Source organism: Cajanus cajan, chromosome 2 (assembly GCF_000230855.2).
Source record: "Cajanus cajan strain Asha chromosome 2, NIPB_CcT2T_4, whole genome shotgun sequence".
In the NCBI taxonomy this organism is placed as follows: domain Eukaryota; kingdom Viridiplantae; phylum Streptophyta; class Magnoliopsida; order Fabales; family Fabaceae; genus Cajanus; species Cajanus cajan.
The window spans coordinates 62313087-62378941 of record NC_138518.1 but is presented as its reverse complement, the minus strand read 5'-3'; the positions used below and the strand labels follow the sequence as shown (position 1 = coordinate 62378941).

The following is a 65855-nucleotide window of genomic DNA, read 5'->3' as shown; positions in this document are numbered from 1 at the left end:
AAAGAAGACAGATGAGAAGTACATACGCAATAAAGTATAACTAAAGGCTTTTGATAGATGAGAAATGAAAGGAAGTTAAGATTTAAAAAAATAACATATTTTTTAAACAAAATAAAAATTTAGGTTATATTTTTTTTTTAAATAACTTTCGTAACTCTCATTTTATTATTGATAATTTCATTATATAATAATTATACTTTACATATAATCAATTATATAATTGATATTTCATATGGAAGAAACAATGGAAAGATATATTAAATATTGTAATAGAACAAATCCAAAGTAGTATAATTGATTATGTTTAAAGCATAAATGACTATACTTTAGTATTTTGAATTTTGATAATGAATCTTTCTAATTAAGGGTAAAAATAGAAGAAAAAAAATTATTCTCATTCCCACACCATCTCCTCAGTTTTGAAGGTGTATGTTTTGGATGGAATCCACCAAAACAATCCACCTATTCTTCTTTACTCCCTCTAAATTTATGTATAAATAAATAAAATTAATTTCATATAAATTAAAAAAAATTGTTAAATAAATTTAATTTTTACAATTTTAAAATACACATTATATTTCTTAAAATATCTTTAATCACATTTAGTACTCTTATTTATTATCATAATGATATTTTTAAATTAAAAATATTAAATAAAATTGACTTTAATAAAATTTACTTATATTTTAGATAAAAAAATTAAAATTATTTTCTTATAAATAAATTTACATGAAGTAATGGCTATGAACGGGTAAACTTACCCTCTATTCCCACACTTCCCTTCTCCTATCTCCCTCTTCCATTGCAGCAAACGTAGCTTAAGTCTCGTTATTCAATTTGGGCAAAATTATTTTTTTTTGTTACATGTAATATTTTATTCTCCCATTTTATTATTTCAATTTATAAATTTATTTATAATTTTAATTTTTTTATTTTATAAAATTTGTAATTTTGATTCTATATATGAATTTTTTTTTGTTAATCATACAATTATAACATTTATGATGATTTAATATTAAGTAAATAATATAATAATTAATATTTAATAATATTTGAACAAAATTATATTTTGCATGCATTTTTAGTTCATTTTCACTGCTTTTATGAAGTGAAAAATAAAAACAAAATTTAATTTAAATATTATTAAATATTAATTATGGCATCATTATTTAATATTTAATTATGATTTAAATTATAATTTTATTAATCAAATGATAAACATTTAACAATTAAACTAAAATTATAGATTTTATAACACTAGTGGAAAAGGTATTTTACGTTGGTTATTTTGAAATTTTTACATTGTAAATAAATCCGACGTTAATGCGGGAAACATAAATTTACGTACGATTCACCATGTCCGACGTAAAACATCCTCCCCGTCATCGGCAACGTCTACCTCTCTTGCGTCGCCGACTGGAAGCCCTAGGCCAACTTCAAGGTCGTCTTCCTGACCCTCTACGTGCATGAAACAACCTCACGTGTCGCCCAACCGCTCTCCGTCACCATCCCCGACCTCACAAACCCCAACATCTACCAAGATGCCAAAGCCTCCCCTAACAAAAACGCCGAAGATTCATATATAGGCAATGAAAGGGAAATGAATGGAAGGCTCACCGGAAATAACAACCCACCTTTGCCAGAAACTCAGAAACGCCTTCATCAGATTCCAATCGATTAAAAAGATGGAGAATGACCCACCAATGATGAGCCGCCCTTCACCAGAAGTCGCTGGAGCTCAAAACACAACCAGAACTCATTCTCACCTTCGCTAGAAATCGCCCAAACGCTTTTTAGATTAACCTAGGTCACGCGCGCGAGGAAGACGAAGGCGTGCCTATGAATATAAAAAGGTTTTTACGTCAGACTAAATAGGAATTCGACTTAAAATTTCAAATCTACGTCGGCTGTGGCTTCTGTCCGACGTAAATTTCAAATTTTACGTCAAATCCTATGTAGTCCGACGTAAAATAGTTCGACTTATTTTCAAAATTATCACCACGTCTTTTTTACGTCGCTTATTTGTATGTCCAACGATAAAGAGATGATGTAAAAAATTGATTTTTCACTAGTGTAAAATTAAAGAACTAAAATTACAAATCTAAAAATTGAAGAACAAAATTACATACTAAGTATTACATAGAATTAAAAATGTAATTTAACTTTTATGTGATTTTAAAGAAGTTATTTATATATATATGATTTGCGTAACAATTTGTACATTAACAATTCATTAAGAAAATATACCAGGTATAATTTTTTAAGATAAAGGTTATAGTGAACCACCTTTATATATATGATATATGATGTATCACCTTTATTCATCATTGAATTTGTCTAATTTTTACACTAATATCATGCACCCATCAAACTTGATTAGTCCCTTAAGCCCCTTTACGATCTCATTGTCAGATGTTGTGTGCTTTATTATCACCATCTTGGTCTTTGCCTCGGCCACAACATCTCTTCAAAAGTGTTGCACACCTCCACCTTCGTGTGCATCCGTCGTGTCACAAAAGATCCATATGCGAGTTTTTTTCATGTTATGACAAATTTGAACTCACATGCCTCCATTGTGTTGCGACATATTTGCACCTGTGCATAATAACATATCCAATTAGATTAAAACACTAACAAAGTATGTCTCTACATGGTGGAAAATAGGGGAAAGCAGATTTGAGGTTTGGGTTATAAGGAATACAAATTGCATTACTCGTTGGTGAAACTGTTTACCTTGATACAAAACTATGCCATGAGACCGGTGAAATTAAAATATGAGGCCTTTGGCTTTAGAAAAGGACAAGGATAGGGTTTTTGTTTGAGTTGAATTATAGCAAGCTATGTTGGTATGACTTGAAAAATAGTGAAGTGAGTTACGTGACTATAGTGAAAATAGAACACACGATTTTTATTAAAATGTTGATCTACACCCATGGAAGAAGAAAAAGGAAGAAGAAGAGGGGTCGAAGAATAAAAAAAGGGTGGTGTCATCACAAAAATAGTTTCCGACATGGGTGCTTCATAGCAAGTGTACAATAATAGGTGATAGAAGAGAAAAAAAGACAATAATTATACGATATAAATGATAAATGATAGTGTTATTAAAGAGAGAAAACAACGATAATAATACGATATGAATAATACATAATAATTTGAATGTTGGATTAATTTAAAAGATAAAAATTATGATTCATAATGGATTACTTGTGATATAATTTGACTATTTAAAATGATTATTATAAAAATTAACAAAATTATATACATATAATGATATTAAATAACTTTGTAAAAATCATATAAGTAGGTAGGACATTTAAATTATTATTTTTTGGAATAAATGTCTACTTAGTGTAATTTTATATTTTATTTCAATCCATTATTTAATTTTGGTTTTAAATTATTTTTATTGCAATTTTGAATTTTTTTTTTGCAAAAAATTATCGATTTTTCATCGCCAACAAAACTGATAATTTGACATTTTATTTAAATTGTATTTGAGATTATTAAAAACTAGAACTATATTGCATGAGTTGATTTGTGTGTCTTGAAAATTAAAAACACACACACACACACACACACATATATATATATATATATATATATATATATATATATATATATATATATATGGGTTTATATATGTTTATAAAATAAATATAAAAAATTTATATACAATTTTTTTAAAATTTAAATTTAAATTAATTATAAATAGTTAACTTTTTTTTAATTCCTCAAAAGTTTTTTTTGTCAACATTTTAGTTTTTCAAAAGATTTATGTTATGTTGCTAATATTAAATGTATCGCCATATTAATTTTTCATGAGACTTTATAATAAGAAATGATGTGAACGAAACTCAACGTGACATGCATGTGAAGTATTTCTGTTGCCCATAAGTGCCATACACCTAAATTCACATGATGGCATATAATATGTTTCCTTTCTTCCTAAGTGCCTCCTACTCCTAACAGTTTATTTATTGGGTTTATATATATGTTAGAGAGATCATGGACTCGAAAGGGAACAAATTAATTAAAGTTGAGCTAAATTCAACTAAATATTGGATTCAATAAATGCCTCTCTTTTCTAATATCTAATTATAATTAACATCCCAACCAAACATAAAAATCACGACTTCACTACATTTTTTTATCATTGCAATACTACAAAACAGTGAATTTTTTACTAATTAACGATGAACGTTTTTACTGCATATATAAGAAAACTCGAGCATAATTAATTAACCTACTACTTACCAATCCATCAAATGCACAACTAATTAAGGTTCAAAAACATGGATTTTACTCCTATACTAAACCTCAAAATCTAATTGTTAATTTTCCTATCTCAAATTCAACCTAGCTGCTAGATAACCTTTTGTCTAAGGTACCACACAAACCTCAAATTCAAGTTAAGAAACATACAAACTAGAATAACTCCACCCTGAAATTACAACACCTAATTAAGAATTAATTACTATTATTTCTTTAATATTTACTTTTTAAGTAATTATAAAAATGCGTAACATTTATTAAGAAGATAGGAGTGGCACAGGAGTTATACTAATTTTAACTAAGTTCAAATTCGTTATTATTTTTTTAACAATAATTTGTTATTTGATTTTAAACCACATTTAATAGCAAATAAATGTAGCCTAAATATGTCATTATTGTCCAAATATAAATAGCTTGTGCGTTCTATATCTTTCCACTTCCCAGTGTCACATGATCCAAACGAAACCATATGTATCTGTTCAATAGTATTTATGATGCACAAGTGCACATCAACTTCCAATTTGGACGTATTTATATTAGGTACTTCTCTCGATATATATAGCATTTGCACCCAATATATTATATAGGTACTCAAATGGCTTATGAACTCGTAGTATAGCATGCATATATATTTTTGTTTCCACTAATTTCTTTCCGTGAGCCTTTCAATTTATTTTAATATTAAACTCTTATATTATAAATTAAATACACAATTTAAAGTTTCTTCACACACTCAATCATTTTTAACATTTTCTTATACTCTCTTTTAGACGTGCACATATTATTCTTTTTAACTGACAAAAAGTTTTCTCTCTCAATATTTAAATTTATTTATTTTCCTTTTATCTTTATATATATATATATATATATATATATATATATATATATATATATATATATATATACTTTATGAAGGTAATTAATAAAAATATAGGTCGTCATTTCCGAGTAACTTTTTGTTACTCATGTGATGGTGGGGTTCACTTGGTGATGTTTTTTTAAGGTCAAAGAGAATGTTTTGGCAAAATCAGATTAGACATACTCAAACATGGGTGTACCTTTTATCATGAGAATTGTAACCTCAAAGCCACAAAATTGGGATAAAGTACTAGCATTGGAGTCCTATTGTCTACACTCTACAAATATTGTCAATAGTTAATTTATAGTCACCCATTTTCCCACGAGGCAACCTACCCTATCTTTAAGAACATATTCTTTATAGTAATTTGGGTTTGGGTTCACGTACGATATATATATAGCTAGCTAGCTCATCAGTTTTAATAAAATACACTAATTTTATAAGTAAATCCATGCGTAAATACTTATATAGCTAGCAACCGAAGCAAGCAACCCTAGCTAACCGATTGATATAATATTGTCTTATATTTTGCTCCTAACTCGGTATTATAAATTAAATCAAAGGGATAGAATATTACTATTAACCATGTAATGTGACACTAGAACAAGATTTGTTTCGTTGATAATATTTTTGTGGTCATTTTCAACGTCTTCTTCAATCTCCTTTAACCTTTTAAACAGGGAAGATAAAGCAATTCGTAGTTGGAAAGTGACAAAACTGTTTAGTGTTTTACGACATAGCATGTGCAAATGGTTAATGCATATGGAAACAAGCAATGAAGGCAATATTTAGCTGCAATGCAAATAAAGGACCAATTAAAGTAGTTGTGGGTCGTCAAGTCCTCAACATCATTCATGGATTTGTGTTCTTCTCCATCTCATCAACATGCATATTTGTCTCCATTAATGGCTTAACGTGGATACAATTTTTAACGAGCAACCAGCCTCTTAATACTTTTCAATTATTAAGTTAGTATTTGGAGAAGCGTTCAAACCCTTTCAAATTAAACGGCTTTCAACTCAAAGCAACAACAATTTGCTTCATATTTTTATGTATTGGAAAGTGAAATTTTTCATTTGCATCAACCAACATATCCTAGCTTACATATCATCATCCCCAAGTGCTCGAATATACTGAGTTCAAGGTACTTCTATGCATCTGTCAAGTAATTAATCCGGTAAGAAATGTTCATTTGTTGGTGAAGGTGTTATAAAACAATAACTATTTAAAAAAAAGGTAAGTTTACATAAATGATTGTACTGTGACAAACGAATTACGTAGATAAAAGAATTTGACTTAAAATATATTTCTTTTTAATTCTTTAAATTTAATTGGCTTAGTTTACTTTTAGTCCCAAAATGTAAAAGCAACTAGCATTTTTAATATGCATAATGCATAAAATAAAATTTTATTTTATATAACTAAAATTTATAATTAATGAATATTTTTTAAAAGATAAATTATGCTGTAATTAAATTTTACAACAAATAAATATTTTTATCATATAAATTATATTTTAGATTTATAATAAATAAGTTATATTATGATACAATATTATTTTTAACTATTAGTATTTTTTTAAAAAAATATTAACATTTAATTTAGGAATAAAAAATGATAAATAGAAAGAGTCAAGAGGTTAAAAAAATTACAAATATACTCTCTTTAAAGAAAAATAATTAAAAATACTTCTACGAAGAATGGTTGTTAAAAACACCTTATTCAAGATAATTATTTTAATTTATTTTTGAATAGGATTCTTTTTGTCTCTTAATTTAAAAATAGCCCAATTTTAATCTTTTAAGTTATTTTTATCATTATTTTAGTCTTCCTAGCTATAACAAGGATAAAAAGCAAATTGTTTTCAAGGTAGGAACAAAAATAATTAATTTTCAAATTTGGAGACTAAAGATTTGTTTGGTTTAGGAATGAAAGTGAAAAGGAAAGGAGAAGGAAAACAATGAAAAGTGAGATGATTTTTAGGTTGTTTTGTATGAAATAAAATGATAGAAAAGAGATATAAAAAAATTAGTTTCTCTTGTTTGATTGTAAAAAAAAATAAAAGAATAGAAATGATTATGTATAAAATGAAGTAACTATCCCTAACAAAAAAAATTATAATAAAAAATATGTTTTTAATTTTTTAAATATGAAATAATTTTTATTTTGCTCCCACGAATTTAAATTTCATTTTTAATCCTTGTAATTTGAAGGGAAAAAATCCAATTCCTCTGTGCAAATGTTGTTTTATAAATTTATGAAAAAAAACTCACTTGTAATTGAATTTGTAATATACTTACTAGTATCTTTATTAATAAAAATATTATATTGTACTCAAAAGATGCTTAACAATTGACTCTATTCATTTTTGTTAATGATATTTTTTAAGAGGTTAAAATAAGTTTTTTTTTTAAATTACAAGGATAGAAAAATAAATTTAAATTTTAAAGATAAAAAATGTATTCACTCTAAATTTAATAGATTAAAAATATATATTTAAGCAAATAAATTTGAGACAGATTATATAATTTGTAGGACTCATTTGCTTTTTTTATTGACTAGGCCTAAATTTGAACAACCTATCAAATATTCATACCAAAGAATTTTAATCATTAATATTTTGGGATTAAAAAAAAATCAGCCAAATAATATATTTACTAATTAATTTTAACTTTTAAAGGTCTTGCTTTTCTTTAACAGGTCGGTTAGTTGAAAATGAGGTGAGGAAAAATGTAACACTAGGCTTTTAGTAGTGTATTTTTAGCTTTGTTGTTGGGTAGACAAACTTTAATTGATAAACATTATTCTTCTTTTAGGATCCTAAGGATATTAGAGTATGATTTTTTTGCTGAGAGCAACTTAAAGTGCAGAAGGCTAGTGGTTCTTGAAAATGGTTGGAGCTCAATTAATCAAGATGGTGTGGAGCTCTTTAGGCTCATTCCCTTGTTCTTCCTCTCCTTTTTTGACAGAATCTTGAAGCACTTTCCTCCTTTCACTTCTTTGCATTCAGGTTGCTCGGAATTGAGGTAATGGGAGCTAGGACTTGATCTTGGTGGATGATTGTGTGGACTTTCCTATTACATGTGTGGTATGAATGCTCATTTGGTGCATACTTGTTTAAATACTATATTGGTTTGTAAGAAGATACTTGGTGTTCTTAGTTTCTTAGAGATTTTTTAGGATTTTGGGGAAAATTTTTGAATTTGTTGATTTTTTACCCAAATCTTGGTTGTAATTTGTTTAGTTGTTGGAAATGAAGGATTGATGATGTCCATATGAATGTTGTTGGTTTAAATTTAAGTTTAGAGTTTGTAGGTGAGTTTAGGATGGATTAAAGAGACTTGAAAACCCGAAAATCATGAGAAATAAAGACCGTCTTTGTCATAAACCCACTAAGAAGTTTTGAAATGACTAAGCAAAATTAGAGATAAGTATCAGAGGTGTCTCTAGAAGAAATCCATTGAGCGTTTTTGAAATTGCTAAGTTAAGTTGGAGATGAAAATAAGGGCGTTTGTGGAAAGAATTCATTGAGTAGTTTGGAAACGATTAAGCGGATTAGTGTTTTTTAAATTAGACTTTGATGTCTTCATAAAAGTTATAGCCCTAGGTATTAACTTTCCAATAGCTTTATAATTACCTAAAAGAGAGCTTTAGAACTCAAGGTATAATATTTTTAGTGAGCAAATGTCAAATTGTCAACATTAGTTAAATACCATAAAATAATCTCAACAATGGTATCAAAGTCGTAGGTTGGATTTAGTGACAACCAATAAGTTATAACCCTTATAAAGTGATAAGTGATTATGTAATATACAAAGACAGATTCCGCTGCATGAAATGTTAGGTTTCTTGTTTTAGAAGAGGATTGTTGGGAAACAAGGTTCCACATTGATAAAAATAAGAAAAGAAATAGTAATTTATAAAGTATACTCATACTTCAATGATTGAGAGACTTTTTGGATGATAATCAAAAGTAAAACCGTAAAAACTTAGGCTCAAAGCGGACAATATCTTATCATTGTAGAGTTGTGTGTGAAATAATCTTATAAAAATAACAAAGTTATAATCACCCTCTTGATATAAATATCATCTCAGACAAATATCATAAAATAAACCCAACAATAATATTAGAGTTATTGGTTGTATAATAATCCAATTTCATTCGAAAATATGTGAAAAATTAAGTAAAAAATATGTAAAATAAAATGTCAAAAAATGAAGAAAAAAAATATGTACAAAATTTAAAATTTAAAATTAGAAGAAAAGATGTGAGTGGGTAGATTTTTTTCCGAAATTTGTGCTGCCAATATCTTCTAACATGCATGCATAAATCTTTAGGTCATAGATGTTTCAACAAAAAAAAAAAAATGGAATGTAGTCCCTTCATCATGATTGATTTGACATTCAAAACAAAAAAAAAATACTCTCAATTTCAAACTCTATAGGAAGGGATGCACAGAGTTTTAAAAGAAAAGGAAGAGAATTTTTTACCATTATGTAATTTTTAAAAAAATTACAAAAATAAAACCTCCCCAATTTAATTACAGAATTGAACCCATTTACTCTGCATAGTCAGAATTTGATCTTCGGGGAGTCAAATTCTGACCAGCACAGTGCCCCTCCCCCACCAAAATCTCCCTATCGGAATTCGATTCCTCAAGATCTGAATTTCGTGCAGGGGGTGTTTATTTTTTTTTCTGCATTTTTTGATTTTGTTTTTCATTTATATTTATTATTAAAATATTAATTTTTATCTTATACTATTTAACTTATACAAATAATATAAAGAAAATACATAATTATTTTTTATTTAAGTTAAACTATTTATATTATTGTTTACGGTGGATTTCGTTTTATGGATCCTTTTTATTCGAACTAGCACGATTTCACGTTTCAATTTATGTGTGTTCGTGACATGACAGAATTGAAGACTTTCAGTGAAAAAATAAAATCGTACAAGTAAGAAATAGAGTTTTCATTAAATGGTAATAGAATTATAATTCGTAAGGATAACGAAACGTGTTTAGAATGACTACACTACACTAGACTAGATTATGCTATGCTACTCCTAAAAAAGGAAAAAGAAAGGTGGTCGAGAAATCGTACCCAAAGCTGTCTCGTACACACAGTATGCCTTATGCACAGGCTGCGGAGTGCATGTGAGGTATTGTGGAAATTAGATTTTCGACCTGTGCTACGAGCATGGCTCGTTTAATTTATAGACAAAAATCTGGGAAAGGTAACTGTTTCTGACGTGCCCCGGAAGCGCATAACCGTTCTAAACTTCCACGTCGTGGATTATTCCCGGGCACGTCTTTGGATAACTTTTGGAACTGCTCCTTAACTTCCCCAAACCGTTTTGCAGCCTTTGACACTTATCCCATGATTTACTTCAACCGCTCTTAAATCGTGTCTCCTTTAAGCTCTTCATTCCGAGAGGTTGCGAAGTGTGCTCGTGTATGTCCGGATTCTTGGGATTTCGAGTAACCAACGAAAAATATACTCGAGTGTTTCCTGATTTTTCTTGTACTTTGAGAGGTTGCGAGGCTGTGAGCCTTTCTCTTGAGCAGCATCCTTTCTAGTTCAATAATTTCGAGCGTTTCTCGAAAAGTGTCTTCGTGTCCTTCCTGGTACAATGATTTCGAGAGTTTCACGAAAAGTGTCTTCGTGTCCTTCCTCAGAAACTTCTTTGCCATTTTCCGATCACCTAGGATTTAAAGCACCTCTATATTTCGAGTGCCTCCGAATTCATTTTTCGGTACTAACAAATGCCCCCTGGAAAACATTTGTTTCGAAGTAACTGAGAAAGAATGTTTTTCAACACCTCAACTCTCTTTCTCTGATAAGACCCTAGAGCGTTGTACTCTTCGCGAGAATTAAATGCCCCTGACATCTTTTAATTCTGAATTTTTCCTTTTCGTACCTGCTGCTCTATTTTCTCGGGATGTTATCGAAATTCGTGAATCAACTTCTCCTGAACGTCCTGAGGTATGTTTTGTTGACTTTCGATTTTCCTCGAGCCTTCTCAACTCTATAATTTTTCATAATTTCAGACACCTCGAAAGCCTTAACTGCTGATCTGTCAAACACAACGCTACATCTCGGATAAAGCATAACTTCTCGATCATCATATTTCTTCCTCGAAAGGAAATCGAGCAAACTGTCCCTCTCTTTCGGATACATAGGTTCTTGCTCTTTCGCGAACTCATCTAAGAGCTCTTCCAGTTTTTTCATCCGTAATAGGTTCGACAACTTCCTCTTCATTCGCAACCAGGTCAGCCATATCGATTTCAAGCACATTACATTGATCCCCGTAGAGAGAGGTTCCACATATCCTGCTTGTGCAGCGAATGGATCAGTATCAATTTTCATTTTCTTCTCCTCGAAAGCCAAGCGACCATCAGTAATCACTTTCTCGACCATATCCCTGAAACGTACATAATTGTTAGTCCAATGACCATACATGTTGTGTTGTGATACAAATTTTTTTTTTGTTCAAAAGGAGGAATTTTATGATTTTCTGGAAGTATGATTTGCTTATCTTTCAGGGAAATATCGAATATTCCATCGACTTTTGTTATATCGAAACTATATTTTCTATTTGATCCGGCCTCTATATCATTTTCCCCAGGTTTTAATAATTGGCATTGATAAGTTGGCCCAGGTTGCAATTCGGCTAAGTTCACTTCCATTTCTTCATTTAGAGATTCGAAATTATCATCATTAACGTCCATATTGTCTAAATATGCTACTTTTTCTCTTCGAACAAACTTGTCAATTTTCTCAACCTTTATTTCTCTGCTCGAATTTGTTCAATTCGTCTCACTTTCTCTGCTAGTTGAACCATATCTCTCAATTGTTCATTTATAAGTTTCTTTCGAATCGAAAAATCTAACCCAGTGGCGACAATTTTTACCAACTCATGCTCAAGAATATTCGTGTAACATCGAGACTTTAGTTTCCTAAATCTATTCAAATATTCGTCCAATGTCTCATGATGTTGCCTCTTCATGTTCATCAAATCAACTATGCTCACCTTGATTTTCTCTCGAAAAAAGTTTTCGTGGAAACTCCTTTCCAATTGTGCCCAAGTAATAATCGAATTAGATGGCAAAGTCGTAAACCACATAAAAGCATGTTTGGTTAGTGAACTTGGAAAATATTTCATTTTCAAATATTCATTACCCACTAGGTCTCCACAATCGACTAGATATCTGGCTATGTGTTCTATGGTGGATTCACCTAACTCTCCTGCGAATTTTGAGAATTTCGGGACTTTCATCCCCCTGGGTAGCTCAGATTGGGTAATATAGTCAGGAAAGGCAGATACAAAGTAAGGATGCTCATTTCGCCCCGTTTCAAATTCGTGCCTATTCAGTACCTTCTCGACTATATGATCCAAATTTTCCTCGACATTTCTCAGAGGTCCCCCTTGATTGAAATTGATACGATTTCTAATTTCTCGAATATTCATCTCATTGATGGTTGGATTTTCGAGGCCATTCAGATTTACACTCGTATCTCTCGAGAGTCGATTATCATTAATTTTATCTCCTATTTTGCTCATCAGCTCGTATAGGGGTGTGAGTATGTTGTGCATTTGTGTAGACAACAAATTTACCATATCGTGGTTACTATGATCCATTTGTTGTCGAAGGGCTATCATGGCTTCATTGCTTATACCTGTGGGTATATAATTACTTTGTCGAACCAATGAACCTTCTTGGCTTGTGCCAACATGCTGGTGAGGATCGTGCATGATAAAGCTCATCCCATTTGGGACTGCATTATACCCATATGATGATATTTGCATTTGAGGATTGTGCCCAGAATATGGTATTGGCATTTCTACGCTTATGGGCTGGGTACTTCTCCAATTCGGAGGCATTCCCCATGGATGTTCGCGGGTAGCATTAACCATTTCTTGTGACGCATTCAGAAATCCCGTGGAGTTCGGAATATTTACAGGAGGTGGAGACATTGCCCCCTGGCTTCATTTGGCACATTTTCTTGATTTGCATTCCGATTTTCTCCATTACCCTGTTCTTCATTAAGCGCATCTCTTCTGCTGGATGGAGACATAGTTGTCCCACTTCTAAGTCTCATAAAAATAGAAGCACACACAAAACTAGTTCAATTAGTTCAATGAAGTTCACCAAACGAGTCCCACCGGGCGTGCCAATTTGTTTACGGTGGATTTCGTTTTATGGATCCTTTTTATTCGAACTAGCACGATTTCACGTTTCAATTTATGTGTGTTCGTGACATGACAGAATTGAAGACTTTCAGTGAAAATATAAAATCGTACAAGTAAGAAATAGAGTTTTCATTAAATGGTAATAGAATTATAATTCGTAAGGATAACGAAACGTGTTTAGAATGACTACACTACACTAGACTAGATTACGCTATGCTACTCCTAAAAAAGGAAAAAGAAAGGTGGTCGAGAAATCGTACCCAAAGCTGTCTCGTACACACAGTATGCCTTATGCACAGGCTGCGGAGTGCATGTGAGGTATTGTGGAAATTAGATTTTCGACCTGTGCTACGAGCATGGCTCGTTTAATTTATAGACAAAAATCTGGGAAAGGTAACTGTTTCTGACGTGCCCCGGAAGCGCATAACCGTTCTAAACTTCCACGTCGTGGATTATTCCCGGGCACGTCTTTGGATAACTTTTGGAACTGCTCCTTAACTTCCCCAAACCGTTTTGCAGCCTTTGACACTTATCCCATGATTTACTTCAACCGCTCTTAAATCGTGTCTCCTTTAAGCTCTTCATTCCGAGAGGTTGCGAAGTGTGCTCGTGTATGTCCGGATTCTTGGGATTTCGAGTAACCAACGAAAAATATACTCGAGTGTTTCCTGATTTTTCTTGTACTTTGAGAGGTTGCGAGGCTATGAGCCTTTCTCTTGAGCAGCGTCCTTCCTAGTTCAATAATTTCGAGCGTTTCTCGAAAAGTGTCTTCGTGTCCTTCCTGGTACAATGATTTCGAGAGTTTCACGAAAAGTGTCTTCGTGTCCTTCCTCAGAAACTTCTTTGCCATTTTCCGATCACCTAGGATTTAAAGCACCTCTGTATTTTGAGTGCCTCCGAATTCATTTTTCGGTACTAACAATTATTTAATTAAAATATTTATATTTATATATATAAAATAAAAAAAATGAACAAAAAAACTAAAAATGTACACGAAATTCAGATTCCGAGAGACTGAATTTTGATAGAGAGAATTGGGTGGGGGAGGTGCACTATGCTGGTCAGAATTCGGCTCTCCAAGAACCGAATTTTGACTATGCACAGTGAATGGGTTTAGTTCTGTAATTAAATTGGAGGGATTTTATTTTTGTATTTTTTTAAAAAATTCCATAATAGTAAAAAATTCACAATAAAGCAAATGAGCACAATAAATTAATATTTAGAAGTGAAAAAGGAAAAAAAGAAGAAAAAAAAAAAGACCTCGTGTTGTGACCTAGTCACCATAGCATGCACACGCGCAACACCTTGGTTCAATGTCATGTATTTAGTGTTGGTGTTTTTTGTTGTATGGCTCAGTATACAACTGGTTGGAAGGTTATGCCATACTATGTGAAGCACATTCTAGACTTTGGTGTAGGGATGTGCTTAGGGGTGTTCATGGATTGGTTTTTTCAAAAAACCGATCTAAACCGAACCGAACCGTTTTATAAAAGTGGATCGGTTAACCGATCCATTTTTTATAAAGTGGATCAGTTTGGTTTTCTTAAAATATGGATCGGTTTTTTTTAAATTGGATCGGTTCGGTGCGGTGCAGTTATCCACTTTTTACTCATATATGGATCGGTTTTTTTAAAAAACCAAACCGAACCGATCCACTTTGTAAAAATGGATCGGATAACTGAACCGGTTTTATAAAGTGGTTCGGTTCGGATTTTTTTTCAAAATGGATCGGATTTTTCAATATGGATCGGATCGGTTATGGATCGGTTCGGATCAATTTGGATTTTTTGCACACCCCTAGATGTGCTTACATGATTTATGCAAGTCGAGTTTGTGAGGGCAGAAGTACCAGGTTTTCATTTAGCTTGAGGAATCAGTGGATGTGCAATGGCTAGTTCTATGTTGTTGGTACATTACCAAGGCTTTAGGGAAGTTGGAAACTTCATAGCATATGCATGATTTGTGACTTGTGGGGTGGAGAGAATATAGGAAAGGAAAGAAAGATTAAGCCTCCACAAATTTGGTGTGCCTGTGTTACTTAATTGTGAGTGTGATGAATGTGAGAGAAAAGAGTCATGTGTCCGATCTTCCTTTGAATTTTTTTTAGGCTAAATGTTTAATTTGGTCTTTCATAATAATTAAAAAATTTAATTTAGTCCTACTTTATTTTTTTGTTTCAATTTAATCCTCAATAATTTAAAAACACATTAATGTGGGACTTTCATCTAAATTTTAAAAATGGTGTTAAATATGGACGACATGGATGCCGTATAGATACATAGGTGGCAAGGTTTTATTCTTCTTCTTTAATGGTCCCATACGTATGCCATTTTAATTTTTAAAATGGCCCAGCTTACCTGTCCTTTGACGAGTTGGTAACACAATCCACCATCTCGACAACTAATAGAAGAAAAATAAAAGGTACTCTGTGTCTGAATTAATATAAAAAATAACTATTATATTATGAGTAGTTAACTACAAACAATTTTACAGTAAAATGAAAAAAATGGATATGCAAAATAAAAACAAATACTAACGTAGGAAAAGGTGGTTTTGAGAGTGAAAGAGATGAAAAAGAGAAACATTGTTAATAAGGAGGAAAAAAAAGTCTGTGTAAAAATATAAATTCAGATAGTTGCTAAAAGAGATGTCTCCTTCATATAATAATAATAATATATACATGTTATTTGTATAACTTTTTAATTAATAATTAAAGGTTTCAAGGATAATTTATTCATGTGCTTTTGTTTATAGTTTGCTTTTACAAAGAGTAATTATAGAAGAAAAAAGGAGAAGAAGAAATTAAAAAAAAAAACTATGTAAATATATAAGGAAACAAAATTATATATATATATATATATATATATATATATATATTAATTGAAATATTTCTATTCAAGTTGAATAGAACTATTATCAGTGATAAAAAAAATTTGTTTGAATATTCAGCTGAACTCAATATTTTTTATTAAATTAAAATTATTTAACATGAATTGATTTACATGCTCAATGATAAACTAAATATAGTGTTTGAATAAATAAAAAAAAATTCTTTACTTTAGATAATATGAAAAGAAAGTAAAAATATTATGAAAGAGTTTAATTTCTATTCATTGTGAATGTAAAAATATTTATCGTATCTACTAATTAAAAAATTATTGTCTACATGACTTCTAAACTTAATATAAAGTTTTCTAATTATTGTAAAATAAAAAATAAAATAAAAAAGTTATTTGTTGTACGTTAGGTAGAGTGGGCCGAAAAGTCCAATACAGAATAGGCTATTGATTCATGAACCTACTCACCACTTTGGGTAAAATAAATGAACTAATCCAATTAGACAACAAAGAGTAATCAAAATTTGGTAATGATTAATTTGAGAAAATATATGTTTAATTTTTGAAGTATAGTAATACAAAGCAACCTAATCTTATATCTCACACTGCCAAAAATACCGAAGTAACCTGATCAAAACACACTTTCATAATTTTAATTAGTATTCAAATGTTTATTAAAGCATGCAAGTTTCTTCTGAATTTTTTTTTATTAAAGCATGAAAGTTTCTTCTGAATTTTTTGGTAATTCATCGTTTTATGTATAGTTTCATAACTATTGCTCCCTCATCAACCAGAAATTTAAACCATCATATTTTCTGTTGAACACGTTGACAATCTTTTAAAAGTTTAACATGTACTAAATAAGTATACATCTTTTTCTCAATTTGAATTTTCTGATTTTACAAAAGTTAAAGATTATTCACAAGAGTCGAAATTCTTCTAAATGACGTTTGATTTATCTTTTGAAGAGAAATTGCCTATTTTTGTGTCTCGTGATTTTTTAAAACTAATTAGTGACGCGTGAATTAACAAAAAGCAAAAATTAGATAGATTGACCTTAGTATTAACTGAAAATAATATTGAATAAAATTAATCATAATAATCACCAGTAAGTAATTTTGTACATTAAATTGTCTAAAAAATAAACTTTAAATGAAATTTCAATAACTTAAATAAATTATTTCATTTAGTTTAAAAATTCATCTTAAAATTCACCGTAAGCCTAGACATAGATTAATCAGCCACAGTCACCATCAAATTATATTAGCCCTACCGATGATATTAATTGATTCTGCTACTTTCGAGAGATATGAGTGTAAAGCGTGACGTACAAAACATTTTTCTAACAAAATTATACAGAGTAAACAAACAAAACATGGTCTTACAAATTACAAGAAAAAAAATAGAATTTAATGGAAAAAAAACAACATTCTCTGATAAATATTTCTTTAAAAAATAAAAATAAAAATAAACACTCCCCAAAATGTGCCCTATATAGGATTTGAGAAAACATTCTCTGATACATATTTTTGTGTTCCTTCGTGCAATAATTTTTTTTTTGTTGTAAAATCAGGCATTTTCATATCAAGAAAATTGAATATATATATATATATGTGTGTGTGTGTGTGTGTATGATTGTAGTTGATTTTGATGACACACACAAATTCCGGTGAATCAGATGCGTTGTGTTTGTTTGTGTGTGCATAATACAGCACAAATTCAATAAAATCACATTAGTAAGCATAATTCACACGTAACGAAACGATTGATGTCACTCCGAAAAAATAAATTAAAGAATGAATATGTAACATTCATAAAATTTAGTGACCATAGCTTCTTTTACTAGCTAAGGCAGTTCATCACCTCATTAATAGCTACACGACCCTCTACATCATTCGCAAGAGATCCTGAACAATTTCTGACATTGCTGGTCGAAATTCAGGTTCATGCTGGAAGAAAAACAATTCAAAAAAGGAAATAAATATATTATAGGCAATAAGAAAGTGATATCATATATATCAATCAAATAAAAAAGACTTCATGGTAACTACAAGCACGATAGAGAGAGTACATAAACTGCATCAACTGGTATTATAACATATGAAGTGATGACAATATCAAGGTATAGTTCTAATTCTTGACCATATTCCTTGAGAGATATTAGTATATTGACACTTCATGTTATAGCTTGCACATTTCCAATTAAACTAGACAAATAAGAATTTGAAGACTATAATGTAATCTTTATGGTTAAAATGTAAAGCACGCCTCAATAACTTTATGGTGAAATCTGTTTTTTTTTTTTTTTAGTACAAAACATGGCTCAATATTTGATCATTAAAGATTATATTTGTGCAATGAAACCATGAGATAACTTATGAATCTAAGATCTGTTGTTGGATTTGGCATAAAAGTAAGAAGAAAATTACCTGTATACATGAAGAAATAATGTCTGCAAAACGTGACAATGATTTCTTAGGATATGTTCCATTTAAGGAGGGATCAACCATACTTGATAATGCATCTATGTCATGGAGTTGAGGGACTGCCCATCTCACCAAAAATTGCTCTCCAAGAGGCCGTGAGCTATGACAAAACATAATTAATGGTGCCTTAGCCAAATCCAATACTTTAATTATGACTTTATTAAACACACAAGTATATAATCTCGCTAATGGGATTGCTAACCTGTCATAGGATTTTCGTCCAGTGAGGAGTTCTAGCATTACAACTCCAAAACTAAAGACATCGCTTTGCATTATATAGCTTCCATACTCGAATTCTGGGGCACTGTAACCATTAGCTATGAGGTGGCGTCCTGACAACTGAAAACAGATGCACTGGTGTTAGCCAGAAATGCAACAAAGATCAAGAAAAGTTAACTCTGTACTGTCTCACAAGCAACCCCATCTACCCCCACAAACCGCATCCCTGAGCACATGCACATGAGTGAATTTTCAGAAATTGAGTAATGGGAGAATTGAAATTTAAGTCATTTAGTTATATTATATATACATCCTAAAGCTTGTGAAATAGACCAATCATCCATTTCAATTTCATCTAGGTATTACCTAATTTTATAACCAAATCCCCGAACTATATATCAGTTGAAAATTGAGTTAAGAAATTAAAGCTGAAGAGTTACCTGACTAACAGAGCCTGAAGATAGTAAAGAACCTAATCCACAATCAGAGACACGCACTTCCAACTTGTCATTGAGAAGTATATTAGCAGACCTAAAGTTTCGGTGCACAATAGGTGGCTGACAGTGCTCATGCAAATACCTAATAAATGAGAAAAAAAGGAGTTGATCAAAGGTTGTCAAGAAAATCCCCAATGTCTTAACCTAGTGTTACTACTTACTAGTCTAAAACATAACTACTTTATATGTGGAGGGAGATCCAATTTCACATCACATGCTTAAAAACCACCTTGCAATAATTGTCTAAATTGCAAGACCTAAGATATTACTAATACTTAACATAAATTTCAACCTTGAGAACAAGACAAGCTTAGTTCACTAACCAATATTGATTTTATCTATTCTAGTTATATGAAAGATTTATTGATTTTGTGACTAATTGTTTAACTTACTCTAAAGCTCTTGCTGCTCCAAGTGACACCTGAATGCGATTATCCCATGAAAGTTTAATCTGAAATTTATCATCTGTATGCAATGAGTCATGTAGGGTCCCACTACTGCAATACTCATATACAAGTAGTCGTTGGCTATACTCAGCACAGTAGCCCATAAGCTTTACAATATTAGCATGTTGAATTTTGGAGATACTGGAAGCTAATTGAAGAAACTGTTCATGGTTTTGTCCCATGCAAGCAGTAGCATTCAGCTTCCTAACTGCCAGAAACTACAAAAGAAGATTATTTGAAAATTATAAGCATATGATGCTCCAGTTAAACGAGTGAAACTAGGAGAATAATAAGAAACAGTTCATGTCAAGCAAGCACAATAGAAAAAATCTGCAAAAGTCACAAAGTAGTAGATTCCTAAAAAGCAATGTCTGTCAAGTACGTAACTGAAATGTATATCTGAGAGAAGGGAAGATTTAACCAACTACCAAGGATATCCAGGCAGATGCCTAAATTGCCTATTTCAACATTGAAAGGGAAAGAAAAGCAGTGTGAACTTCAAAGTTCAAACTAATTTTATTAATATATTAAGAGTGGTAAAGAAAATGAATTCTGTTCAAATTATTTAGGAGCAATAGAAGATAAACAAACCTAAACAAGCTTCTGCCAAATCTCTAGATTTCCCCAACAGCACAAAAAAGTGGAGGATAAGTATCCATATTGCCATAGTATTAATTGTCCAACAATAAATACCTTTATGTGTTTGGTGGAAAGGAGGGTTAATCTTTCAGTTTTAAATTGAGTTATAAATTTTTTATGAAAATGAATGAGAGATGATTGGAAGGTTACAAGCTAATACCTGGTTTTATTCCTTTGATTTTAAAACATGCTTAAATAAAATTAAAACTGAAATTGAAAATTTAACCCTACCTTCCCTTTCCCTCCATAGGAATCATGGTCAAGTTCGCAAAATAATGAACACAAAAGAATGCCCAAATACATCAAACTAGAAGAATATTACCTTTCCATCAGGTAGTTCAGCCTTATAAACAGGGCCAAGTGTGCCTTCCCCAATATAATTATCATGAGAAAAACTATTTGTGTACTGCTGAAGTGATGCAACAGAATAAACTTTGATGGAATTTGTTATAATTTGTCTTTCAGATGATTTGGTAGATATAGCTTGATTGATGATTAAATTCTCCCCAGGAATGATTGGAAGTTGATGTGGTGGTGCTGGCTGCAGGGGTGGAAGTTTGGAACCCCATCCTGTATTGTTCAGTTCATATAAGTTATTACATTCTGAACTTGAATATATTCTCTTCACGTGGACTTTTAGTTCATCCTATGACTTTGGAATCAATTTGGTTCTTCTATTTGGTATTCCATGTAGAGTTTGATTTTGAATTGCAAATAGAGTTTAAGAAGTTATATCGCAACAGGTACAATTAAAAAAGAACAGGAGCTTCATCATCGGATTTACCTTTCTCCTCATCATTAGGTGCATCAAAAGGGGAGTCACTGCATGTACGTTTTTCTAAAGATCGTTCATATGCATTCATGTTGTGTTTCTTATAACTCTTGTTCCCTGGTCTTCTCTTAAAATAACACAACATTAGAAAACAAACTCCTAATGCAACAAATATTAAAAAGCCTGAACCAACAATCCAAACTAATTTCTTAGTTTTGAAAGACGTCTCAGCAATTGCAGGTATTGGTGCTGGTGCTTTTCTTGTAGCAGGGGGATTATTTGCCGCTTTCCCAGGTGATTTTTCTGGGGAAGGAGCCATAGCAACAGGTGCAGGGGAAGCAGCTGGCGGTGATGGAATGATAGTAGTATTAAATGGATTCCCATCCTTTCTGCAAAGTAAATGCTACTATAACTACCTTGTATGAGAGATCTGATAATGGGGCTATGAATGATTTTTTTAACCTAAGCCCGTATCTAAGAAACTAAGCCAAAAATAAAATGCTTAGATCATCTGGAAAAGGATAATCCTAGCATATTGCCTTACATTTTATCACCAATTCTCATCACGAAATAAAACTTAAGTAGAAAATTTTCCAATATAACATCTCAAACGTCAAAATGATAATAATACTTGAGAAAAGGTTTCAATATTGAGAGAGAAGGAAATTGGCTAAAAAAACTGTTTGAGAAGAAAAAGAAATACTCAAACTCAAAGTGTAAGCCAGACTCACCTGAAATTAGGTATACTCAACAACTCTGGAGGAATTGGCCCAGAGAATATATTGTTCTCTATGTTCCTACATCATTATAAATTCAGAGTTTAACTTCAAAACATTTTAAACATCCCAAGCATAAATTGTTGCTAGGTATTACAGACAACAGTCATATGACTCATTTCTATGTCTATAAAGGGAATGTGGTTTCTGAGAAATATACAGATCCTGAAGAGGGAGATCCTGCAAAACAAAAAGGATCCCAGAAAGTTGGTTGTTCTGCAAGTGTCTGCAAAATAAATAAAACTTTAAAGACATGTTCATGAAACAAGTAGGCAAATATAATCTCTTTTTGCTAAAAGTTTTACTCACAATGTGGTAAGAGATGACAAATTCTCCATTGAGGGAGGCAGCTGACCACTCAAGTTGTTGCCAGACAGATCCCTGCAGCAAGGCACAGGATTTATATCATAGTGGACAAAATAAAGACACTGAAATATCAATGTGATTTAACAACATTTTTATACATATTCATCAAACCAGTGAGCTGTAGAAACGCATCTGGGATTTGTCCATCTAGATGGTTATTTTTTAATGACCTAAGGGTGGAAGCACATTCTCATTCAAAATGAAGTAACAGATGATGGAAAAATATAACAAATTCAATTTGAAAAGAGGAAATGCTATAAACTCACAAGTCTGACAATTGAGTTAGTGAGGATAAGGCATCTGGTATGCTTCCATTTAACTGATTAGCTGACAAAGACCTAAATTTATAAAAAAACAGAAAGGATACTTGTATTTATGGATATGGATACAAATGATATAGACATATAGTCAACAGTCAGTGCAATGAAACAAGTCACAAAATTGGTGTTGATGCAGAAAACATACAAATTCCTCAATGTAGGGGACAAAGTGGATGGAATGGTCCCTCCAATCTGGTTGTTGCTAAGATCCCTGCCAATTGGGGAACAGAAAGCTTCTTCAGGTTTTCATGCAAATGATAGCACAATTATGGAACCAAAACAAGGAATCTTATACAAGAAATGCAACCACTTTCAACATGCAATGCAGAACAAAGTTATTTCTTTTATTAGTCACAAGAGCTATAAAATTCCCTAATAACCAAAAACAAAATTTGTCTCTTCTAGACATTAGTGAATTTGAAGTTTGGACAAATCGGAGCTCAGTGTACAAAAGTTCAGAATTTCAATGTTTACCAATGGAAAAATGTAATACTACATAGTACCTAATTCTAAATTACATTGTAAATATTTAAAATAAATAATAATGCTGAATTCATAAATTTTGAAAAAGACATGCTAATGATGTTTACCATTATCTTGAGAAAACACACTTACATTTCTATGATGGATGGGAAATCCAAATTACTTCCCAGCTGTCCACTTAAATTCATGCCTCCCAGCTGTCTGTCAACCCAAATACAAATTTTAGAGAGCCACATCCCAAGTGATCACATTCACCTTCATCAATTAAACAACTCAAGAAAAACCCAATAAAACATACTTTAAGAAAGTGCAACACAAAACAAGACCAAAAAACCAAACCAACAATAGTTTAAGAAAGTGGAGAGGGACATACAAGGCAGTTATGTTGGAGAAGACACAACTCACACCTTGCCATTGTTCCAAACATGGATCTCCTCCTTCGGCTTTCCAACCCTCAAGGGGTGGTGAGCCAAGAGCCACATACAAACTATTAATCGCCGCAACTGTGAAGTGTGAACCATAAACACATTAATAGAAAACGTTTAGATAACACATGCAAATAGACTACGCATGATAAAATTATAAAATTAAGTAAAAATCAAAACTGAAAAATGAGAACCCTGAACTATACTGTACCATCAAGTGGGTCAGTGTCTCCACCACAGAAAGTTGCAGTGAAAATCAACACGGACACTATGAAAATTTGCAAATTCAACCCCGAATTCGTACTACCCATTTCTTCCAAAGAACCTGTTGTCAACTCACACGCAGCACTTTTTCCAGTGCCTGGTTCTGATACACAAGCCTCGACAATCAGAAATAAAAAAATTGAAACAACAGAACAAGACAAAGGCAAAAACTTTGATAAGAATAAGAGTAATTGAGGGAAACAAAACATACCCTTTGGCGATCAGAGGCAAATAAAGTTGAAGTGAGGGAAGGGTGGAGAGTGAAAAAGAAGAGATGGTTCCAAGGTGCATAGAGAGAGAGATGGAGACAGACACACTCTGTTCTGCTTTTTTTTTCAAAAGCAAGAGCTAACAACAACACTGATACTGTTTTTGGTTTGAACGTTGGGTTAGTTCAAATTCTCTTTTTAATTTTAATTTTAATTAAAAGGATAAACATGCGGATTCTGGGGTCCACCTATTTCGGACCACCATGGTAGGCATGGTCCTAACTCACCTTCAAACTTCAAACATAACAAGCACAAGCACGGAATTATAATTATGATAAAATATGCTTTAATTTTATTATAATTTGGTTGTTCTAAGCGATACAAGTTATATCAAATTTGGTTATATTTTATCGTAAGATATTTTAAATAAGAAAAATGATATATCCTCCGAAAATTCATTCCGAATCATCCTTCGACCAATTAAAAAGTTTTTATTTTTGAATTAGAAAAATTATAAATGTGAATCATAATTAATTCAGAAAAATTTTCGGTCAAAATTTTAGACGCATTTCTCTTTAAATAAAAATTCATTATATATATTTGAGGGATCGAAATATTTCATATCTTTAATAGCTACATCGACAAATATTAGAAATTATAAATAATTATTCAAAAAGAATATAAAAAGATTTTTTTTATATCCAAAAGATATAATGGTCTGCTTAAAAAAGGAGACCAAAAGAGTAATTATCAAAATATATTCTCTTTATAATAAATAGTAGATAATAGATATAGATATTTGAATTAATAACTATTTTTTGAAAATATGGTAAAATGTTTGTCAAATTTTCAATTATTTAGCAAAATAAAATGTTAATTACTTTTTTCTTTTATTTTTTATTATTATTTGTTTATCTTTATAATGACTAAAGAGAATATTTTGTGTCTCTAATAGTTATATAAACAAATATTAGAAATTGCGGATAGTTATTCAGAAAATATATAAAAATATTTTTTTTTATATCCAAAGAGTATAATAGTTCACTAAAGTAGAGACCAAAAAGACGATTACCAAAATATATCTCTTTTATAATAAGTATAAATTAGAAAAAATAGATAAACTATTTTTATAAGTAAATTATATTTTTTCCTTTATTTTATATTTTAAATCTATTTTAATCTTTTATATTTTAAAAGATTTATTTTGATATTTTATCTTTTATACTTAGATTGATTTGACCTTTAAAATAATAATATTTTTTAAATTTTATAACATAATTTTGAATAATTTTTTACTAAAAATACATGAAAGTTGTAATGTCAGATTTATTAATATAAAAATTATAAATTTCAATTGATATTCAAATCTAAAATAGTTATAAACATAGTTAAATTTGTATAAAAATATATTCTATAAACAACTAAAAAATTATATGAAAGCATTTTTTTTGAATTTTTTATTACTTTGTGGACTTAACTTTATGTGATTTTCACTATATTTATTACACTTTTTTATTTAAATTTCATATAGATTCAACAGTTTTCATATAAATGAATTTAATGAGATAAGTTTCAAGTTTTAAATCAAATCAATAAAAAAGTTATTCAAAATTATATCTTTAAATAAAAAATAATCACTATTTCTAAAAGATCAAATCAATTTAAATTTAATAAGTAAATAATCAAAATAAATATTTTAAAAAATAAAAGATCAAAAATATAATTTAATCAATAAAATAATATAATGGGCAATTACTTTAAAAAGTGTGAGATGTTTCACAATTGATTGTAAAGACAAAATTATCATATAAAAAAAATGGTGTGCACCAAAAATAGATACCTATTTTATTAGTAGTATAAATATGTGTTTAATGGTACTGCATTAAAAGTGTAAATCCAATCAATTCTCCATAAATTTAATTTTATTATTTTTATAATATATTTTAAAAATTATTAAAAAAAACATGATTTTTATTATGTGCATTACAATCAAACTTTAAATATATTAAAAACTTAACGGTAATATATTCATTAACAATGTAAAACAGTTTTATATTGTCATTCACTTTAATAACTTTTATAATAATTATTTTAAAAATCATATCAGATACGAGTTTTGATTAAATGATAGTATAAAATTTTTTTATACCAAACATGACTATTAAAATTATATACTAAAATATTCAACAACAAAAAATAAAAGAAAATTTTCATACACAATTTACTTCTTTTATTCTCACAAAAATAAAAAATAATTTAATAATTAAATTATTCAAACAATCGAGCGTATTTGTATCATTGGATAATTGAAATGTTAATGTAATCTTCACATAATTTGTATATCTTTTCTTTTATTATTTTAATTTATTCACAAATTGAATTTTAAATATTCAACTATTCTCATCTCAATTGTTTGTTTTTACTATTTCTTTAGTTAAATTATTACTTGTGTATTTTTAGTCCTTATAAAATAAACAAATTTTTATTTTGATCAATATAAAAAAATTATTTTTCATCTTTCAAAATTATAAATCATTGTTTTTATTTCTACAAAACAAGTGAAATTTAAGCTTAGATATGGTAAAATAAGTTTCTATAATTTTCATCTTTTCAAAATTTAAATTTATTTATTTTGGATTCTTAACATTTATTTTGAGATTAATAAATGACATTTGTTTTAAAGACCTAGAAAACATTTAAGAGTTTTCAAATGTTGACATGATATCACAGTAGTCGGTGGATCTCAAATGACATTATTAAGGACTGGTTTGTTTTAAAAATAAAACATTTTTTTAATAAAATAATCAAATTTTACATTTTTTTGTGTGTTTGACTAAATTGCCTATCTAAAAAAATAGTTTTATACTTTTTTTAAGAATTCAACCCGTGTGAGTGAGAATCATAATTGTGATGCATTCTAACCTCGACCCCTTTTTCGAAACATAGAATCAGTCATGAGCATGACTGACAAGTTACAATTGTGACGCGTCTTGTTGCTTTTTTTTTCTCTTTCTTTTCTTATAAATTTTTCCTTTTATCTCTTCCATTACTTAAGATGAGTTATATTTATAACACTACAAAAAAAACACTTATTATTAATGATAGATTTTTTTTTTACGGATAAATATCCGTCTGAAAAATGACTTTACTGATGGATTTTTTCGACGGATATGTGTCCATCTGAAACATAAATGGTTCCGACGGATATTACTTACTGATTTTTTCCGCCTGAAATTTTAGATGGATGTTACCCACGAATTTTTTCGTAGGAAAATTATATATTTCCCAAGGATATTTGTTTAAAACATTGTTTGTAGAAAATAAAAAAAAAATCGTAGGTAACTTCAAAAAATTTAATGATAAAATATTAACAAATTAAATTCTTAAATACTTAACTAATTTTCTCATACTAATTAATTTATCATATCAACTATTATATATATATATAATTTATAATTAAATAATAGTATAAAATAATAATTTACTATCAATATATTTTAATATTATATAGTTAATTTTATTTAAATTAAGAAATATATAATTAGTGAAATGATATTAATGCATGATAGTCTAAAATTAAAAGCTAATTTCTTAACATTTATAATAATTTTACCAATTTTGAACTATATTGTTTTTAATAAAACAAGATTATTATTTAATACAATTTTAAAATGATTTTTTAAAAATATTATCAACAATACTCACAAAGGATAAATTCGTGGATAATTACCAACGGATAAATCTATGAGTAATTATCGACTGATAAATCTGTGGATAATTACCGACGAATATCCGTGGGTAGTTACTTTTTATTAATAATTTATGTTAAAAATAATAAAATTAATTTATAAGAAATTATGGTAAATAAAAATTAAATTAGATAATTACCCACAGATGTATCCGGGGGTAATTACCCAAGGATTTATCCGTGGGTAACTATCGACGGATAAATCCGTGGGTAATTACCCACGAATAAATACATGGGTAATTATTTTTTAATTAATAATTTATGTTAAAAATAATAAAATTAATTTATAAGTAATTACGATAAATAAAAATTAAATTAGATAATTACGCACAGAATTACGACAGATGTATTCGTGGGTAATGACCGACGAATAATTATTTTTTTTATTAGTACTTTATGTTAAAAATTATAAAATTAATTTATAAATAATTATGATAAATAAAAATTAAATTAGATAATTACCCACGGATGTATATGTAGGTAATTACTGATGGATAAATTCGTGGATATTTGTTTTTTTTAATAATTTATGTTAAAAATAATAAAATTAGTTTATAAGTAATAAAGATAAATAAAAACTAAATTAGATTAAAAAATTAAAAATATATAAAATTCTTCTAGTTAAAGAAAAGTCTCTAAAAACGTTATTGCACAAGAAAGACATTTGTACTTTATATATAGAAGTTAATTATTCTTTGATTAGTTACTAATTTTCATTTAATATATATTTATTCAAATTTATATCTAAAAATTTATTTAAAAATAAAGTTATCATAAGTTAGAAATATATATTATAAATATGGATCAAAATAAATAAGAAATTTTTAAAAATTCATATACTATAATTAAAAAAATGCCTAAAAATTCAATCGTAAAAAAACCTCTAAATATTTTTTCACATAAATAACTATTGGTATTAATTATGTAAGAGTGCATATAAATATTTTTTTATTATAAATTAATGTCTTGCTCTTACAAAAAAAGAAAATGGGATTGATACTCAATAACAATATTATTATCACTTTTAAGCAATTTATATATTTTTTAAGTTTTATTTAGCGATCGAATAGAATTCCGTCGCTAATTTTAACTAATATTTAACGATTGAATTCAATTCCGTCGCAAAAGGTGTGCTTTGTATTTAGTAGCTATCGAAATATAATATGTCGCTAAAAAAACTCAAAATTTCTTATTTAGCGATCGAATTTAATTCAGTCGCAATGTTTTTTACAATTTAATAGCTAGTTGGTCGTTGGTTCTGTCACAAACTTTGTGTTCATGAAACACAATCAAGCAGCGACCAAAATAGCGACCGTTTTTTAGCAACGACTTATTTTGGTCGCTAAATCAGTCGTTGTTTGATTATTCAAAATCGGTTGCTAAATCAGTTGCAAAATAGAGTCTCATAAATTTTGATCATTAATTTCGGTCACTATTTTGCAATTCTTTTGTGGTGATATACATTGCACGTACCTTCTCCCTTTTAGTGTTATCTTTCGCGTGGATATGTTGTTTGTTGGGATACAATATGATTATATGTTATCCTTTCACATATTCGTTAAGAGTGTGCTGATATATCTGGCCGATGTGACCGAGTTGGGCGCTTGCCGAGGTCGACATATTTGTTGATCACATGGTCGATTTTGTCGGCATGACATGTTTTGTACACTAACAATAATAATAATATGAGAATGATTAAGTGATATGTTGAGGGAGTAGTTTAAGATTGACCTTAAATATCGAAACTTGCTAATTAAGATATACATATTGGTGACGTGGTATGCTTGTATGTGTGATGGTGACATAATGTGCTATGTATGGAGCATGTGATGGTGATGTGAGATGAAATCTAAGTTAATGTTTAACAATGTTGAAAGTCTATATATACATTAATATGTGTTAATTTATATATGTGAATGACTTGAACTTTGTGATAAAGTTATGTGTTGAGATGTATGATAAACTATTATGTTATGAGTTATTACGTGCATTTAAGATATTTGTGCCCGTAAGCTATATGTTTGATTGGGTCAAGTATGTGATAAGAGATGATAATGCAAGATTCAAGTAGTTTCTTATTATGATGAACTCAGTAGCTAAAGCGAAACAGTAATATATTATGTTTACATATGGCTTGCTTTCTTCATTTTCCCCAGCTAAAGTAATTTTATCCTTATCCTTACTTTGTACAAAGAGGATCATATTTCATCATCTCATCTGATGCAGTCTGATCAGTCACATACCAATCGCAAATTATACTCTAGATTAATTTATGGTTATACGCATGGCCAATCGAAAACTATGACAAAAACGTTAGCATCTTCTCTTCTTTTAATGGCATGTTTATGCACTTTCTTGGCGTTGCATCTCATAGACCTCCCAGAATATTGCTTCGTTGCAATTGGGCCCAGATTGAGAAATCCCTTGTAGTATAAGCAAACACATGCAAAATATGTCTGTTCTTTTATTCGTCCAAGAATCCAATGCATTGAATCACTATTTAGGTTTTTTGATTAGTAGGGTTAATCTCGTTACTTCGAATATCTTACAGGATTTTACAAAATTATGCAAGATCAGGAACTCACGACCTTTAAGATTGGTGTTGATGAAAGAAACTACAAGAAAATAATAATAATAATAATAATAATAATAATAATAATAATAATAATTTTTTCACAAATATCTTTCGTAAGACAATTTTACTGAAACAAGTGAACATTAAGGTGCTTTTCCCCATAAGGGTTTACTTATAAATAAACTATTTAAAAATAAAATAAACTAACTACCTCAATCTTCCTTTTTTTTTATTATCTTAGAGAAATGTTAAATCACACTTTCTTGTCACACTCTTTTAGATATATTTTTTGGGTGATTAAAATTTATTGAAAAACATAAAAGTTCTATTTAATAATTTTCTCTTCTAATTTTATAATTTTTAATAAATTATAACAGATAAAAATAAGTGTTATAAAATAAGTTGTTAGCATTCCTTTGTCATATAATTCATTGCTCTTTATCTACTTATATGAACATGGTATTTATAAACATATAGTTAACTAAATATTCATAATAGTAAAAATATTTGGCTTTATAATTGTTTATTATTTAAACTTTAATATGTAAAATATGGGTGCAGGGTTCCTAACTTAACATTTTCATTGTACATCTCATATACCTTAACCTTCACAGTATGTTTGTGTGATTAATCAAGAACAAGAATCAGTGATTTTCTTTTTTCTTTTTCTATACACAAACATTTATGTGAGTTGAGTTCTCAAGACTTATTTAAGATTATAAACACTTAAAAGTAATTATAGATTATCAATTAACAAAGTCTTTAAAAATAAAAATAAAAAAATCAATCTCATATCTTTTTAAGATAAGAGTATTTTCCTTTTCAATTGGACCGAGTCTTTACTTTTTTAATTAGACCAACCTTTGTTGCAGAATCAAGGAACTTATAACTCATGCCATAACATTAGACATCTCATACCTCAACATTCCCCGCACCTAATAGAAATTTGCAGGGCACATATGGGGCATAGATCAGAAGCCCCATATGGCAATCATCTTCAGCAGAAGGTTTTGTTCTCTCTTTACCAATATTTATATACACTTTCATGAGAGCAAGGACGAACATCAGGCACAAAACGACACAGTTGCCACCCCATGCCAAATCCAAGTTCATGTGCATTTTAACTTTTCCTATAACTCCCTCTTGTCTTTGCCATTAAAATGTTTTACTTAATACTTATCCCTCCACAATAAATGCACCCTCCCTTTCACCCACAATTAACTCTCTTCATTCCCTAACCACCATTACTTGTGCAATGGAAACCCCAAAACAACTCTGAAGGAACTTCTCCAATGGGTTGTTGTGTGAGTACTAACAATACCACAACCTCGTCAACACTAAGAAAATTGCATGATCCTCCAAAACCAAAACCAAAACCTCTCATTCCCCGAGACAAACCTTCGGAAAGCAACACAACAATAGAGGAAGAGACAGTGAAGGAAGTGCTCTCGGAAACCTCCAAATGGAACCCGCCGACAACATTTGCCAAAGAAAAACCACAAAAGCCACGCCAAAACAAGTTCTTCAAAGAAGAACAAAGCAAGGTTGTGGAGACAAAGCCCTTAGCCATTTTTATAGCCGAAGACACCTCAGAAGTTTGCAGCTTTAGCGAAACCATGTCCACAGCGACTTCAATCACCGACCAGAGAGAGGAGAGAGAAGAAACCCGCAAAAGGGTCGAAAGATCTCAGACCAAATTGCAGAAAAATCGTCACTTTCCCGGTGAGAGAACGGTGCATGGTGCAACAAAAGTTGGGTCTGCGAAGGTGGTTCAGTGCCGAGACCAAATGGCTCAGAAAATGGGTAACGGCGGAACGCGTCGCCGGCGAGTTCCCGCCGACAAATCTCTCCGGCGGCCAAGGTCGCCTGCCGCCGGCCCCGGAACCGCTAGGCCCGTCGTGGGCCGGAGCCCATCTGTGAGAAAAACTAACCGGTGCCCTACAAGGGTCAGAACCGGCGCGGCGGAGAATGGTAGCCGGAAAATGGAGAATCCGGCGAGGGAGCGGAAATGGGGTTCTGCCGGTGAGTCACTGGAAAATCCACTTGTGTCGTTGGAATGTTTCATTTTTATTTAGGATTTTGAGAATCTCCGGCGACGGTGGTGGGTGGCGCCACCGTGGAGTGGGCTTAGTGTGGAGTCATGTTATTAGTAACTAGTAAGTGGTTATTATTTGTGTACTTTTTTCAATGTTGTTAATGACTTACTTAATGCAACTTGAGTGTGAATATCAGAACATGGTAAGCAAAAGACTAAAGATTAAATACGTTTCGCTACCATGGACTTTTGGATTTGATCCCTGGATTTAATCTGACATTTTGTCGTCAATTTTTAATTACGTAATTTTAATTATTTAATTTTGTATTTTTATCATCGCCAATTCTTATATTTATATCATTAAAAATAACTTAAATAAAATAAATAATGTGATAATTAATATTTAATTTATTTATATTAAATTGTATTTTAGTTTTTATTTTATTTTATAAAAGTGGTAAAAGGATATTACTTATATTTTTTTAATAAATGTAAAAGGTTGTTCTCTACAAATCAAGAAACATAATTAATGTGAACTTAGTGGTAGGAGATTTGAGATTTAATAAATACGGTATTAGGTTCAAACTCTAATATTATTATTATAATTTTAATAAATAAAAAAGAATACAAATCGAGAAATAGGAGTGAGCAAGGAACATATTGGGATGGACTTATCTTTGTTCTTATTTTTTCTGGAAAATTGTTACACAAAGTTGTATCTATTAAAAAAAATTATTATTAAAACATAATTATTCTAATAATTTATACTTTTTTAAAAAGAATGAAGGATAGATATATTTGAACTTTAAGATTCAAACAACGCATTCAAATCAACAAATAATTGGATTAGATCCGAAGATAAATTAGATCATGTTCAGTCCTACTAAGAAATATATTAAATTTTGTTATTTTCCAAAAAAGATTTTAAGCTCTCATATTATACCTTCTTTCATTTTGGCTCCCTCATAAATACATGTTAGTTTTTAATATGTAAATCAATTAAAATTTAGGTAAGATATACTTTAACAAAAAAGTAATTAATATCATTTTAAATTTTTAAAATACAACTAAATAAAAACAAAATCTTATTAAAAATAAAAAATTAAAAAGGTACAGAGAGTATAAAAAAGAAAAATAAAAATAAGAACTAAAGTGTAATTTAATATAAATATTATTTAATTTATAACAATAAATGAAAGTTATATTATCCTTTGAAGAACACATTTCTTTAAGACTTTTTTATCTTAGATTTATTATAGTTAATGCACACTCTATTTTTTATTATAAAATAACTCAATATTTGTGTTTTATTTATGTATTACACATATCGGTATTAAGGCCCACTTCAATATCGAAGAAGTCAAGTCACATCGACTTATCAAGTTGGCCTACTCTCCAATTGATAAGATAAACCGATAAGATTTCAATTTTATCAAATCATAACCGATCCTACTATCAGTCGTGGAAAAAACTCTAATTTACATCAAGGTACGTGTATTATATATATGAGATTCATACACCCACAAAAGACTAACTTAAGCATTAGAGTATCTTTTGTAGGTACTAACCCCATCTTAGAGCAGCCGACGTACCAAGCAGAAGAGGCTCACCGATCTTGCCTAAAAATCATCTCCACACCGATCTCAAGTAAGAACAATTTATTTAAATAAAAATTATTATTTATTCAAAAATTGTCTTGTCCTTTAGTAAACCTCACACTCTACTACAACCATTTTATAGTAAATTTTGCACAACATTAATAAGACACATAGTATCTTTTTTCAATAGTATTAATTATCATACCATCTACTTTTTTTTTTATAAGAACGTATTTAATTCATATCAATTAAATCCTACTGTAAAATACATGTATATCTATCTATTGTGACAATCCATCAAATCTCTATATTTAACGGTTCACAACTAGTAATAAAAAAATACACATTTCTATCTAAAATTAATATAAAATAGTTCCTAAGTATACAAGTAATGATATATATATATATATATATATATATATATATATATATATATATATATATATATTATATGTGTACAAAATCTATAACAATAATTGAAATGCTACACAAGCACGTGTGTATATATTGTAGTACAAAAACTGTATTAAAAAACAATTACTTTGAAATAGATTTAGTTTATAAAACATATGCTAACTAATAAGGAGATGAATAGACAAATTTCGTACTAAAAAAAGAAAAAGATTATTATATAAGATATATAAAAATTATTCAATACTTATTTTAAAGTAATGGAAAATGTTTAATAAGATATAATTAATGTTATTTAACTAATGTATTTTGAATACTTTTAACATGTTTTCGTTTGTGCTTTCTCTTACTAATAAGTATTTTTAAGATACAAATTAATAAAATCAATCAATAAAAAAACTGTTTAGTGAAGTTGTATTAAAATCCTTATTCTTTAACAAAAAATTTAAGTATATAGTTGTTAGTATTTTTGTCCATGTTAGATTTCCCTCCTAAAACAAAAGTGAGTGTCATGCACATGGTTTTTGCATCTCGAGGCCTGCTAGCCCCAGTGGTCCACTTCCATAACATATTTTATAGCACCCTGGTTAGAACCTTCCATAGACCATGGATGAGAATATTTCGACATTCGGAAACTTTATAAATGCTTCAATTTTGTGTGACTAAAACTTTTTTACAACAAAATATATAATAGAGATAGAAGGGATACTATTAAAAAGAGATAAATACATAAATAGTATACTCAAATAATGTTGTATGTTAAAATTATTTTTTTTTAACAAATGTGATAATAGTATTGAATTCAATTTTGTTAAACATTGTCTTATTGTAAGTTTAATGATTGAAAACTTCATTGATAACTATTTTTTTTTTAATTTGATTAATATTTTTATACATAAAATTCAAATTTAAAATTTTATTTAAAGAGATTGAGTTACGTATTACTAATTTGTTACAACAAAAGTGTATTAATAATGCTTAATATTACATATTTTTATAAATATAATTCTTTATTTACTTTTCCAAATGAAATAGCTAACAAAACAACATTGAATTTGAATTTGCTCGAGTAGAGAGTAGAGACAGTGGTCCTCATATTTTATTACTCTTGGCGGGTTTCCATTTCTTATTTTATGATGGAATATTTTTTTTATGGTGCCATCCATATCAAGCATTTTGGACACTTTCTTAGGCTTCAAGTAGTTTATCCACCATCAATCATGTGGAATGATATGGTTTTGCAGAAAGAAGGAATGTCCCTAGGCTCAAAGTTCAAATTCAACCCAAAAGAGCAGCAAAGTGGTTCTATAGTGGACAACTATAAGAATTTTTTAACATTTTTTAGTTTTCTGGATTCTTCAATATCTGCCTCCACTGAAATTCAAAAGGTTTATGGTTATTAGTACTCTTGGTCTTGAAATGTAGCCAATAGGCATGGCAACGGGGCGGGGCGGGGGCGGGTTTTACGTTCCCCGCCCTCGCCCCCGCAAATTTAAACCGCCCCCCGCACCCGCCCCCGATACCCGTCGGGGGTAAAATCTAGGTCCCCATCCTCGCCCCCGGCGGGGTTCGGGTTTCCCCGCCCCGTCCCCGCCCCCGCTCCTATTTTTTTTCTTTTTTTTTCTTCTTTTTTTCTTTTAAATAAATATGAATAATTTTAAAAAAATAAAAGAAAAGAAAAATAATATAAATTTTTACATATAAATATTTTTAATTTTGGTTTATATATATATATAAATAATTTTTTAATTATATTATTAAGCGGGGCGGGGGCGGGGGCGGGTATGGGTGCGGGGGCGGGGTGGGTATTAACATCCCTGTCCCCGCCCCCGCCCCCGATTTTATCAATCGGGGAAAACCCGAACCCGAACCCGAACCCGATAAACACGGGTTTTCCCCGTCCAAATCGGGGCGGGTTCAGGCGGGTACCCACGGGGACGGGTTAGATTGCCATGCCTAGTAGCCAAAGAAGAATAACATAGCTTTTGAGTTTTTTTATTTTATTTATTATTATTAATAAATAAATAAATAAACGTAAAAGAAGTAAAAGATCGATCACTAAGGTCTCTAATGGACGGTGCCCATTACATCAGCCACATAGGTGGAGAATGAAAAGGTTGTATATTAATTGATTAAATTAACCTAAAACGATTAATTATTTAACCTTTCTGAAAAAATAATAAAATATAGGCTATGTTTAGAAAAAGTTTCTAATTATAGCTTATTAAATTATAAATACTTAATAAAATTATCATAATCTCTTAACAGTTCAGATGAAGTCAGATTTGTCAACATTATCTTATAATTTAATTATATATTGAGAAATTTAATTTGAATAAGTGTTTTTTTAGTTGTTAGTTTATAATATATATATATATATATATATATATATATATATATATATATATATATTATTTTAATTAAACAAATAATCTAACATAATTGGAAACTGAAATATTAATATGGTTGAAAATCATAAATTATAGTGAATTCTTTCATTAAACTATGAGACTGATTAAAAATTGAGTTTTGTTACGTCTTTCTAATATTTCTTATAAATTGAAAAAATATAAAGTTGATTAATTAAATGAGATGCAGAACTCACAAATTATAATTTGACTTAAATATGTTTAAACTATCTCTAATTAGGTCAATTTTTAGATTATTTTTTTTTTTTAAAAAAATTGTTTAAATTACTTAATATTTTTTTTTTTTCAATTTAGTACATGACGTTAGTCCTCCTCCGTTAAGTGATGACGTGACAGTCTGTCTGCCACGTCATCACCCAGCAGTGTCTGTCACGTCATCCAAGGGACTGTCACGTGGACATGGTGATGACATGGCAAATACTGTTGAGTGATGATGTGGTAGTCCGTCTGCCACGTCATCACTTGACAGAGGGGGGTCAACGTCAGGTACTAAATTAAGAAAAAAATTAGTCAGGTATTTAAAACAAAAAATAACAAATTAATAGGTAGTAATCTGAAAACTAACCTAATTGAAGGTAGTAATATGAAAAACCGACCTAATTGAAGATAATTTGAACATATTTAAGCCGCACTTGAAATTTTTTTCGAAAGTATCTTAATTCATGACACAATATAAAGCATTTGTTGCTTTTGTTTCTAGTTACAGGTGTTTTATGTCTTCTTCATCTTATTAATCTTTACTTTTCTCCACTTCTTCATTGTCCACTATCTTTGTTGGAATTTTTAGTCCATTTTTTATGACAATCCAAAGTTTAAAGTCGATGGATTGTATAAATGTTCGCATACGCTCCTTTCACTCAGTGTAATTTATGCAATCGAAATATGGTGGCCTCAAAATAGGTTGTCTTTCAGTGACAATTTTCATATTACTACCTTCAATTAGGTCAGTTTTCAGATTACTACCTATTAATTTATTATTTTTTGTTTTAAATACCTGACTATTTTTTTTCTTCAATTTAGTACCTGACGTTGGTCTCCCTCTATCAAGTGATAACGTGGCAGACAAACTGTCATGTCATCACCCAATAATGTTTGCCACATCATCATCATGTCCACGTGGCAGTCCCTTGGATGATGTGGCAGACATTGTTGAGTGATGACATGGTAGTTCGTCTACCACGTCATCACTTAACGGAGATAGATTAACGTCAGATACTAAATTGAAGAAAAAAAATTTGTTTGATAATTTAAATAAATAAAAAAAGATTAAAAAGTAGTAATCTAAAAATCGACCTAATTAGAAGTAGTTTGAACATATTTAAGCCTTATAATTTTTAATAAATTTAAACTAATAATAAAGTAGTTTAAACATATTTAAGTCTTATAATTTTTAATAAATTTAAGCTAATAATAAAAAGTGTGTTAAAAAAAGTGTTAGAGAGCATTTCGCTTGTATTCCTCTAATGTGTTTTAACTTCCAGCATCCTCCTTCAAGTTAGTAAATAGGTATTCTCTAATTTTAGGTTAAATAAAATTATTTCAAAAACTAGGATGCGTAGCTAAAAATCTATTGATTTTGGTGAAATTATCAATAAGTTATCGTTTTAGAATATATATATATATATATATATATATATATATATATATATATATATATATATAAAGTAGTACAAATCAAATAGTAATATTTTTTATAGTAAAATAACATTTTAAATTGGTTCTAGATATTATGTTGGTTTGTGGTAAAGAATATTGTCACACCTATTAATTTGATTGGTTTAAAGCATTTGGTTTTACTTCTCTTTGAAGATAATTTCACCCATTATTGTAAAAAATTAGTTATAATGTCATTATAGCATAATAATTTGGTAATTTAGGGGTTGATTGCCATTAGTCATTCATTATTTGACATTTTAGATTTAGCTTGTATTGATTTGTAAGAATAATTAATTTTAAAAGTAGTCGAACATCTAAAAAAAAGTTATCTATGAAGAGTTTTAACTAGTAAAGAGATATTACAAGTTACGTAAAATTTTAAGTATCGTGGAAAACAACCATCAAAACATAAAATGTGATGAGTGTTGCAAATTACCAATGCAGGTATCTTGTTTCTATGAGGCATCTTCGTATGAAAGGTTTGGTTATTTTAGAATGTGTTGAAACATTGGGATCTGGACATTTCTAGTTCAACTAGTAATAATGTGTCTCAACATGATTAATTACACTTTTTTTTATATCACCGTTTGCTATTGGAATGACTTTTGTCAGCACGTTCTTAACTTTGTTAATGTAGCAATAGTTTCAGTTTCCATCGTTGATGTTTTAACTAAGGAGTTCATTTTGAAATTGGTGCGCATTGCCATGTATTTGTTTCTATGCTTGCATCAATAATTCCCCAAGGTTTTGTATTCAAATTTGTCACAAAATTTTAAGTTTGTTATCTCCATCCAACAAACCTATCAAAGTTTCTCTTATATTTTTTTTAATAATATTTCACACTTCTTTATAATGTCATATCACATTTCTTACTTTGAACAACCCAATTAACTTTTTTTACTTCAACTAAGAAACTTACTAAAGTTTCTCAAATGGAATACAAAAAAATTTATTATTACTCAATTCTGCCAAACAACTCAATTCTGGAAATGAGACCCACACACTTTGTCTCCAACGTTAAAAATTTGTCTTTTGAGACCCTATTATTACTTTGGGCATTAGAAGAAAAAAAAAAATTACTGTTGGAGTTGCTCTATGGTTTCTACCATGCTCACAAGGTTTTTAAGATAATTCATCCTTAAAAGCAAATATGAGTTACTTTGGTTTATTGATTCATTGCTTTTGTCCATGGTTGTTAAGCATTATTGTTAGTTTCTACCATGAATAGTTAAGCATTGAATGTTGTTTTGCTTCTAACTTGAGTGATTAAGTATCATGCTTTGGCTTCTGCTCTTGACGATTAAGCAATGTTTGTTACTTTTGCTTATGGTGATTAAGTATTCCTTTTTAAGTGTATCTACATTTGTTAAGCGGGTAAGCCTTGAGCCGTGACTTTTGTTTAATGATCAAGCCTTTTACATATTGGCTTTTGATTAATTTTGATGCTATATATCTATTAACAAATGTATTTTCAACATTTTTCATTGTATTCATTTTTATTTCACATACACATGCGGGAAACTATTAGAGGTGTAATTGATTAGGAATTTGTTGATAGAGTTACATTGTGTTTGGATTACAGTTAAAATTTAACAAACGTACGTTTAATTTAAAATAACTCTCCCTTTACTTCTATGTTTTTGGCTTTGAAAAATGTGAAATCTCGTTTAGCTGTGTAAAACGTATTCCCAAACATACACTTAGTAGTTTATTAGCCTATATAAAGGCTTGATACAATCATTTTGCAGACAATTTTCTCATCATCAATTCTATTCTATTCTCAGTTTTATACGTTTTTCTTCTAATTCTCTCTTCACTTGAGCTTCAACCACGAATTCTAACACATTATTCTACTTGAAATGTCTCAATGTGCATCAAATGCACTTAGTAGCATACTATTACCTGAGCTGGATTGTTGATCTTCAGAATTACTTTCCAAGTTTCCATTATTAATCACAAATGGAAATGTTTCTAACAATAATACATAATATGGAGATCTAAAAAATAAACGTGCCAGACACAGGAAGCTCAAAGAAGATTTACCCAGTTGACGGGGACAATATTCAATCTATTGATAATTGATTTACACAGGAAAACCCCCTGAAAGCTTTCATCATTCGTGGACAAGAATTGGGAAGGCACATATGAACAGAAATTGATCTTTTACTTTATAGATGGATATCTAATTGCCAAACCCGTTTGCCTAAAACTAAATCCTATTTTACATGTCATAAACTGTAAAGAGAGCTCCAGAGGTAAAAATGGATGGAAGGCAAACCCCAAGAAATAGTCTACTCTTCACAGAAAATTAATCAACCCCTTCATGCAGTATGCAGAACTTGACTATATTCAGATCTCTCAGACTTAATTGATAGTAGTGGGGAGGGTGTTGGAAGAGGAACAAGGTAATGTGTTATGCTGATGAGAAGGCCAAGGAATACGTTCTGGGCAACATGGAGCAGGATGGGCAATAAATGTTGGAATCTCATCTCCAGGCATCAGAACTGAAACCCCACTGGCATATACACTCATCTGCAAAAATTACAAAATCATGATTGATATTCATATATAATTAAAACAAAAATGAAGTTATCTCCTGCAATAGATTAATCAAATTATGGGATTCAGTGCATGTAAGATGATTGAAAGAGTTGTATTACTGTTACACCAAAAGTGGACCAGAAATCAAAACTTAAACGGGTTTGACAAACCGTTGTGCAGTGTAAACTTCAAGGAAAGTAACAAATGATTCTTTGTTTGCCCTATGTCTAAGGATGTGGTTGAGTAGATAGCTTAATTAAGGGCATTAACAATAGACTATACCAAGAAACTTAATAAAATAAGCTAGGCAGAACTTCTGAGTCACAAGTTATTTTTGTAAGTTCAAATAAATTATGTATAAACTCTTCCAAACACCCCTTTAAGACTGAGTAAATAGTGTATGCACCAGTAGTGTTAGAAGATTTTACACTCATCCAAATAGATATATATGACAAGTTTATTAACTTTTATAATAACTACTTTAAAATTCATACATGTCATAATTTTTTATTATCTGATGGTATAGAAACTTGCATCAGCCTGTGCAAAAAAATTAAACTGAAACTATTACTTTAAGCGTCATAAGGCAAACTTATACGTAAAAGACTAAAATGTCTTATCTACGAGCACATGAAATCTTTCAGGGCTAAGTTATTCAGAGCATGCAATCATGTAGCTAGTGTTCATACACATTTATGTAAATATAGTAATGCAACAGCTGCATTACTATTTTCTAGTTTGACTTTTCAACACAAAAAGCAAATTCACCAAGAGGACCTAGTCCAGAAAACCGGAAGACAGTAACATATCAGAAAGGAGAAAGCAATTGATTAATACTTGCCATTATCACCCTTTTTAGCTGAAGATTCGATCAGGTTATTTGATTATGACAGCTTTACGATGGAAAGAAAAGAATGCTACCAGTTACAAATAACATTCCACACAATGTCAGACATAAACAGGCAGGTATTGATCTAAGATGCAAGCACACAGGGAAAGTGAATTGGTCAGTGTCATTCACAAGTTTTTCTACAAAAAAGTGGTTAAAATAAGTGTAGATAAAACACAGTAGAGCCACCCAATTTGACTACGGTTGAACAGAATTCTACTGTGAAGTTGTTTGCATCCGATGCTAAACTTATAAACCAAGATCCACCCAGTGAAATACATCCCATCAGTCATCAAAGTGACTAGAGTTTGCTGTATAAGATTCACTAGGTACACAGAATCTTTTCCTAGACTCCTAGTGGCCCAAACTTTCTGTATAAGATGAAATAAAATAAAGTGATAAAAACAAAAACATTTATATAATATGTTTGACAATAATATTATCATACGCAAGACAATGATATAAACATACAGACGAGACATATGGATCCACAGAATCAAAGCATAGTAATAGCCTTCGGATTTAAAAAGTCAATTCTGCACATATAGAACATGTTGATACCTTTCAATAGTTAGTTATAATTAAAGGACCTTGCTAGTAATAAACACACGATGGACATCAGTTAAAGAATAAACAAATAAAAATATTTTTATATTAAATATCACAATAAGTTTATTTTAAAAATTACTTATTACTTTTGATTTATTAACCACGCATTTGAGTGGTTCAGATCACCTGGTACATACTAGATTAACAATACAAGAATCACATGCTATATTTCTACCTTTCTGTATGATTCATCTCTAATCCAATTCCTTCTGAGCATTTGTTACAGAAATTTCAATCTGACAGCGAAAAAGAAAATTCCAACATGTTCTCTGATTACTATCATTACCATAAACAATAAAAAGAATCCCTGTCAGAAGCCAAAGTGCGTGGAGCATTTTCTCCAAAGTCCATATTCTGTGATCTATATTCCATTAACACATTACTAAGATCCCCTAATTTGACGTAAATGCCAAAAAGTAAGCTATTAAATTGTGGATTAGTTTCTTTGAAAACAAAATTTAGAATTAGTTGATTAGGGAACTTTTCTCTCCAAAACCTCATTGGCCAATACTAGAGAATCAATAATAGTTTTGATAAAGGTGAAAGAAACAAATCCATTGTAGACAGTGTCCTAATCAAGTTGTGCCCTACTATCGAACTGAGATTGGATAAGTAGGTGGGCCCGGCGTGTTCCACCGAAGGAATGGCACAAGGCAGACAACACGATTGTTACATGGTACTGGTTCATCATAGGATGCTACACTACATTAAAAACTAAAAAAAAATATTAAAAAATGGTAGTATAAGCCAAGAAGATATCTATGTAGAATAAGATACAACACATAATGTGGTTACTTTATTTATTTCTCCATTAGCATACAAGGCTAGCATTTAAACGTTGACCAACTGTCTGAGACCACAAACACTGGCCACACACGGTTTCATCAAAAACATTGGAGGTCTTGGAGCGGATGAACAACAAGGACAATGTGGGTCTCAACTTTAATCACAAAGACTCGTGGCAAGGGACCAAGTGTTGAGTAGAAAGCTCCCATGGAGGACCATCTCCTCATAAAACTTACAAGACAATACAGTGTTCACTCGTAAATCATAACCGAGATAATTGACAGAACGTGCAAATGCACAATGAAATCAAACCCAAAAAAAACCTGGTGGGGTTTGCTTAAAGCCATTAACTTCACTTACTTTCCATTAAAGAAAAAAAAAAGGGGGGGTTTTCAGTGCTAAATTCAGATTTCACAAAAGGGAAGTTGGGGATTAAGTACTAACCACCCCAACAAACTATTAGTACAATCTTCACCAAAGAAAATGCATAAATATTAAACAATCAATGAATCAAAGAAGAGAAGAGCCACATGGAACACCTCTTATGAAAGACCAATATTGATGGAGATCACACCTCATTTACTAATGATATAACCAAAATAACTTTTAAGGTTTAAGTTTGTCTTGACCCAAATTCTATAAAAGATTGAGACGTTAGAATAAATAAATAAACTAAATTAAACATCTAAGAGAAATTTATTAGAAAAACACAAGATCCAGCATTCTTAGAGTAACTAGGTGAGGGGGGAAATCCGAAATTAAAATAAAAAGTGAAAAAAAAAAAAAAAAAAACTAAACACGGCACACCAAAGAGAAAACAACTTATAGAACAAAAAGGTGGAAACTTTAGCATGGAAAGGAGAGAAATTTGCTTACTTTGGGTGAAGGGTGAGCGAGTTTGGCGGAGAAGGCGATCTGGGCCTCGACGTCGCGGGGGCTCCGGCGAGCGGAGGGCTGGAGGGGCGGCGAGGTGGGGCGGAGGAAGCGTTCGAAAATGGCCATGACGAGGAACATGGAGATGAGAATGGCGGTGGCGACGAAGCCGAAGGAGACGGCGTTGACGGAGGTGTCGAAGTTGGTCCAATGGTCGTCTCTGACTCTGTGGACGTTGAGTGGGGCCCCAATGGGTGGCCAGGCATTGGCATTGGCATTGGCGTGCTCTTCCACCACCATTTTTGTTGCTGAACCTTCTCTATGCTGCCATTTTTTGTGGCCTCAGTGGAGCAGAGGAAAGAGAGTCTCTGTGTGTGTCAAGTGTCAAGTAAGAAAGTGTCAGAAGTTGTAAGAGTGTTGTTGTGTTACTGCGTTGGGTTTCCGAGCGAGAGAGAGAGAGAGAGAGAGAGAGAGTGACTTCTCTTTTCTTTATATTTCACAAAAACACCACTGTGCTCTGTCTGACTGTCTCTGTGTCACAGACTCACAGTTATACTATTACTATAATTCGTTCTTCATTTCTTATTATGGCTGTTTCTAAATTCTAACCACTGCGCCTTCCCTCTCGCAAACTTGTCTACCTTTTTAAATTGTATTTTCGCTCATATTATCATCATTGTTTTTAAATTTAATTAGCTATTAACTTCTACACTGTACACTAAACATTCATTTTTATGTAATTAATTTTTTTAAAAATTTACGAGATTTTACTTTAAAAGGTAAGCTATAATAATTATTATTAATTAAAAATTAATAATAAATATTATAATTAATTTTAATTTTTATTATATATTTATTTAATTTTGTTGCACTTCTCGATCGATCTTTTAATTATAAATTATAATGTATTTTATTCTCATTAAAAAATTAAATATTTACTTTTATGATAAATATTTTTAATATATAAAATATAAATTAATTGTAATGAGAATTTTTAATTGGTATTGCCTTAAATTATAAACAAATATTATTTATTTTAAAAATCTCTTGCATAATATATATAATTTTGAGATTTATATATTAAATAAAAACGCATTCTTTATAATTACAAGGAATTAGTCAAGTGGAATAAAACAGTGGTTCAATTATGTCCAAAAAAAAAAAAAGAGTGGTTCATATTTGACAGGCCTTTATTTTAAACCTTCACTATGTAGTCTCTTTAAAATAAAACTCGTATATTATTCTTGCAATGTATTTAAATATTTATTATATAAAATTATAATTAAAATAAATTATATAAATAAATAATATTTTTGAATATATAAATTATATTTAAATTTAAATAAATATATATTTAAATATATAAGTTATATTTTAAATTTATAATAAATAATTTTATATCATAATATAAAATTATTTTTTAATTTATGATAATTCATTTATCAAGCTTAAATTATTTTTTTATTTTTATTTATAACTTAATAATTCATATTTTGTAATTTTAAAATAAAATATGAATACAAATATTTACTTTAACCTATGCATATACAAACTAATATTTATTGTATATAATTTAAATTTTATAACAAATAATGGTTTGAATATATGACTTATTCTATGTATCTTTGTTAAAGTTTGTGTAACATTGTTATTTTTTTATTTATTTTATTGTCTTTTAACAATAATTATTTATTGAGTTTTCCTAAGGTGAGGTGCTAAGAGACTTTGAGAGTTAAGGAGTTCCTATAAAGTTTTTAGATGTTTTAGAGAGTATTTTAGAGAAGATGAGTATTTTAGGTTTTTTTTGAAAATTGAACCTCATAAATTTATTATTAGACAACTTATAGAGATAAGCTCAAAGAGAAACTCTAATTTGTTGAACTCTCATTCTTCTTCTTCTAGCTTTCTAAGAGTTTTAGAACTATTATCCTAGTAGTTGGTTGTTATTCGAAGCATTTGAGGTTGTGAACCATAGTTATGTAGGTAAGGAAAGTTAGAACTTGAACATTGATTGAGTTAGTTGTTGAATGTATTAAAATGTATCAAAGTTGTTGGCTATGTTGGTGGTTCGAAGATCAAATGCTTCCATGGTGGAGTTTTTGGGTCACTTGAGCATGTTAGGGAGATGCGAGTGATTGTTGATCAATCTTGGTTGCATGTTGACTTTGTTGTTGAAAATGAGTTGTTAATGATGAATATATGTGATATATTACATTGCATGCTTGGTTCTTTTGATTTTCAAGTGCTGGGAAACAAATTTGTGAGTTTGCTGTGTAGAAATCATCATCACATTGGGCATGCCTTCATGGCACTGAGCGCGATTCAATCAGAAGCACTCTATTTTACTCACGTTAGACACATGATTGATGGCGTTAGGCATGAAGAGAGAAAATTGTCTGGATATATTGAATTGACATCGAGTATGAGTTGAATGACATTAGGCGTGAGATCAGAGAATTGACTTTGCCTAGATTGGTGTTGGGTGCGAAAGAAGTGACGTCGGGTGTGAGGAGAGAGAATTGTTTCTAGTTGGTGTGAAGTTGGGCATGGGATTTTGGCACGCTAGATGTGGGGTCCTAAGGGTTCCCTACCTCAATCACGTTGGACTCTGGTTGAGTGACATCGAGTGTGAGCAAGGAGTAGGATGTGTAGCATCAAGCGCGAGTTGCCTTGGAAATACTTGTTTTTTTTGTAATTAAATGGTGAACATGACTATATTAGGCATGTCTATTGCATGTTGCACATGAATTGTTAATGTTGTCTTATGTATGTTGATCTAGGATGATATGCGTAGATGTTTGTATGACTTATTAGTTGAAATGCATTGGTATGCTATTAATTTATGAATGTTGTTAGATCAATATATATCCATTTTCCTAGAGTAATATTAATACAAATGAATGTTGTTGAGAGTGTTTTTGGTATTTAGGCATGGTGTGTTGACCTATTAAGGTATTGATGCTAAAAATGTTATAGGCATTAAAACATGTTGATTGACTTGAAACTAAAGGAAATGATATTTTTTAATGTTGAATATCCCACTAAGTGATATTGGTGAGACACTCTAAGAGCCTAGTTGTTAAAAATCCTCCTGGAGTAGGTGATAACTCTTAGAGTAGATTATTGAGTCTCCTCTAACTCCTTAGGCAATGTTGAAGTAAGGTATGAAGTTAAGGGTTATCACCCTTAATTGATTATTGGAAAGGTTCGTTCTATTGTGATGATAGTTAGCGGGTTAATTTCACAAGTGACTTGGTTAATGTATGTCAAGGTCGCAGTAGGCTCACACCTAAACTATATTATACTTTATGGTGGTGTTAGACTTTCTTAGTTTAAGTGACGACATTCAAGAAATCAGATAATAGGGATTGATATTCAAATTTAATTGTCGATCTAGCGAGCGTGTAATGTGTGAAAACAATTGAGTTGATTTAGTAGGAACAATCCACTTAAACTACTTAGGTGTTATAGGAGATCTTCGTATGTAAATGTGTAACGATACATTAGTTGAGGAGTATACATATGATGTAGTGTGATTGATATTGTTCATATGCTTGTTGATTTTATGATGGGTTGACATGGTTGGGATGCATATATGATTATGTTGAAGTTGTATGATGTAAACCATAAGGTGTATATTGGTTGTTTATATGTCGGTGTTTATAGTATAATGTTATTTTATTCTTTTAGAATCTAGTTTATCCTTGCATATTTTCATATAGTTGGGCTGCAATAATTATATTTGGTATGAGAGTAGAGTAGAGATAGGTTTGAGGAGATGTACAATAAGAGGTCATTTGATAGATGATAGTGTAATTGGTTATTTTTGTTGTTACTTTCATGTAACTATTGTATATACGTTACTTCACCAACTTAAAGTTTTATATTTTGTATTTATCAGATTACTGTACATATATTATTATATACTTATATGGTTGTTTCAATTTACACGTATATATACATGCCATAATGTACACATCCAAGTATTGTAAGCATAATCCTAAGTAATTTTAATTGTTCCATTGTTGAGTTCGTGATTCCACTAAGTATAATGATCATAATGAGTTGTTACAATTTTAATTACAATGTTACGATATATTTTAAAATATTTATAAAGTGGTTGTGAAAAAATATATTTATAAAGTGTTTACCTTGTTACATTCTCACTGTGTTTGTTTTTTAGAAAAGAAACAAGATAAAAATGAGTTTGTTTGATTCAAGAAAAATAGGTACGAAATAAAAGAGAAATAATATTATAAAGTGATTTGGTTTGAATGAATACAAAGAAAAAAAATTATAATTTAAGAAAGTTACCATTTTATCCTTTCAAAAATAACTACATAATATCTAATAGATTAATTTTTTTAATAATAGAATAAAAATTGTTATAATTGAATATAACCAAACCTACATTCAAATAAAAGAAATATAGACATTTGAATGCAAATTAGGGCACATTCAAATACAACAAATGACATTTTAATAAATAACACACAAATTCAAATAAAACAAAGCGTAGATCAATACTTTTTTTTTTTTTTTTGAGGTGAGTGTAGATCAATACTAAAATTTAGAATATCATTAATATTTATTAATTACTATAAATTACTTATCTTGTAACATTTTTCTAGAAAATTTATTATCAAAATATTATTCACGTACTCACTTATATATATACCTCAAAAATAATTCTTCCACCAAAAGTCATCTCTCTAACCACCGTTTCTTAGATTAAATTTTTTTATTTATAAAACCTATAAAAATCTAATAGAATTCTATTTCTTTAATTTATAAAACTGCAAACTTAATATTCATCCATCAAAAATATTAATACACTTACCTAGTAATATTAAACAAATATTCATCTAGATCAGCCATTGAAAAAAGACAACAGAGTCAGAATAAAGTTACTCACTTGTACAAATTATTCTCGTCTATTTGTCTGCAAAATTGCGAATATAAATAAAGCCAATTGGATTCACGCCTTTTTCTATTTCTCATACGACAATTCTCATAAAACAAACAAATGAACTTATTTGTGAATCCTATTTCCCCTTTTCTCTTTGCTATTTCGATGCTTTCATTTTATTTCTGCGACTGCAGTGTCTCAAATGTGGGGTATAGAAGGTCAGTACCTGGTATACGAATATTAAGCTATCTTTGATCTTCATAATGACGTGTATTACAATGATTCACTTAACTTTTTTCATTTTTCGGTGCAAAGCTTGTTCATCTATCATCCATCAAAATATATACAATGAAGTGTCATTATATGTTTAGTTTAATTTAGTAAGAAAATAATTCTGAACTTTTAGACAATTTTTATGTAAACAAATATTTTTAAAATAATGCCAAATGTTATGCAACTTTTTTATCTAATAAAAGTGACTTTTTTATGATTTACTAATATAAAATTCTCTATAATAAAATATGAAAAATTCTATTTAACTTTTCAACTTGCTTTTAAAAATTATTTTTTATTTGCTAAATAATTGTATGAGGAAACAATGGAAAACATATTAAACCTTTCGACCTATAATATATCAACTTTTGCGTAGCTGCAGGAAAAAAAAAAAAGAAAGAAAGAAGTTAAAGGTTGTTTTTCCTCGACATGATGAAGCTTTTTTACTTTTGATCATGATTTGGACCTTTCCCTTTGTATTAGTGAAAAATAACAATTTTTCATGTCTAATTCCTTTGTGTATGATTGAAGTTTGCATGCAAAGAGAAGGGTGAAGATTTTCCCAATAAAATTTCTTGCTTTGAAAGTCTCAATTATTTAACCTTTGTGTCTAATCAGAAATCGACAAGCTTTAATAAAACTTAGTGGCTAATTTCTTAATCATATCCAACAAAAAATGTCGATCACTTGCACCATCCAGTATCTGATAAAATAAAAAAGAGGACAGCCAACATCTTATCTGTGAGTTCCCAGCAAAATCAAAAAGACCAGCACTCAATAGTCAATATACTCATTTTAAAATCATTTCTTTAATTAATTATACTTTAATATAATTGGAAGAAACTCAGAAATGGACAAAATAGAATTTTATCTAGACGAGTTCTTTAATTATATTCTCCTTTATGATATCATATAAAATTCACCTCACAAAAATACAGTTATTCTGCATTAGCATAATTAAATTAAAAAAATTGTCTTAGCTAAAATAATTGAGTTGAAAGTAGTAAATTATGTCTTTGATAAGTGCGTGTTTGGCATTATTGCAAGAGTTATATAATATGGGAACAATCACTGTATTGAGAATGTTTTACGTAATTATTTTACTTCAGTACAATTATTAAAAGAGTTATCTAATGTCATAATTAATTAGCCATACTAAAGAAGAGTCCATTTGATTCAGATGCAAAGTATATTGTTTTAATAATTTAATTAAAAGGTACTATCTATAAAAAAAAATATTATCATTTATTCGCAAGTTATCATATAATAAAATTATTAAATATTTTACCTTCTAAATAAAACAAACTATTATCGAGTTTGAATTCATTTTCTGCAAATATTTTTTAAAAAGTGAAAATATCATACTTATGTGATAACTGTATGTGTGCTTCACTTCAGACTTTGTTTAACGACCCACCTAGCTGTTGCACAATAACAACAACACGCAGAATAGAGTATACATATAAATAAAAACATATATACACATAGGTCTAGCTTGGGGCTCGTCAAGTCAATATAAAAAAAACATTAGCCTAACTACACTAGGTAGCCAAAAACAACAAAAACATCTGCTCCATCTGCCAGCTGCAGACCTAGCTGCAGACCTGCTACTATACTCCAGCCTATCCCTACTCTGCTCCCATACACAGTATGATCATTGTAGTCCAATTCACATGGAAACAGACAAGGGTAAGCTAGTGAAAAGAATCAGCATATATATATATATATATATATATATATATATATATATATATATATATATATATATAGGAATTATAAACAGCTTCAGTTTGTCAGCACATCATCAAATTCAACAATGTTGACACACAACACATAATAACAGACATCTACATCTCAGGTTCACATCATACTATACATATACAGCTCACATAATTCAGCAAAATCAACATCAAACAACTTATGTGTCATCACACATTTCAACTCGGAGATCTCCTACAGCATCTTAGTGATCAATAGCTCAGCCTTACGGCCTACAACAGCTCATCCTTACGGCCTACAACAGCTCAGTCTTTCAGCCTACAACAGCTCAGTCTTACGACTTACAATAGCTCAGCCTTACAGCCTACAACAACATTAATCAGCATAAGCATCATACAACACAACTCAACATTACATCAATACAACATTAACAACATTAATCGGCATAAATCAACATTAATTAGCATATTAATGAAAGAACACATTCGCGCTCGGCACAATAGGATTGCGCCCGGCCTTGACCAACCAGAGACCTCCAAAGCTCTTACGCGCCTGGCGCAATTCCAATTGCGCCCGACGTGCTAGAAGGCAGAGACTCTCAAAAGTCTCATAAGCCCGGTGCACCAAACCCGCGCTCGGCACAAGTAAGGCAGAGACCTCCCCAAGGTCTCACGTTCGGCGCAATACCAATTGCGCCCGGCGCCACCCCTGGCAGAGACTCCTATGGAGTCTCGACGCCCGGCGAGATTGAATCACGCCCAGCGCCATGCCAGAACCCCAAAATGTTAAGTCACTATCTGATATCACGCCTAGCGCGGTTCTTCCACGCCCCGCGTGAGCCATCCAGGGGCCTCCATTCCCAAGCTCGCCCGGCGCAACCAGCCTTGCACCTGGCGTGCTTGACCAATGGAACCCTCTGATGGTCACGTGCCCGGCGCCAAGAACTACGCCCGACGCACTATCAAGCAGCAACCCTCAAACTTCGAAAATTTCACCCAAATCCTACAAAAACAACCAACTCAAGCACATGTAATCCATCCAAGGAATCACATTATCAACTTACAACCCAAAAATCAACTCTTTTTCAACATGCAACCATCAATACTTAAAAATCCCAAATTTTCACCCTTTTCCCCGAAACCCCGAAAATGCAATCTCTTCAAAACAACCCATCAATCTTCTAAGATCAAACAACACATGAGTTTCTAAACTCATTTCCAATCAATCCATGCGAAAACTAGCTTCCCTTACCTCGGAGGAGAAGAAATCTGAGCTTTCGGAAAGAGAAGGAGAAGAAGAAGAGAAAACAGCAAGGGAAAAGGAAATCCGCGCCTTTCAGCTAGCTCCATAAGCCGCTAAACAACACCTACAGCCACCAAGGAGGGAGAAAGAACAAAGCAAGTGAGCAGGAAGGAAAGAAGAGAAGGAAGCTTATGTTGAGAGGGAGGGAAGTGAAGAACGAAGGTGGGTCTCACAACCTCCCCAACAATAGGAATTTTTGTCCCCGAAAATAGACTTACTTGGGAATAGGGAAGGATACTGCTCTCTGCACTGCTGCTAACATCCCAAGTAGCCTCACCTGTAGCTACATCCCACAACACTTTCACCAAGCCGATAGACTTGCCTCTCAACTCCTTTAACTTGTAATCAACCACAGCTACAGGCGACTTCTCATAAGTCAGGTTCTCCTTCACCCGAACTTCATCCATCTCAACCACATGACTGAGGTCATGAATATACTTCCTCAGTTGGGATACATGAAACACATCGTGTAGGTTTGAGAGAGACGGTGGCAAGGCCAACCGATAAGCGACTGGACCTACACGATGGATGATCTGATAGGACCGACAAACCTAGGTGTTAACTTTTTAGCCTTCAGCGCCCTTCCCACACCAGAGGTTGGGGTCACCTACAAAATCACATGTTCCCCTTCAGCAAACTCCAAAGGCTTTTACCTTTTATCAGCATATGATTTCTACCTACTTTGAGCAGTCTTCATTCTCTCCTAAATCAGTTTCACTTTCTTAGTAGTCTGTAGGATCAGCTCCGGCCCCACAACCACTGACTCACCATCTTGATACCAACACAGAGGAGTCCTTCACCTCCTATCATACAAGGCTTCAAGTGGCGTCATCCCAATACTAGCATGAAAGCTATTATTGTACATGAATTCCACCAGTGGTAGGACTTCCTCCCAGCTCCCCAAGTAATCTAACACACAAGCCCTCAACAGATCCTCCAAGGACTGAATTGTGCTCTCTGACTGACCATCCGTCTGCGGATGATAAGCAGAACTCAACCTCAACTTCGTGCCCAAGGCTTGATGTAGACTCTGCCAAAATCTAGAAGTGAACATCGGATCTCTGTCTGAAATAATACTGGAAGGCACCCCGTGCAACCGTACTATTTTTCTCACATACAACTGCGTCAGCTTCTCCAAGGATCACTTGATATTGTCAGGCAAGAAATGTGCACACTTGGTCAACCTATCAACAATCACCTAGATAACATCACTATTCCTAGCCGACCTAGGCAATCCCACAATTAAATCCATAGTGATACTATCCCACTTCCACTCTGAAATCTCCATCAACTGCAACAAACCACCCGGCTTCTGATGCTCCACCTTTGCCTTCTGACAAGTCAGACAGGCTGCCACATATTCAGCAATGTCTCTCTTCAGATCACCAGAAAGTCTTCTTGAGGTCTTGGTACATCTTAGTCATACCAGGATGTATGCTAAGTCAACTCTTGTGGCCTTTCTTCAAAACTGTCTTCTTTAGCTCAGAATCATGAGGTAGGCAAATTCTGCCCTTAAACCTCAAAATTTTGTCTCCGCCCAGCTCAAAACCAACTACCTTGTCAGTACCCAGCAACCCAAGAGTCTTCACTTTCTCTAGATCCTGCAACTATTTCAACCCAACCTGCCTCAAGAACTCACTAGTTATGATAATCATTCCACAACTAATGTGATCATGAGCTAACTCCACACAGAGATTCAAATCCCTGAATTCCTCCACCAGCTCCAACTCTTTCACCATCAAACTCGACATGTGGATGAATTTCCTACTAAGATCATCTGTCGCTACATTCGCCTTCCCAGGGTGATACATCAGTTGAAAATCATAATCCTTCAGAAATTTCATCCACCGTCTCTACCTCATGTTCAGCTCCTTCTGATCAAACAAGTACTTCAGACTCTTATGATCATTGAAGACACTGAACCGAGCACCAAAAAGGTAATGCCTCCATATCTTCAAGGCAAAAACAACCGCTGCCAACTCCAAGTCATGAGTAAGATAATTCCTCTCATGGTTATTCAGTTGCTTTGAAGCATATGCCACCACTCTCCTATTCTACATCAAGACACATCCCAATCCCTGGTGAGAAGCATCACAGCACACATCAAAAGGTTCACCAGAGTCAGGCAACACCAACACAGGAGAAGTAGTCAACCTCTTCTTCAGCTCATCAAAACTCCGCTCACACGCATCTGTCCAAATGAAAGGCTGGTCCTTTCTAGTCAACTAGGTTAGAGGCGATACTATCTTGGAGAATCCCTCAATGAACCTCCTATAGTAACCCGCTAGACCCATAAAACTCGGAATGTCCATGACATTTCTTGGACGCTCCCACTACAACACCGACTCCACCTTAGCCGGATCAACTGCAATCCCCTCAGCTGAAATAACATGGCCCAAGAACTTTACCTCTTCCAACCAGAACTCACACTTCAACAGCTTGGCGTACAACTGCTTCTCCTTCAAAATTTCCAACACCAACCTCAAGTGCTCTCCATGTTCCTCCGGGGTTCTTGAATAAATAAGGATGTCATCAATGAACACCACCACAAATTTATCCAAGAAAGGCAAGAAGATTCTGTTCATGTAATCCATGAACACCGCTAGGGCGTTGGTCACGCCAAACGGCATCACAACATACTCATAGTGACCATACCTAGTCCTGAAAGCAATCTTAGGTATGTCACCCTCCTTCACCCTTATCTGGTGATATCCTTACCTTAAGTCAATCTTTGAAAACACCGATGCTCCCTTCAATTGATCCATTAAGTCATCTATCCGGGAAAGAGGATATTTGTTCTTAATGGTCAATTTTTTCAACTGTTGGTAATCAACACACGGTCGACTACCTTCATCCTTCTTCTTCACCAACAACACGGAAGCACCCCACGGAGATACACTCGGCCTCACCAAATGCTTTTCTAGCAACTCTTCCAACTGACTTTTCAGCTCAACCAACTCTGCTGGGGCCATCCTATAGGGAGCAACCGACACTGGCCCTACACCAGGAACTAAATCAATGCTGAACTCCATCTCCCTAGTAGGAGGTAACCCAGGCACCTCATCTAGAAATACCTCAGCAAATTCCTTTACAACCTCTATCTCAGCAATGACCCTCTCGGTCTCCATACTCATGACAGCAAGCAGAATACAGCACTCTGCTCCATCTCTCATCAATGTTTCAACTTGGCTAGCTGAAATCAACAGCTCATCCTCCACTTGAGGAAAGATCAACCTCTTATTGGCACAATCTATAAGGATGCGATTGACAGACAACCAATCCATCCCTAAGATTATGTCAATATCTACTAAAGGCAAACAAATCAAGTTTACCTTGTACCTCTTCTCATTCACCACTAAGGGACAACCAACACACAGCTCAGAAGCAACACAGAAGCAGAAGCGGGCGTCGACACTAGCAGTCTCAACCCCAAGTCACAAACTGGCACACCCAATAATGCAGCACATGCGTATGAAATAAAAGAATGGGAGGCTTCAGAATAAAAAAGAATCATTACATCTTTACCAGCAACTTTGCCCTTCCCCTTCACTAGGTCAGATGAAGTGGAAGCTTCTGCCCCGGTCAAGGCTAACACCCTCCAGCAGTAGTAGGTCTATCACCTCTTGGAGAACCCCTATCTTGTCTATTTCTGGTAGGACAGCTAGTCGACTCGTGACCCATCTGGACACAGCTAAAGCACCGACTCTTAGTATGAGGGCAATCTCGAATGAAGTGGGGTCTAGCACACCTATAACATCTGAAAGTGGCACCTCCAACCTGACTCCCACCTCTAGCTGCGTCAGTAGGATGCCTTGTGACAGGACTCCCTTGTTGTGGTTGGAGCCTATCATAAGGTTTCCTCTGACCTCCACCTTTCTTGGACCCAGCTGGTCCCTCAGCATTCTTCATCACACGGTTGCCACCTTCCAACCGCTCAACAACTTTAGCCTTCTCAACTAAGGCTGAAAACTCAGTGATGGTCATAGGCACCACCACCCTCTTCAACTCCTACTTCAAACCCTCATCGCATAATCAGACACCGTCATCCCGCCCTGGTGCAATCTCATAAACTCCGGATCCTTGGCATGCTTCACACTCTCAGGAAAGTACTTTTCAAGAAACACCCTCTTGAAGCACTCCTAGTCAACAGCCACACCTCGAGCAACTAACATCTGGTGGGTGCCTCTCCACCAATGTTCAGCTTCCCCAACCAGCATGTAAACGACATAAGCCAACCTCCTCTCCTAAGAACAACCCGTAAAAATCTTCTCCAACTCACAGTTCTAGTGGTCAGCTACCTCTAGGTCTACATCACCCTTAAATTGCGGATGATGACACTTGCGGAACTCAGCTAGATCCCGGCTCTCCTGTGACCCAACTGGTCTTGCTACACCAGTTGCAGCTCTATCAGTATCCATCATAGCAAAGTCGGCATTTTGCTGTTGCATAGCCATAGCCATCATCTCCATGATACGGACTATCTGCTCATTGGTTCTAGTCATTATCTACAAAAGTAACTGTTGAGCTTAGGGGAGCTGAAGACTTTAAGAGTTTTGATGATCACAATAACTTGGAGACAACAAGTGTACAACAACAACATTCAACACAAAAACAAAGTCAAGGAAGAGTCAAGAAAAATACCTTGAAGTATAGCTATGTAATAGAGCTTAGGAAGCAAATTGTTATAAATGAATTGTTATATTTGTGTCTGTGTGTGCTTTGTGCATTGAGCAAATCTTGTCTAGAATCAAGTAGGGAGTAGATGATGATGAGTTAAACATTGGAAAATTATTTTGAGACTTAAAATGAAGTTTTAAGAACTGACTCAAAATAATCGATTATTGTTAAATATAATCGATTATTTCAGCAAGTGGGCTAAGTGGAATGCCTTGCTGTAATAATCGATTATTTGCCAAAATAATCGATTATTTCAGGAACAACTCTCTGGAATAATCGATTATCCAGCTAAATAATCGATTAAATTGTTCTTGATTGATTTCCAGAAATCTGAAGAACAAAATAATCGATTATTCTTTAAAATAATCGATTATCTGGGTTTGAATTTTTATAAATAGTTTGAACTCTTTTGAAACTTCATAACATTGAGTAAGAACTGATAATCAACTGGTAAAAACGTTTTAGAGAGTCTGTGTGACATCTTGGAGAGTTTTCTTTGTGAAATCCAAGAGAAAAACGTTTGTGAAAAGCTTGTGAGGAAATCATCATCATCATCATACTCTTGAAAGAGGAAGACAAAGATTTGTTCAAGAATTCCAGGTGAATTCGTTTCATTTTATTCTTTGTGAATCTTTGTGAAAAATCTTGAGAAGGGTTTCTCAAGTGGTGAAGTTTCTTGTAGTGGGTTCTACAAGGGTTACTTTCTTGGGGTCAAGAAAGTGGTTATCTTTTTGTAGTGAAGTATATGCATGTGTGTGTGCTTGTAAACCTTCTTGCTAAAAGATAGTGTATCAAATCTTAATCAGGTGGTGATTAAGGACTGGATGTAGGTCACATGTGGAGTGGCTGAACCAGTATAAAAGACTTGTGCAATCTTCTTCAACCTTATCTCTTATTTTGTAATTTCTTGGTTGTGCTTTAAAGAAGATAAAACTTGATTAACATGTGTATGTGAATTTTGATGGTTTAAATCTATAATTGGATATTATATTTGAACCTCATTGTCTTGTAATCAAGTTGCACATTGCATTCATATCATTGTAACAAGTCTTTAAGAGTGCTTCATTTGAAAATTCTGTCATAGAAAAGTTTTGATTGAATTTAAGATCCAAAAACTCTGATAATTTTTTTAAAGGGTCATTGAATCCAATTCACCCCCCCTCTTGGATTGGGCCATTCATTTCTAACAGTAACAACACTTTCAGTATACAACAACTAAACTAGTAAACAAAAATTAGCACATCATTCAACACAACACAGAGCTCAGCACAACAAAAGTCTAAAAAAACCACCTCTAAAGAGCGTTCACTAGACTTAAACTGCTCTGATACCAAAAAGTGTAACGAACTACCTAGCCGTAACACAACAACAACAACGCGCAGAATAGAGTATGCATATAAATAAAAACATATATACACATACGTCTAGCCTGAGACTCATCAAGTCAATATAAAAAAAACATCAGCCTAACTACACTAGGTAGCCAAAAACAATAAAAACATCCGTTCTATCTGCCAGTTGCAGACCTGCTACTATACTTCAACCTATCCCTGCTCTGCTCCCATACACAGTATGATCATTGCAGTCCAATCCACATGGAAATAGACAAGGGTAAGCTAGTGAAAAGAATCAGCATATATATATATAGGAATTATAAACATCTTCAGTTTGTCAGCACATCATCAAATTCAACAATGTTGACACACAACACTAACAGCATACATCTACATCTCAGCTTCACAACACATTATACATATACAGCTCACATAATTCAGCAAAATCAACATCAAACAGCTTATGCGTCGTCACGCATTTCAACTCGAAGATCTCCTACAGCATCTTAGTGATCAACAGCTCAGCCTTACGGCCTATAACAGCTCAGCCTTACGGCCTACAACAGCTCAGCCTTTCGGCCTACAACAGCTCAGCCTTACGGTCTACAATAGCTCAGCCTTACGGCCTACAACAGCTCAGCCTTACGGCCTACAACAACATTAATCAGCATAAGCATCATTCAGTACAACTCAATGTTACATCAATATAGCATTAACAACATTAATCGGCATAAATCAACATTAATTAGCATATTAATGAAAGATCACATTCGCGCCCGACGCAATAGGATTGTGCCCGGCCTTGACCAACTAGAGACCTCCAAAGCTCTTACCCGCCCGGCGCAATTCCAATTGCGCCCGACGTGCTAGAAGGCAGAGACTCTCAAGAGTCTCATAAGCCTGGCGCACCAAACCCGCGCTTGGCGCAAGTAAGGCAGAGACCTCCCCAAGGTCTCTCGCCCGGCACAATACCAATTGCGCCCGACGCCACCCCTAGTAGAGACTCCTATGGAGTCTCGACGCCCGGCAAGGATGAATCATGCCTGGCATCATGCCAGAACCCCAAAATGTTAAGTCACTATCTGATATCACGCCCAGCGCGGTTCTTCCACGCCTCGCGTGAGCCATCCATGAGCCTCCATTCCCAAGCTCGCCCGGCGCAACCAGCCTTGCGCCCGGCGTGCTTGACCAATGGAACCCTCTAATGGTCAGGCACCCGACGCCAAGAACTACACTCGGCGCACTATCAAGCAACAACCCTCAAACTTCGAAAATTTCACCCAAATCCTATAAAAACAACCAACTCAAGCACATACAATCCATCCAAAGAATCACATTATCAGCTTACAACCCAAAAATTAACTTTTTTTCAACATGTAACCATCAATACTTTAAAATTCCAAATTTTTACCCTTTTTCTCGAAACCCCGAAAATGCAATCTCTTCAAAACAACCCATCAATCTTCTAAGATCAAACAACACATGAGTTTCTAAACTCATTTTCAACCAATCCATGTGAAAACTAGCTTCCCTTATCTCGGAGGGGAAGAAATTCGAGGTTCTGAAAAGAGAAGGAGAAGAAGAAGAGAAAACTGCAAGGGAGAAGGAAATCCGCGCCTTTCAGCTAGCTCCGTAAGCCTCTAAACAACACCTATAGCTACCAAGGAGGGAGAAAGAACAAAACAAGTGAGCTGGAAGGAAAAAAGAGAAGGAAGCTTATGTTGAGAGGGAGAGAAGTGAAGAACGGAGGTGGGTCTCACACTTTGAGCAAGCAAATATAGTTTTAAAAAAAATGAAAAATAATGTCAGAAGATAAAAACAAAAAGAATTTATTTTGAAAACTCTTTTGTTTTTTTAATTGTTATATGAAAAATGGTTTACTGTGAGAAGGATTAATCAGGACTGCCAGTGGCAGTGATTGCCACTGCCACCACCGCAGAGGATATCAATCCCATCATGGGACCACAACATAAATTAATGAAAAATAATTTTAATATGTTATAGATAAAATTTTATACTAATAGATAATTATATATTGATAATTTAATATGTAACACTCTAATTCATTAATTATTTTTTAAATATAAACTATTAAACATTTCAAATATAAAATAAGTTAATTTAAACTCAAGAAAATATTTATGTTGACGTAAATAAAAGATAAATTCAATTGCATTAAACTTTAGACAGTAATTAAACCAAATTCCTTAATAAAAAGCCTTGAATTTACTTTATTATTAAATTGTTTACAAATAATATTAGAAGTTTTTAACTAAACCTATCTTAACTATAAAAGGGTAATTCTTTTTGCCTACAATTATTTTTATTGTTTAATTCAATCGGATAACAAAGGAAATATGAATTTAATAGCGCGCGCACAGAATTGTTACCTAACTCATCATTTGGTCACGGCTGCTGCCCCACACGCTTCTCCAACTAATTTTAGGTTGTGTTTGAATAAATAATTTAATTAATAAATTATTTTTATAATCTCAAATAAGTTTTTTATCTTCCAAATATCCCCTTAATCATTTAAATTATTGGTTTAATGATAATGCACCGTTATTGTAAGGATTAATATAGTAAATATTTCATATGATCAGCCGAATTTTCTCGGCATATATATGTGGTAAATATCCACTTCTAATATTTATATCTATATATCCAAATGGATATTTTCTTATTCATGTGAAATGTAAAAAAATAGTTAACTTATACAATTGTCTTAATATGTTATTATTATCCTAGTTAACAATAATACTCACTACAGATACTTTAAAGAATAATTTTCTTTATTCAAATAATCTCATAACCAATTATTCCTAATATATTTTTGAATGAAACAATTATTTTTAAAATATTATTATGCTTAATTAACACATTTTTATTACAATTAAAATAATAATTAAAATGTTTATATCAAAGCCAAGAATCCCATGATAAAAGGATTGACCATCGGAATTAACTCTAACAATCTCCACTAACATTATGGTCAATCAAACATAAATCTTATGTCCATTTACTTAGTTTGAGCACCATGCCCCTGTTGAGAAAGTGATTTTGTCGATGGGTCAACCACATTCTTTAAAGTGGATGATTTGCGCATTTTAACATCTTTACTGTTCCCTTATTGAATAAGACGAAAACATTTGAGTATAAATATGTTTCTTGGATTATTAATGAGACCTAAGTTCATTGACTGCGCGATTGTTCTATTGTCACCACAATAAGGGTCAATAAGGATTATAGTTCCAAGAATGATGCCAAGTTCAATAATGACCTTTTTGATTCAGACAACATTCCTTGTTGCAACTGATGCAATTATATACTCGACTTAATAGAGTTTTGGTAATTATCTCTTGCTTTGAACTTTTTAAAACTCACATTTCCACCATTTAAACACAACATAAATTTTATTGTAATTGGGAGTCATTCATATCAGTTTGGAAGATAGCGTAATCCTTTACAATGAGTTCTTCATCACTTCCATGTATCGTAATCAATCTTTAGTCCTTTTAAGGATATTCTTGACAACTATATAGTGACCCTCACCCCCGAGTTAGATTGGTACTTGTTTGTAATGTTTTAAGCATACAAAGTGTCTGGTTTACTACATATCACGACATATAATAACATGATAGATCCAATTGTTGAGGCATATGGCTTCTTACTCACGTGTTCCCTATTATTTGATTAAGCAGGGGGGCATCCCCTTAGACAAATATATGCAAGAAACCCTTCTTGAAATGATGCAAACAAAAGTGCTTAAACACTTTGTCAATATATCTACTTTGACTAAGATCGAGCAATCTTAGCAATGCATCTCTATAGATCCTGATTCCTAACACATAGGATGCTTCATCTAAGTCCTTCAAAGACACTTTCCCAACAACGTTTTCACATGTTGAAGTGTTTGACTGTCATTTTCAATGAGTAGTATGTCATTTACATGCAAGACCAAAAAAATAGTCGTGCTCCCACTAACCTTCTTACAGACACAAGGTTTCTTTTAATTCTTGATGAATCTAAATTGTCCATTCATCTCATGATCAATATGGAGAAATCAGCTTCTAAAAATTTGTTTTAATCCATAAATAGATTTTTGTAACTTGCACACCTTTCTAGCTTCGTTCAAATCAACAAATCCTTAAGGTAATGTCATGCACACATCCGTAACGAAATTCCTATTAAAATCAACATTTATCTTTCTTACTTTTAAAAAAACTATCACTCATTTATCTTTATTTGTATTCTTAATTTTCTTATTTAATATAATTTTCAATATATATATAGTTCTATATCTAAATTGATTTTTTTAAATTATTAAAAGTTAAAATAAAGCTTATCAAATTTAAATTATTTATTATAAATTTAAATTATTTATTATGAACTTTAATTATATGTGTTCTTACCAAATTTTACAAGCGCTCCAACATTAAATATAACATTCTTGTTGTTATAATATTGGGGGTGGGGAAGGACACCTGCAAAGACACCCTGACACTCAAGTTAGAAAAAAGTTTAGAAAAAGAATCAAATTAAGGTTAAAGTGATATTTGATACTCTATTTATATAAGCAATTTATAGTGTTGTAAGATTTTAGGAGATAATCTTGCAATATATTTATGAATATGTTCTTATAATTATGCATTATGTTGAATGACAAAAATATTATCCTTAATCTGTCGTTCTTTAATATGTTTTCTATGATTTTTAAGAATATACATAGTGTGGGATTATCCTTCTTAACTAATGTTTAAGTGATTTTCTAAATCTAACACAATAAATTCAATTAGGTAGGAACAATTTCATAATGAGCTCACTCGATCCATCCGAATTGGTTGGTACAATATACAATATACATACTAATTATACTTTAAATTAAAACCAACAAATAAAAAGTCTATAACAGGTGCATTATATGCCCTTAAAAAAAACACGTATGATGCCATAATGGATGATGGGAGGAGAGAATCATGAAAACTATTTTGATTGGTATCTTGCCAATGAAGTAGGTCACATCTGCACGATTGGAACCTACATGTTGTCCTCATCCTATTTAATTCATGTGTTCCTCCCCTAATCCCCTTTTTGGTTTTTTAAAGAGTTCTTTTCTTCTTTATTTTTAATATAATTATTGGACAACTATTGTATTATTATATATTTGAGCAAAACTGTGCATGTGTGGCTTCGCTCGTGCGTGCTCGCTAGGGGGGACCCGGACTCAGCCCCTGCCTCACGTCAACACTGCCCACTTTCTCTTCTTTTCATGCCCCTTTATTGAACCTTTTCATTATTACTATTCTTGAGTGAAACTCACAAAAATAATTATTAAAATATAATACACATAAATATATCAATACATTGATCAATAAAGATTAAATTTATTTCAAAAATAAAATAAAATAAAATGAATATCAACAAAAACTATTCTCTATATATCTTTCCTCACAAATAAATCGCTAGAAAATTGATATTTTGATTCCATCTTTTCTTTACTTTTTCCCCTTTATTTCCATTTGGGTGGGGGTTGGGCTTTTGTGCGTTTTGGGGTCTGCACTTCGAAACATAGAGGGCCTCCATGTGTGGGCTTCTGTAGTTCATGTTTACGCCTGCAACAGACAGTGGGTGGAGCCCATAAACCATGACTTGGGCCCACTTGACAGATGGACCATATTAATGGGCTTGTCACAAAGACATGCTCTTGGTTGTCGTGTTTGCTGAAAGCTTCTAAACAAGGCAATTAGAATTTAGAATCTTTCCACTTATGGCACAGTTAGTGGGGCAGCCACACAATTGCTCAACAAAAACCAGCAATTTACCATACCTTAAACAATATTTAAACTCTCATTATACTAATGTTTAATAATAATAATAAAAAAAATGTCTAACATAAATGGAAAAGGATGAAGTGAAAGTCACGCTTTGATTGTTATTTTTGAAATATTGTGTAAATTATATTTATAAAAAAAAAATAGAAAAAGGATGATTCTTTAGAAAGAGGTAATTTTTGTGATTAATGATTCAGAACATCATAGAGAAGCGTTTCATCTCGTGAAATCAACTAAAATTGCAACACTTAGCAAGTTAGCATTGCCTTTCAAAGTCTTTTATTTGGGCCCAACCAAAAGTTAGAAACACATCTCCAACTCCATTCCCTGTTATGATATCATGAACAGGTCGAATTGCATTATTGCAATAATAATTCTGATACAACCTGTAACAGTGTTTATACAAGCGCAGAAAGATTAAAAAAAAAACAAACAGAAATTTAATGAACTATACTATAGCAACTAACTAAACTAACAAATACTAATTTTGTATTGCTGGATCTAACGTTCCTCGTTGTTAGTTCATTTTTTTTCTTTCTGGTTTCCACTCCGTTGTTCTGTTTCTCCTAGGTAAATGTTTAAGTAAATGTTCAATATAAATCTCTAACATATTTTTTGTTCATATTACATTAATCCTTGATTTAAAGATATCATTTTTTTATTGGTGGAAATTACATCATTAGAGTTCAAACCTAAAAATTATTTCAAATTCTCATCACTAACCAGCCTTAGTAGTTCAAAAATATCATATAATTCCTTTTTGAGAGTTTATGTTCTTAATTTTGTTCTTTTTAAGTTTAATTTATTAATATAATATAGACTAAATTATATTTTTGATCTTTTATCAATTAAAATATTTATTTTAGTAATTTATCTTTTATATTTAGATTAATTTGATCGTTTTTAAATAATAATTTTTAAATTTTGAACACAATTTTAAATTAATTTTTGATTAATTTGAGATATGAAACTTATAATAATAAATTCAACTATATAAAAATTATAAAATACATTTGAATTTGATTCCATAAGACTTATAAACATAATGAAAATTATGTAAAAATATGTTTCATAAACAACTAAAAAATAGTATAAAATTATAGCTTTTAAATTTTTAATTACCTCATAGACTTATGTAATTTTCACATGTTTATTTTACTTAAACTTTGGCTGCATTTAATAATTTTCATATAGATGGATTTAATATAAGTGGATCTAATAAGAAGAATATGAATCAATTAAAAAATAGCATTTAATAAAAATAAAACCATTAGTTTTAATTAGTAAACAGATGGCCTAATTTTTCAAAGCACGCGTGGAAACATTTTCTTATCCATAGCACTTTTGAATTTTTTATATATATTTTTAGATATTATTTTAATCAACATATATAAAACATAATGGTTTTCTTTTTATTAAACTTCTTTATCCAAATATAAAACTTTTAACAAGGGTAATGTAGAAACTTTGAACTACATCCGATGCGTTTTTTGGGGGAGGAAAAAACATATTTTTAAAAGATATTAGACTTAATTTAATTTAATTTTTGGGGGAGTATTGTTTTAATAAATCTCATTTCGAATCACGAAAATG

The 65855-nt window shown here is 31.6% G+C and overlaps 2 protein-coding genes across 4 annotated transcripts; both read right to left on the bottom strand.

Annotated features, from left to right (window-relative positions):
- Nucleotides 1-17829: 17829 nt before the first annotated feature.
- LOC109805184 (protein STRUBBELIG-RECEPTOR FAMILY 3) lies at nucleotides 17830-24243 on the bottom strand. 3 transcript variants are annotated; one of them, XM_020367184.3, is made up of 17 exons: nucleotides 24070-24243; nucleotides 23806-23961; nucleotides 23543-23672; nucleotides 23302-23370; nucleotides 22832-22897; nucleotides 22633-22704; nucleotides 22465-22536; nucleotides 22310-22381; nucleotides 22161-22226; nucleotides 21956-22021; nucleotides 21237-21613; nucleotides 20775-21022; nucleotides 19760-20031; nucleotides 19311-19449; nucleotides 18854-18990; nucleotides 18595-18751; nucleotides 17830-18114 (listed from the first exon to the last, which is right to left on the bottom strand). In XM_020367184.3, exons 2-17 carry the CDS (start codon nucleotides 23903-23905, stop codon nucleotides 18052-18054), a joined length of 2106 nt encoding a protein of 701 aa, XP_020222773.1. In that variant the 5' UTR covers nucleotides 23906-23961; nucleotides 24070-24243; the 3' UTR covers nucleotides 17830-18051. The 3 variants fall into 3 exon arrangements, with proteins under 3 accessions (XP_020222773.1, XP_020222774.1, XP_082924747.1); XM_020367185.3 differs by lacking the exon at nucleotides 22465-22536; XM_083068621.1 differs by lacking the exons at nucleotides 22465-22536; nucleotides 22633-22704.
- Nucleotides 24244-40427: 16184 nt separating this feature from the next.
- LOC109804775 (uncharacterized) lies at nucleotides 40428-44800 on the bottom strand. The gene is made up of 2 exons (XM_020366620.3): nucleotides 44221-44800; nucleotides 40428-41051 (listed from the first exon to the last, which is right to left on the bottom strand). Exons 1-2 carry the CDS (start codon nucleotides 44515-44517, stop codon nucleotides 40884-40886), a joined length of 465 nt encoding a protein of 154 aa, XP_020222209.1. The 5' UTR covers nucleotides 44518-44800; the 3' UTR covers nucleotides 40428-40883.
- Nucleotides 44801-65855: the final 21055 nt, after the last annotated feature.

Excerpts from the sequence above, each read along its gene's own strand:
- LOC109805184 (XM_020367184.3), bottom strand. The coding sequence starts at position 23,905 with ATGGGTAGTACGAATTCGGGGTTGAATTTGCAAATTTTCATAGTGTCC. Across the intron at positions 21,614-21,955 it reads TTGAGTATACCTAATTTCAG|AAAGGATGGGAATCCATTTA; the intron begins GTGAGTCTGGCT and ends TTTACTTTGCAG. Across the intron at positions 20,032-20,774 it reads CTGAACTACCTGATGGAAAG|TTTCTGGCAGTTAGGAAGCT; the intron begins GTAATATTCTTC and ends CTTCTTTTGTAG.
- LOC109804775 (XM_020366620.3), bottom strand. The coding sequence starts at position 44,517 with ATGGTGGTGGAAGAGCACGCCAATGCCAATGCCAATGCCTGGCCACCC. Across the intron at positions 41,052-44,220 it reads TCGCTCACCCTTCACCCAAA|ATGAGTGTATATGCCAGTGG; the intron begins GTAAGCAAATTT and ends TAATTTTTGCAG.